At 42.9% G+C, this 72,089-nt stretch overlaps 1 protein-coding gene across 1 annotated transcript; it reads left to right on the top strand.

Annotated features, from left to right (window-relative positions):
* The first annotated feature begins 4,279 nt into the window (after window positions 1-4,279).
* Window positions 4,280-59,771, top strand: GUCY2F (guanylate cyclase 2F, retinal). Its single transcript, XM_027848088.1, has 18 exons — window positions 4,280-5,129; window positions 7,254-7,555; window positions 9,381-9,735; window positions 13,661-13,742; window positions 14,250-14,340; window positions 14,456-14,584; window positions 15,761-15,841; window positions 17,984-18,160; window positions 19,492-19,648; window positions 21,346-21,495; window positions 27,321-27,469; window positions 30,384-30,547; window positions 34,010-34,202; window positions 45,283-45,457; window positions 47,189-47,287; window positions 50,457-50,551; window positions 51,730-51,815; window positions 59,603-59,771. Exons 1-18 carry the CDS (start codon window positions 4,280-4,282, stop codon window positions 59,769-59,771), a joined length of 3,504 nt encoding a protein of 1,167 aa, XP_027703889.1.
* Window positions 59,772-72,089: the final 12,318 nt, after the last annotated feature.

A 72,089-nucleotide genomic window follows, 5' to 3' on the forward strand; every position in this document is an offset into this window, starting at 1 on the left:
GGTGGTAAGTACAATTTCTATCTGCATTTTACAGTTGAAAAAACTGAAGTAGATAGAGGTAATCGACTTGCCTGTGGTCACACAACTAGTAAGTGTCTGAGGCTGGATTTGAACTCAAGTCTTCCTGATTTCAGGTCAGTGTTCTCTCCACCTAGCTACCTGTAGGCTAAATGGCCACTTGTCAAAGATGCTGTAGAGGAGACTCTTGTTCAGGTGCCGGTTGGATTAGCTGCTTTCTGAGGTCCCTGCCAGTGGGAGAGTCTGAGATTCTATAATTTCTCCTAGAAAATAAAAGAGTTGGCCGAGGAGATCTCTGAGATCCTTTCCATCGCTGTTATGATTCAAAACTCTTCAGAATTACAGAATCTCATTCACTTGGTGCTTCTGTCCTGTGTTGTATTATTAACTCTCTTTCCATGTGTTAATAATTGATGACCAAATAGATGGTCAATTCTACCTCCACAACACCCCTTGAATTGGTCCCCTTCTCTCAAATTATTTCCCACTTTAACTCTCTGCATAAATGTTCCACCCCATCACTCATTCTCCCAAGAAAATTGTATGCTTCTGATGTCAGCTTAGTTTTATTTTTGGATCCATTAGGCTTGTCTCAGGGCCTATTGTATAGTAGAGGTGTGATCATCTTTAGTTGAATTAAACTGGAGGGATCATATCTTATTTTTCTCCTACATACCTCACCTGAGGTATGAGCACCTTGCTCACTGAAGGTGCTCAACAAATTGTTGCTAGATCATTCAGTCAACAAACATTTATTAAGGGCCATCTGTGTATATGGCCCCGTTCCCAGGTAAGAAGGAGCTTATAATCAAACAGACATGGAAATAATATATACAGTTGCAATATGAAGCTGGGTGTGGTAAGTGCAAGGCAGAAGTAAAAACAAAGCATTCTGGCCTGTGGATTCAATGAGATTATGTAAGAAAAACCTTTTGTTAATCTGCAGAATACAATAAAGATGTTGACTCTCATTGAGAGAAAAAGGAGAGAGTTTTTTTTCCGATGGAAATTGGGGAAGGGTTCCAAGAGGAGGTGGCACCTAAGTTTGGTCTCTCAGGATGAGTAGGATTTCAATAGGGAGGGACAGGTGTAGGATGAAGGGACAATCCATTCCAGGGGATGGGGGACTCTATAAACAAAGGTATGGAGGAGGTAAAGTACAAGCATGTTTGAAGAAAACCAAGTTCAGTTCTTGTTCTAGTTAGAAATAGTATTTAAAATCCAGTTTATAAATAAGGAAAAGAAATGCCTCCTATCTAAGATCATTAGAGGTTCAGAAAATCCTATGCCCAATGCAGTAGGAAAGGCTTCTTCTTAGTTAATGCATCCCAAGTTACTTCAGTCCTTCAAGGATCTGTGATTACATGACTATGGCTTCCCCCTCCACAGATGCAGATATTGTACAAACATCCTTTTCTGTGTCTTTTTGGTTTGGTCCAGCTGCTTTTGTCATCTTCATTTCTTCCTTCTATTTCCATTTTCTCCATAAATACATTTGAGGCTGGAAAATGAGAGTCTAAATGAGGTGGTGGCCCCTATGAGACCTCAGGAAAGAGGGCAAGGGGAGCCACTATCCTTGGTCATAAGAAGAGTTTGGTATAAAAATCTTTGAAAATGCTTTTCATAATTTGTCTGTTACCCTTTGAATTTCATCCTTAAATCCTCTTGGGATGGTTTTTGTTAGTGGGTTCTCTCATCTAGCTTTCTCACCAGAAGGTACCCCTCTTCAGCTTCTTACAATGTTACTCAAGGTCTCCCATCATTCTTCCCTGTAAAACTTAATGAAACAATTTATATTCTTTGGCTGGAATCCCTCTCTCTGCTTGGCAAGTGAGTGAAGCATTTCCTGACTATGGTGATATTTAGGCTCTTTTGATTTCTAAATTATGGGGAATTGATCTACATAGCTTAAACATCTGTATGAAATTGTTGTAATCATTGTCAGTGTCTTTTCCTCCATCCATTTCTCATTTCTTGGCATCAATTACTTGTTTAAATAGGCCAGGGTGCAGTTCTTTTAACAGCATACCATTCTTTTCTCAGTTTTGTTATTTCTAGCTTTGTAATAGTTTGGAGATTTTTTTTTCTAACGTGAAGGTGGTTTGACTATATTTGGGAATGGTTCCTAGATTAGGAACAAGCTGTTTCCTTTCAAAACACAATCAATTTCATTCTTGTGATGTTCTTAAGTACTTTCCATGTTCACCACCTTCTGATTCTTTTCTTTAAGAAAGTATTCATAACATATAGGCAGGAGGTTCCTGGGTAGTATACCAGTCTTTGGTCTCTCATTCCTTACTCCTAAATCATGTTTTCCAGCATATGTTTGCCATCTTTACCTGGTCTTACCTTTGCATTGAGATCACTGAAGATCAGTTTCTCCCTCTGTCCATGTGGGAAGTCATAACCCTTACATGTGAGTGCTCGGTCCAAAGGAACAAAAATTTTGATTGCTTGAACTTTGTAAGGTATCTTACTTGGAGTTTGGGGGCTGGATTTTTTTTCCTACTTATATATTCTATCACTGTTGGTTTTGTTTTTTTTTTAAACTGGGACTCTTTTGTTTCATGTAATTTTCATTTATGATTTCTTGAAATATAGCTTTGAAAAACCAGGCTTTGATAAAGTCCATTGGGATTCCAATGGAGCTACTTGACTATTATGCCTTTAAACCCAAATCACTCTGACTCTCACTGATGGGTCAATAATAGGTCCCAGCCCAAGCCTTACTTGCTCATTGTTTGGATTTTGATGGCTCAGAGTGAGTGTAAATAGAAATTGTTTCTGTTCTGGCCAGAAACTCTGAGGGTCTTCTCCTGTCAGACTGACTCTTTTGTGAAGGCAAAGTAGGCCATCTTTTGCCTCCATTCTTCCCTAGCCTTAAATCATTGAATGGGCATTGCCTCAGATAAACTGAGACCTGGGAAAGACCTTGGCTTCAAAAGGCCAACGCCTCCCACCTCATCTGGGTCCCTACCTATGTCTTGCCACTGGGCTCTGATGACTCTGGAGGAGAGAGTGAGGCTGGTGACATTGCACTCTGCCTCATTTAAATCCAATTTACTCGCAAATCAAGACATCATCCCCCTGATGTCATTGGTCCTCTTCTAGAAGGAAGGACAAACAACAACTGAGTATCAAAATTTGTGTTAATTTCATTTGGAGGGCCTTATTGAGCTCTTCCTGGAATTTCTCTAGCTCTCCAGCCTCTAAAACAGATGTCAACACATAAACTGAGATTATTTTCATGTTGGTCTTTTGCAAAATTTTATTTAAGCATTGCAACACAAGGTGACCGAATGCCCTGTAAAATGTTGTTTTGTTGATTGCAATATAAAATCAACTCCTTTATCTGCCCCCACCAAGAACACTTGGGGTATCATCCTTGCAATCAGCTGCAATATTTTTTGTCTTTTGGCTTTATTTATATCAGGAATGCCAAAACTGATATGATTCATTTCTTCCAGGATTATATTCACTTGCTGTTCATTAAGCAAAGATCTCAGAGGACCAATAGTGAAGTTAATGATTATAGATGTCTCAAAAACTGCTGTTCTTGGCAAACTCCAGTCCTTAGCACAGTGCCTGATACAGAGCAGGTGTTTAATAAATGTTTATTGATGACTGACTGATCCTCCACTCTGCCATGATCACTGCCAAAGAAGAAGGGGGCTTCACAGGCCACTCCTTGTTTCATGGGTTAGAAACATGCTCAAAGAATAAAATCACCAAATGGCCAGATTCTCGGTGATGAACCACTATGTACTTAACTACGTCTGTGTTTCTGTGACCATACTGTGGTCACATATTTCTAACTTAGTAGCACCTGCCAGAGCTTATGGCTCTTTGGCCTAGCTTTTGAAAATGCAGTATCATCACCACACTACAATGATGCATCAGAGTAGGACTTTGTGGAGAGATCAGAACAATGACAATGATAATACTCCCCACTGATAAAGAAAAAGTCTAGACACCAAAATATTTATAGCAACTCTTTTGCAATAGCAAAACACTGGAAATAAAGTAGATGCCCATCCATTGGGAAATAGCCATGCAAATTGAAGTATATGAATTTAAGGGAATGTTATGATACTGTAGCAAATAACAAACATGATGAAAACAGAAGCATAGAAAGGCTTACAGGAATGGGTGGTGCAGGGGTTCCTGCTTATACAGGCTGGACTGGTTACTTTGAAATTCTGCACCAAAGATTCTAAGATTTGAGACAGTCTCCTCCTTCCCACTTCAGTTTGAGCTAGCTATGGGTAGGAAGATGGACATGAGGATGACCCTGACCTTGCTTTTTGTTACCTTTCCAGGACCATGGGGGACCATGACACCTGAAGCCTCTCTCTGGAATTGTCTGAATGGAAAGGCCCTGGACCTTCTTTTCCTGATCCACAAGGGCACATGGCTGTGGCTTACCAGACCCTTATGGGGTTTTCCCTTCAGCTTTCTGAGGGTTCCTTGGCTGGTTTTACTCAGTGTCACACTATGCTGTCTTCTCCGAGGTGCTCCTCTGAGCCCCAACTCAACACAGGATGAGGATTCTTTCACTGTGGGAGTGCTGGGTCCATGGGAGTGTGACCTCCTCTTCACCAAAGCCCTTCCCCATGTGGCTGCACAGCTAGCCATCATGCGAGCCAAGAGAGACTTCTTGTTGGATCTGGGTACCCAACTGGATTATGTGATCCTGGAGGAGGGCTGCAATACTGCCCAGGCACTGGCTACTTTCCTCTCCTATAGAGGTGCTGTGGCCGCCTTTGTGGGGCCTTCCAATCCTGGCTACTGCCCAGCAGCAGCACTCTTGGGCCAGAACTGGGGCAAGGCCCTTTTCTCCTGGGCATGTGGGGCCCCAGAGTCAGGAGGCACATTGGTCCCCACTTTGCCCTCTACCATCCATGTCCTGTTAGCTGTCCTGAGGCACTTTGGCTGGGCTCATGTGGCTGTCATATCCTCCTACCAGGATGTCTGGGTGGACACAGCACAACAGGTTACCTCAGCTCTCAGGACTCATGGACTGCCTGTGGGGCCTGTAACTTCTCTGGGGCCTGGAGGCCAGGGATCTGTAGGAGCCCTGAAGCAGCTTCAAGACACAAGTAGATTGAAGGGTAAGTAAGTTTACATGGTATAAGGCTGTTCTTTATTTTGAGGTGGGGGCAAACATCCTCTGAACTAAATCAGGCATGGATTGTCTTCCTTAATATTCTGATGTAGGGTAGATGATGGCACAGTTAGTGAATAATATGCTGAATGGCTGAACTCAGAGACTACTCAATAATGGGTCAAAGTCAACATGTAGGGTTGTGTCTAGTGGAGTGTCCCAATGATCTATCCTTGGGTCCTCGGTCAACATGTTAATCAATGTTTAGATGAAGACATCAATGGCCTACCCATCAGATTTGTGGATGACATGAGAAACCTGGAATGATAGTTAATATGTTGGATAACAGAATCACAATTTTAAAAGATTTCAATAGCCTAGAAACAATAGGTTGAATTCAATTGGATAAAATTTAAAGGGAATAAATATAAAGACCTACCCTTGGGTTAAAAACAATCAACTACACAGATACTAGATGGAGGAAACATCTAGTTTCAGTATGCTGAGCCAGTATTGTAATATGGAAGCCAAAAGGCTGTATTAAGAAAGGGAAATATTAGGGCAGCTAGGTTACGTAGTGGGTAGAACGCTGGCCTTGGAGGCAGGAAGACCTGAGTTCAAATCCAGACTCAGACACTTGACACTTACTGGGCAAGTCACTTAACCCCATTGCCTAGCCCCGCCCCCCCCCCCCAAAAAAAAAGAAAGAAAGAAAGAAAGGGAAGCATAGTGTCTTGAGTAAGGAAGGTGATATTGTCCTCTGACAGCTCACATCTGAAGTGTGGTGCCCAGTTCTGGGCTTCAAGAAAGTCATTAGGCAAGTCTTCCAGAGGAGGGAGAAAAGGCCAGAGACCAAGTCAAATCAAGTTACATCAACAGACTTTTAATGATTGTCTGCTATGTGCCAGACGCTGTGCGAGGTGCTAGAGATACAAAGGAAAAAATAGTTCCCGCTTTAAAGGAGCTCACCAGCTAATGGCGGAGGCAACGTACAAATTCCTATGTACAAACAAGATATAGACAAGATAAAGTGGAGATAATATAAGAGGAAAGGCACTGGCATTAAGGGGGATAGGAAAAGCCTGCCTGTTGAAGGTAGGATTTTAGTTGAGACCTAAAGGAAGCCAGAGAAGCCAGGATATGGAGGTGAAGAGGAAGAGAGTTCCAGGGATGGGAGACAGCCAGAAAAAAGTGACATGGAATAGAACAGTGTTTCAGAGTAAGTGAGGGTGAAAGGAACAAGAAGGAAGTAGACTGGAAAGTAGGAAGACTAGACGGTAGGAAGGGGCCAGGTTATGAAGGGTTTTAAAGGCCACACAGGATTTTATATTTGATCTTGGAGGTAACAGGGATCCATGAGAGCTTATCGAATAGCTGGTGACATGGTCAGACCCATGTTTTAGGAAGATCAATTTGATAGCTGAGCGGAGGATGGATTGGAGTGAGGCAGAGAGACTGATTAGCAGGTTATTGCAAGAGTCTAGACTTGAGATGAGGGGGATCTGCACCAGGATGACAGGACCAAGAGAGAAGAGCAGGACATCTAGTGATAAGCTAAAAGAACTGAGTGTATTTGGAAGAACTCTTCATGACCCCATTTGGGAAGTAGTTGGATATGACAGAAACAACAACAAAAGAGGGATGAGTTAGCTCAGGAACTTAGGGAGTTTTCTTCCATTGGAGGTGTTTGAACAGGGAAGGTTAGAAGGCCACGTGTTTTAGGGGTGGCATAGAAGAGATTTCTGTTCAGGTGCAGATTGGATTCTACATCCTTTGACCTACCTCTGACTCTGAGATCTAGGATGATACAATCCTATTAACTAATTAATTATGCTGTTGGAGTTGGAAGGAACTCCAGAAATCATCAATTCCAACCTATTATTTTGTAGAGGAGAAAACTGAAACAAAAGAGGAGAAAGGTATTTCCTAAGATTATGCAGTACCTTGGCGGTACGACCAGGACTGGATCTGAGCTCTATGAATTCCATTCTTGGATTTAATCCAATCACTCCCTGAGAAGAAATCTCCTCTATGATACTTTTACTGTTGTTGGTTTTTTCTTCTTGGATCACTGTCTTGGATCTGTGGGGTGGCCTTGGGCCTGATGCCCTTTTGCCTCTTTGCTTTGCAGTGGTGGTGATGTGCATGCACTCAGTTCTTGTTGGTGGCTCTGAGCAGGCAGTCCTGCTTGCCCAAGCTCATGCACTTGGCCTGACTGATGGCAGGTATGTCTTCATCCCCTACGACGCACTGCTTTATGGGATGCCCTATCGAAACCGGTCCTACCCAGTGCTGAGGGATGGCGGTGGCCTTCAGGAAGCGTATGACGCTGTGCTGACTATCAGTCTGGAGTCTGGTACAACTGACTTTGATGGAGCCTTCTCAGCTGCAAGGAAGAATGGGGAAATCACTGTCAACACAGAGCCTGAGCAAGTCAGTCCCAACCCATGGGGGTTAACTATGTTGGGGGGCAGAAGATCCCTCTGCTCTCCACTATCTAGCCCTACAACTTCAGGCTCTTCACATCCCAAAACCCTAAATCTAACAGTCTGTGTGTGCGTATGTGTGTATACACACTTTTATGTGACTTGCTAGTATATGTGCTATTTGATATGTTAACTCTTTTTTTGCTCTTCTTCTCTTCTCCTTCTCTTCTTCTTTTCTTCTTCTTCTTCTTCTTCTTTTTCGCCTCTTCTACTCTTCTTCTTCTTCTTCTTCCTCCCCCTCCTCCTCCTATTCTTTCTTTTCTTTTTTCTTTTGTCTTTCTGAGGCTAGGATTTTTTTTTCTTTGATAGAGAGCTCACATTGGAACCAGGCTAGGGCCTAGGTTCAAGTCCCACCTCTCATACATTTTGCCTGTGTCATCTTGGGCAAGTAACTTCACCTCTCAATACTCTAAGACTAAGTGATTCCTTTAAAACATAAACTGCAGAGATGGTGCTGATATGCATTGGTGGAGGGAATTTCCTTATCTAGGAGTTCTCTATCCCAATAAAATCATAGGTCCTAATCTCTATCCTTATGTCTTTCGCTGACCCTTTTTGGTGGGAGCATGTACTTTTTTTGTCTCTTTAGGCTTGTTTTTTCCCTTTCTATCTCTCTAAAGCCAGAGAAAGAGGGCCTTGGTTTCATCTCTTTCTATCTCTGTCTCTTCCTTTCCCTGTGTGTCTCTCTTTGCCTGCCTGCCTGTCAATTGATTTGCCTCTGTCTCTCTCCTACCAGGCTGCTGGGAAAGCAAGGAAGAGTATGAAATGAGGGGAGGTAAATGAAAAGTGAGGTTTCTAATTTCTATAATGAGGAAAGATAGGGTGGAATTTTTTTTTGTCCTAAATGGTTTATCTGGTATTGCCACTGATCATGTTCACAGAACAAATGCTAACCCTATCCATTCAGTTCCCTGTATCTTTTTCATATCAGAGATTAGAACATGGATTTAGGGGCAAGGGCTTGGGAATGGGTCTGGGAGGAGAGAAGGTGGGGGAAGAAAAAAAATAAACATTTATATAGTACCTACTATGTACCAGGCACTGTGCTAAGTATTTTTTGCTTTATGTCATTGGTAAAATTTGATGATAGAGTAGAGGTGTTAATGATGATGACATGATAAAGATGATAATGGTGGCAGCGGTCATCATTGGGTGGTAATAAGGGTGTGGTGGTGATGGCGACACTGTTGCTGAAAATGGTGATCGTGTGATGATAGTTATGGCAATAGTGATGATGGCAATAATGATGATGATGGTAGCAGTGGTAGTAATGATGATGGCTATTGAGTACAATGATGGTGGTAATCATGGTAATCATGATAAGTATTAGTGGTGATGCTGGTGATGATGATTGCAATGATAATTGGTATCATAATGATGATGGTGGTGATAATAGTAATGATTCTGTGATTGGTAATGATGATAATGTCTTTGGGTATTAGTGATGATGGTAGTTATGACATTAGTGATGATGTTATGTTATGACATTAGTGTTGATGATATTAACGCTGATATGGATGGTGATCATCATTGTAATGGTAATAACAATGATGAGAGATTGGGAGAATGATCCTGATGGTCCTAATGGTCCTTATGATGAGACGATGAGATCGGGTTAATCTACCCAAAAAGAATACTTAAACATAGTAATGGTGATAAAGCTGGTGACAATGAATGTAAAAGGCTTAAATCCCTAGATGTTTGAGCAGCCTAAGCCAGGAAAACTTTTCTTATTATTTGCTGGACTAGTAATACTGCCTTTAATCCCACAGGTGTCCCCACTCTTTGGGACTATCTATGATGCCATCTTTTTTCTGGCCAATGCTCTGAATCACTCTAAGAAACAAGGAGGTCAACACTCAGGGAAATATCTTCAGGATCACATTATATCTCTGGACCTGGCTGGTTTTAGCCAGAGGATCCAGACAGATGAGAGGGGAAATAGGTTGGCCAACTATGTAATCTTGGATACAGATGGTCAGAAGAGCCAGCTTATTCCAACCCATTTGCTGGACACATCCACTCAATTAGTACAATCACTCGGCAGACCTATTCACTTTCCACAAGGAGAACCACCTCCCTCTGACTCCAACTGTTGGTTTGATCCAGATACTCTGTGCATAGGAGGTAATTCATTAACTTATTCAATGATTCCATTATTCTCTCAACCAGTAATAATAAAAATGTCTTCTGCATGCACAGCCTTATGCTTTAGCACACTGTGGAGGAAACAGAAGAAGAAAGAAACACAATCTTTGCCTTTGGGGAACTTGCATTTTACTTGGGGACCCAAAATTAACACATAAGAAACAGACTTGCAAGAATCACACACAAGAAGCTGAACTAGGGGGATTCAGATTCTAAGTTCTAGGGAACCCCAGAAGAGGGGAAGCTCATTGAGGACTAGAGTAGTTAAACAAAGCTTTCCTGAGAAGGTAGGATTTGGGCTGGGCCTTAAAGGACAGGGAAAATTTGATTAAGCAGAGAGACGAGATTGAGAAAGTTTGTTTTAGGAAGAGGGAAGCATGTATAAAAGGTATGGAGGATATATTTAGGTCAGCAAGGAGGGGGAGAATGTAAGAAGTTCTATATGGACAGTAATCTCTTAGAGAATTATTGAGAATTTTGGGAAAGAAAAATGATGTATTTGTCTAAATATAAGCCACACCTGAATGTAGGTCATAGTCTAATCCTTGAAAGTACAAAAATGTAGAGGTACACTCAACAGCATTATTGATTAGGAGCCATATAGAAACCTCATCAGGAAGACAGTACTGGATTATAGTCAAACCAATACTATTTTAAAATGTTTTTTATTGATTTTTGTTTTTATATCACTTTTATTTCCAAACATATCCCTCCCCTCTATTAAAAAAGCAGTTCAGTAAACAACCAGTTTTGATAGCATATACAATGTCCCAGACACCTAGTCTTCAACGTCTGCAAAAGATGGAGGCATAAGCCAGCTTCTGAAAAGCCAAGCATGGACAGATCCAAATTATTGCTAAGGATTCACTTCCCCCCTCTCTTTCTACCCCTTACTCCTACTCCTGGGTTTTATTTCCACTCTGTGATAGTTGCAACTGATCTCTAAGAACTTAACTGATCATGATGAGCTCTAGACTACAATCTTTACCAGGGATATTGGCATGTTACAGGAGACCCTGGAAAATCAAAAAAAGCCATTCAAGATCCAAGATCTATCCATTCTGCAAATGATAACTAGTCCAAAGATATGAACAGGAATTTCTCAAGGGAAGAAACCCAGGATATTTATAGTCATATGAGAAAAGTGCATCAAGTCAATAATAATTAGAGAAATGCTAATTAAAGCAATTGTGAAGTTCCACCTCATGCTCATCAGATTGGCAAAAATGTGGGAAAACAAGCACATGGGCATATTAATGCATTGTTGACAGAGCTGTGAGTGGGTCCAACCATTCTAGAAAACAATTTGGAATTATGCCTCCAAAGTTACTAAATAGTGACCTACTGATAAAGCCTTTGACCCAGCAGCATACCAGAGACTTATACCCCAAAGAGATCTAAGAAAGAGAAAATAAGTGGAAGCTATAATAGGGGAATAACAGGCACTAGAATTTATATCTCTAGGGTTTAGAGGACCCTTCCTGGGACCCACCCAAATCATTCCATTGAGAGGACTTTCCTCCATAGAGAAGGGTCTAACCAATCAGGTTGATGCTAGAGGAAGGTTCAGAGGAACATAGGCAAAAGATTGCATTGGATAGGCTCTCAAAGATCCTTCCTTTCTTCATATTTGACATGGACTGGTTGGAAAGTTTTCTTTTCATCATTAAGAAGAGTATTGAGTGAATTTATGCAATAGATATTCTCTGAGAACATGCTTTCTGCAGGGCTATGGGCTTGGTTCTGTGTGGGAGGCATGGTTAGATAAGACAGAGGTCCTGCCTTTAGGGAATACACTGCAGAATAAGACAGATAACTGCTTTACAAGGCAGGGTGTGATAAGGGCCATAGAGAAAGTCATGAAAAAGGAGTGGGGGAGGCAACTAGATGGCACAGTGGTTAGAGCACTGGTCCTGGAGTCAGGAGGACCTGAGTTCAAATCTGGCTTCAGACACTTGACACTAGCTGTGTGACCCTGGGCAAGTCACTTAACCCCATTGCCTAACCAAAAAAAAAAGAGTAGGAGGTTCAGACTAAAAATTCCACCCTCTGGACTTGGAGGAATTGGGAAGGCTTCCTAGAGGATATGAAGAGGAGTAGCAGAAGAATCAAGGGTAAATTTCTCTTCAGGGTATTTTTAGGCCCTGTTGGAGGCTCTTGTATGAGTCTTAGAATGTGGAATACAGTGGAAAGAACACTGATCTAGGTATCAGAAGAGCAAGATTCAAGTTTTGGCTAATTATTAGCTACATGACCTTGAACAAGTCATTCCCCCATTTAATAATAATCTTCACCAACTGAACTGTTGCCCACAATGGGAGATAACATTAATCAAAAAAAAGAGCAAATTTAAAAATAAATGCTTCAATACCAAATAGATTTAATGTCTAGGCTTCATGGGGGAGGGAGAGAGGAGAAGGGAAAGTTTTCAAAATACATATAGAGACCTAGAAGAGGAAATCAAAATCACATAGGAAAATGATGAGATGCTTGTCATCCCTATAATCTTGTGGGCTATTGGAGTGTACCAAGCACAGGATGCCTTCCAGGGAGCTTATACATGATAAACTTATAGCCTAATACCTTTATGTAATCACAAAAAGCATTTATTTTATCCCACTGTACAATAATTCATAGAACATTAACTATAAAAGCATAATAATGGGATAATAATTTGTCCCTGGGCTGTTTCTCTCTGAGTCTCATTGAAAAAGATGAGCGTGACATAATAATAACAAAAATAAGAACAGCAATAACAGCAACTGGCATGCATATAACAGTAAAGTTTTCAAAGTACTTTAGATAACATTACCTTTGAGCTGCAGTTTTCTCATCTGTAAAACGTGATCTCTCAGGTGCCTGATGGCTCTGACATTCTATATTCTCCAAAGAATAAGAAATATAACTAGCATTTATATAGTACATTGAGGTTTGGGAAACATTTTGTTTATGTTATCTCATTATATACCCACAACAAGCTGTAATGTTGTTGTTAAGTCTTTTGTTCTCAAAGAGGACCGTGATATCAAGGAGGTGATGCCTTGATGTGCAAGTGAATTGGATTTGAGTGAAGGAGGGCTGTGCAGTTATGTGACCTACTAGGAAATGTCAAAGGAGGGATTTGAGCCCAGGATCTTCCTAATTCCAAGCCCCACACTTTATGTGCTTGCTTCTTCTGTGATCCCTTGATTAACATGGCAAAACAGGGATTTTTAACCTAGTGGCCTTGATTGGGTGCACCCCCCTCCCGGTTTCCCTTCTATGGGTTCTAGGTGTTACTTTATTGGGGAGGGGGTGCTGAGCACACTTTATACCTTCAAGAAGTGAGAAAATTGGTAAATGGAAAGGAAGCCTCATTCCTTCTGTGTCAGTCTCAATTCAACTGGCCCCTCTAGATGGCTTTTTAGGAAACCCTGAGGGACAGCTGGGCTAGTCCAAGCAGGAAGAACCTGCAGATAGAAATATGATCTGAAAGAAGCAGTTTCCTTTTGCTCTGCTTTCTGCTCCCAGGACTAGGACCATGCATCTTACCTGTACAGTGCAGCAGAAACTTCATGCATAAGGTTCTCCTCAAGTTCCCTCCTCCAGGGACTAGAATCACAGAATGTTAGAGCTGGAAGAACTCTTAAAATGATCCAACCTCCTCCCCTTACAGAAGAGGAAACTGAGGTCTAGAGAGATTTATCCAAGGTCATGCATTAGTGGCAGAGCTGAACCTAGAATCCATTATCTCTTGACTCCCAAGTCAATGGGCTGCACAACAGCTATTTTATCAGGGCTACTCATAGGGCAGCAACTTACCCACAGAAGCAAGCTCAAATAGCCCTCCCCAAGTCCCACGTTCTTTGGGCTCTTCATAGATACTCATGCCAAATTACCTCTCTGTTCTCTGGTCCCTCTGCAGATGGGTCCTCGGTTCCCCTCCTGGCTCTGATATCAGTATCCACCCTAGTGCTTGGAGGCCTGGGGCTCATTTACCTCATCAGGTGAGAATTCTTAGGTAAAACTAAGACCTTGCATGTGAAAATGATTTCTTTATCCGTTTTGAAGATCCCCTTTTCATTCCCCTCAACATTTGCCTCATTGACTTATATGATGTCAGGACTGGAAGGGACCTTAGAACAGAGATTTAACAGATCTTAGAATGGAGACTTTCAGAGTTAAAACAGACCTGAGAACATTCAATGTTAAAACTGAAAGGGATCTTAGAACACAGAAAGTAGAGTGTCAGAATATAAACCATGGAATATCAGAGCTCGAAGTGATTTTAGAATGCAGAACATAGAATGTTAAAGCTAGAAGCAACCTTAGAACATAGAATCTTAGAGCTGAAATGGACTGTGGGACACAGAATGTTAGAGCTGGAAAGAAATTGAGAACATGGAATTTCAGAGTTGGAAGGGGGACCGCAGAACACCAAATGTCAGAACTGGAAAGGGCCTTAGAACATAGAACATGAAATGTTCGAGCTGGAATGTCTCTCCCACAATCAGGATTCTGCAGTTCCAGCCTGGAGGAGGCCCCAACAAGATTATGCTGACCCTGGCAGACATCACCTTCATCCATCCTCGACTGAGCCAGCGGGTAAACTCAGCTGCTCATGCACAGGCTCTAATGGGTGAGGGCTGGGGAGGGAGCCATGGCTGGTGCCCCAGTTGTCCTGAGGGGTTGGTCCTGACCCTTGTCCTGGCCTCTCCAGAAGCTCACCCTGGATACCCTCAGCAACTCCCGGAGCCCCTCAGATGGCAAGAGCCTCAGCTCAGAGGTCCAGTCTCCAGGGAGGGTCCTCCCAGCCACACCAGAGACTTCCAACATTGCCTTGTACCAGGTGAGGCCTTGCATCACCAGTCCTTCAGGCAGAGCATTGGGCAAGCAAGACACTTAGAGTATCTCAAGAGTTCTGGGAGGTAGGTTCTATAGACTCTATTCTAGCCATTTCACAGATGAGGAAATTGAGGCTCAGTCAGGTGAAATGACTTGTCTAGAGTCATAAAGCTTTTAAGTATTGATCATTAGGGAGAAGGAGGTACAGAAATAAACATTTATTAAGTTCCTACTATGTGAGAGACACTAAGCTAAGTGCTTTACAAATATTCCCTCACTGCAACCCTATGAAGTAGGTATTGTTATTATGCCCATTTTACAAATGAGGAAACTGAGACAGACAGAAGTTAAGTGACTTGCCCTGGGTCACACAGCTAGTAAATGTCTAAGGCTAGATTTGAACTCATACCTTCTTGACTCCGGGATCAGCTCTTTAGCCACTGCACTACCTAGCTGCCTCAATATTAGGAAAATAAGACTTCAAGAATCATCGATCTTATTAGTATGAGTCCTTTATCCACTGATATAGATCACAGACTTTGAGTTGCTGTGGCTAAAAATCTCCCTCTGCTGGGGTGGCCAACTCTCGGGTGATGAGCCTTGGACTCATCCTCCCCTCTTCAGTCTCCCTTACCCCACCTATCCCATCTGTTGCCAGATCTTACTTTGTACTTTCCCATCTCTTGCATACATTCCTTCTCTCCACTCCACATTCTCTCTTGCCCCGCCCTAGTTCAGGACCTCATCACTTCATGCTTGGACTCCCCAGTCCAGTCTACCTTCCACTTAGCTGCCAAAGTGATTTTCCTAAAACACAGGCCTCTCCACGTCCTTCTCCAACTCCTTTAATGAGCACCAGTGTCTCCTTCTAATTCCCAGGGAGTTCCAGGGTGAGTGGAAAGAAGAGGGTGTATAGAAGAGATGTGGTGAAAGTACAAATAATGAGATCTGCTCACAGATGGCTTATGTGGGGAGGAGATTGAACAAGGGAGATGGCCCCAAGGCTCATCACTAGAAGATTAGCCATCCAGGGCAATGATTCCATATGTGATAACAATAGGGACACAGTTGGATGCCAGGAGTCCCAATCAGGACCCACCAGCGCCAGGCCTGAGTGCCCAGGAAGGACATCTCTTTGGGAAAGCCGGGCCTCATGAACCATGCTGCTCTCTGTCAACAGGGAGACTGGGTTTGGCTGAAGAAATTCAAGGCTGGAACATTCCCTGAGCTCCGGCAGAGTTCTGTGAAGGTACTGAAAAAGGTACCGCTGAGGAGGGGCACGATTTCTGGGGGTGCAGGGATGGGGAAAGAGTGATCAGGGAAGCCTAACTTCCTGGTTGGACCATGAAGTTGGCTTTGTTTGGTGTGTGCATGAATGTGTGCATGTGCATGTGCACATGTGTGTGTGCATGTATGTGTGTGTGTGTGAGTGTGTGTGTGTGATCCCTGTGTATAGAGGGAACTCCTGCCAAAGTACAGGGGTAGTCTCAATAACTTGCTTCCTTTTCTCTAAGAAACTCCTACTCTTGATAGGAAGGTCTGGGCTATGAACTACAGCCACCAACATCTTTACCACCTTGATGCCAGGAGTCCCGATCCAAGCAATAGCACCAGTCTTGAAGTTAGGAAGACCAGGGTTCAAGCCTCACTTCTGACACATCCTGTCTGTGACTGCCTGGGCAACTCATTTAACTTCTCAGTGCTCTAGACAACTTTCTTTTTTATTTTTTAAAATAAATTTTAATGATACTTTTTGTTTTTATATCAAAAAAATCCTCCTAGGGTTCCTCCCTCTCCCCTCTCTCAGAGAGTCATCCTTTGTAACAAATAATATTTTTAAAAGACGAAAAAAGAAAAAGAGGAAGAAGAGACCAAAAAAAATCAGCAAAACCAATCAATACATTGAAAAAAAATCTGAAAAGCCAGGCATGTATTCCTTGCAATCCAGGAGGCTGAAGCTAGTGGATTTCTTAGATTCAGGAGTTCTGAGCTACAGTTGGTTTAGCCAATCAGGTGTCCACACTAAGTCTGGCACCAATATGGTGAACCCTCCTCCCCAGGAGTGGTGGGCCACCAGATTGCCCAAGGAAGACTGAACTAGCTCAATAGGAAACAAAGCAGGTCAAGGAGTCTATACCTATCAGAATTTGATCAGGATTATAAAAGCCCCTGAACTTTTAGCCTGGCTGAGGTAAGGAGACCCAGCCTTTAAAAAAACAGAAGTCTACAAATATACACCATGTTCTATTCTGCAGATCAACAACTTTTGCAAAGGAGTGAGGGGAGTTGTCTTCATGTGTATCCAAGCTTGTTCTTCATAATTTTGCAATATTCCAGATTGGTCATTTTGTGGCTGATATTCTTTCCATTTACATTGTTGTAGTTGCTGTGTATGTTGTTTTCTTGGCTCTGCTTACTTCATTTTGGATCAGTTTATATAGATCTTTTCATGCTTCTCTGTATTTATCACATACATAATTTCTTATGTACAGTAATATTGCATTACATTCATTTACCACAATTTGTCCAACTATTTCCCAACAGGTAGGCATCTACTTTGTTCCCAGTTCTTTGCTACCACAAAAAGTGCTGCCATAAATATGTTAGTGAATATGTAGAGTATCTTTTTATCAATAACCTCCTTGGGATAGATGTTTAGATAACTTTCTAAAATTATAAGTTTCAAAAAGGGTGACAGTCTGTATTGGTAGAGGGAGTTTCCCCACTTAATAATTCTCTATATCAAAGAAATTATGGATCCAGTCCCTAGCCCTAGTTCTGTGAATAACAGTATTTCTATGAGCATATTTACTAGGACTTTGGGAAGTGACTTTCCATTTCTGATTCTCAGTTCCTTCCTCTGTACAGTGAGGAGGTGGAACTAAGGGTTTTGGGCAATAAGGAGATCATTAGTAACTTTGGAGAAAGAAATTTCAGTAGAATGATGAGGTGGAAAGCCAGACTGGAGAGAGTTAAGAAGAAAATGAGAGGAAAGAAGGCAGAGATATATATTGTAGACAGCCTTTTCAAAGAGTTTAACCATAAAAGGGAGGAGAGATATGAAAAGATGGCTAGTGGGATAGATGGATCAAGAGGATTTTTTGAGCATCGGAGAGACATGGGCATGTTTGTAGGTAGTAGGGAGGCAGCCAGTAGACAGGGAGAGACTGAAGATAAGTGAGAAAGTGGGGGATTGTAAGAGTGGGTAATCTGCTAGAGAAGATAGGATAGAATTGAATTAGACCATTTCTAAGGTGACCTACAACTCTAGATCTTACCACTTTATGACTGGAGGGTCTCTAAAATCATTCCAGTTCTGACATTCTAAGATACATAAGGTAGGAGAGCCCTCAATGGCTTCCCGCCAGTACATTCCAAGTTTCCCCCTCTCTTGCCTCTACAGATGAGGGACCTGAGACACGAGAATGTAAATCTCTGCCTGGGCTTCTTTACTGATCTGGGTGTTTCCGCCATTGTGTTTGAGCACTGTTGCCGGGGCAGTTTGGAGGACCTGCTGAAGAATGAGGCCCTGCGGCTTGACTGGACTTTCAAGTCGTCCCTCTTGATGGATTTGATTAAAGTAAAGGAAGCAATTTTTTAGATGTCCATGTTCATGGCCCCCATGTCAATGGTTGAAATTGGGAAGAAGAAAATAGGATGGTGGATAACGGTCAGGTCTGACTATTTGTTTATATGGGAGGGGATTCTCTTCTATGCCCCTCCCCCCAAGTTAATGTAGTAAAGAAAGGTCCAGAATGTAATCTAAGGGTATTAATGAAATATTAAACTGAAAAAGATTCACCAATTCCTTGATCCCTTTGTGAATACTAACAAACATCTCTGACTGAATCAATAAGGGAACAATGTGATGAACTGAGCAAATGAATTAGCCACACTTCTAAAGGATTTACGTGGCTAAGTCCAGGGAAAAATTTGGCACTTATGCGTGTGGAAGAGATTTCTAGCTGGTAGCTACATTGTGAGGGCTTATCCAGAATAATTTTGAGGTCCTGTATGCATTTGCAGAGACCCATTGGAGAGAATTTCTATCCAGAACTTTCCTTCTTGAATACTCTAATTTTGCAGGAATCTACTGTTTGTTTGCTTTTACTGTGATCAAATGGTCTATTTTCCAGTGTGTTTCATTTACAAATCAGATCACTTCTTTATTGAATACTTATGTGTTGTGTTATTTTGCCTGTTAAGAACATCAAAGTTAATATAAGCAACATAGAGTTTATATCCTTAGAAACATTGTGTCCTTAGCAATTCACCAAGAGCATACTATGGTAGTTCATTCATATTCAGTATTTGGTTCTTTTAAACTTTTAAGCAGACCTTATTTTGACATGAGAGCAGATAACTTATCTGAGATCCTTATGGACCATAGGTCCAAAAGATAGATTTTGTGTGTTAATCTAGAAATCCTGAATAACCAACCATCAATTTTTAATCCCTTTTAGGGAGCTCCACACATCTTTGTGACTAGTACGTAGTAGAGCCAGGATCCAAAGCCAGGTCCTTTCACTGTGAATCCAATGCATTTTGCCATGAGTATAATCCTCTCAGTGGAGAGCATGTTCTAATTGGAAGGGCCCTAGCTAGAATGGGAACCAAAAGACCTGTTCTAGTCAGGGTTCTGGAACTAAACTGGACAAATCACTTACCCTCTGTCACTTACTCATTTGTAAAATGATGAGGTCATCCTGAATGGTCTGGAAGTCCATTTTCACCTGTAACATCTCATATGCTTCAAAGTCCCTATCAATCACAAATATTCTGTTACTCCAAACTACTCTATCCCCTTTTTGAGACTCTACAATTAAATGAGGGTGTGGGGCATGCTGGGCTCGAAGGCACCTTGTCAGCTCTATAGCATATTACAGGGAAGTATTTCTCCTCATCCTCCAGGGTATCCGGTATCTCCACCATCGAGGGTTTCCCCATGGTTCCCTCAAGTCTCGCAACTGTGTTGTGGATGGGCGCTTTGTCCTGAAGGTCACAGACCATGGCTATTTGGCACTCTTGGAGAGACAGCGAGTTCCTCATTCCCAGCCCCTGCCAGAAGGTCAGTGTCCAACAGGGGCCATTCATAGCCCTTCCTCCCTTCAAAGCTATTGTGTCTAGTAGGTAATATCTTGACCAGCAGGAGGCTGAAAGCCTGTTCCTTAGAGAACTCTGAACAGGTAGGTATTTCTTTTTAATCTGGTCCTTAGGGCCACCCCTTAGGAACTACAAGTGACCTGTTATGATTCATGAAGTGATGTGGGCCAGTAATCATACCCCTTCCACCCAAATATGTCCTTTACTCATCTTGTATAATTTCTTGAAATTTCACTATTCAATCATTTGAATGGATATATATTGGAGGACCCAATGGACAAGCATTCAATAATTCAATCTTAAAAACATGTATGGAGTGCTTATTGTATGCAAAGCCTTGTTCTAATCTGAAGGAGACGGAGAGTTTAGATTAGATCCTCCTCTCCCTACATTTAATTCATAGTCTGTTAGGGAGACAACATAAACACAAATAATTATAATGTATAACAATAATACATATTACATATTACTAGGGAGAAGGGAAGGCTTCCCAAAGGAGATTGTGGGCTCCCTATAAAAAGTCTGGTTTACTTAATGCTTATGTCTAGTTCCACTTTCCTCTTAGGTGCCCTATTAATCTTCATCATAACTGTCACCATCATTATTATTCATGCTGTTTCCTTCCCTTTATAGGTTTTGATTAATTGTTATGCGTCATAGTGGATAGAGTGATGGACATGGAGTCAGAAGACCTGACTGAGTTCAAATCTTGCCTCTGACAAATCTATGACCCTCAACTTTCTCATCTGCAAAGTGGACATACCTTCCAGGGTTATCATGGGATAAAATAAGATATTTTTAAAGTGCTTTGTAAACTTTAAAGTGTTATACAAATGCTAGGTATTCTTACTCTGTCAACCAATAAACACTAATCTTATGATCTATTAAACTAGAGCAATAAGGAACCTTTGACAACATCTAGTTCAATCTCCTCATTTTTAACGAGAAAAAAAATTAAGACCAGATATGTCAGGTGATATATGTACTACCTCACAGATGTAGTGAGTGGAAAAGGTGGGATTTGAACTTAGGTCCTGCAATTCTAAATATTTTTTTTTTATTTTCTTAGGCAATTGGGGTTAAGTGGCTTGCCCAGGGTCACACAACTAGTAAGTGTTAAGTGTTTGGTCTGATGCCGGATTTGAACTCAGGTCCTCCTGAGTTCAGGGCCAGTACTCTATCCACTGCACCACCTAGCTGCCCCCTGCAATTCTAAATTCATCTTGTTTCCACTGCCCTATACTGAGCTTCTTTCTCTATAATGGATGTATACTTAAATGCTAAGGGGAAGACAGAAATGAATAAGACCTAGTCCCTCACTACATAGAATTCATAATCAAGTAGTTGGGATAAGCTTAGGGAATACTTTGCCCACTTTCTTGGAATTATAGGAAGTTGGAACTGGACATTGGTTTAGAACACTGAACAGCTAGTTCCATTCCATGGAACATGAAATGCTAGAATTTTGAATTTTAGAGCTAGAAGGAATCTTAGAGATCATCTAGTCCATATCTTTCATTTTATAGGGGAGACCTAGGGAGAGAAAATGAGTTTCACAAGGTGGGTCAACTAGTCAGTCAGAGCTTGGATTTGAACAAGGGTTTCCTGATGACCAGCCCAGTCATTTTTCTGTCCTTTCCTATTGATCTGCCTTCTTTTCAGAGTTGCTATGGACTGCACCAGAATTGCTCAGGGAGCCTGAAGGGCCTCGTAGAGGCACTTACAAGGGGGATGTCTACAGTTTTGCCATCATTTTGCAAGAGGTGCTAGCTAGAGGGCCACCCTACTGCACGTCAGGGCTCTCTGCAGAAGGTAGGATTTTCTCATCCTCTGCCATTTTCTTACCCTCTGTTCTCTGTAGGGCTGGCTTTGTGCATCCCGGGAAGAGACATTCATCACTTCTGAGAGATCCAAAATGTTCTCTCCCACTAAGACCTTGAATACTACCAGTAGAAATCTATTCCTTGAGATTAAGCCTCCACTTGGTGACCTCTGTCCATTGTGCTGAAAAGGGCTAAATACCACTGAGAATTGGCTTGTGTCATTTTGGTAACTAACACACTCCCAGTAGTTTTAGTTTGGGGGTCATTTGTGGAGAAATGTCCCTTTCCTTAAAATTGGTGGGAACTGTATGTATTGATGAACTACTGACTGTATTGCTCAGTGATTATATTGTAATCAAGGATAGAAAAGTAGTATAGAGGACAGAGGGCTGGCCTTGGAAGCAGGAAGCCCTCCCTCTGACACATACCATCTATAAGACCCTTGGCAAGTCCCATAATTTCTCAGTGCCCCCTGGCAATTCTCTAAGACTTTATATTATAGACAGATGTCTGATCTGCATAGAGGGAGGGGTGCCCATACCTGGAGTTCCCTATGCCAACACCAAAAAACAATGAACCAAATTCAAGGATCCATGAGAGTTCCTCAATGTGTGTGCTTCCCCTCCACTGACCAGGATCCTAGCCTCATCTTACCATAGGAGGTTATGTGTTGCCATGGTCCCCTCAGAATTCACCATCCAGTGATAAACCTTCTCTGGCCACAAACAGGCAGGGTTGCAGATGATAGATATCCAGTCTTATTACAGTTGGACCTGAACCCAAAGCCTTTACAATTTGGTGGGAAGGAACTCCTAGAGCTTTGTTTTTTCTCCCCTGACATAGTCTTTGAGCCCCCAGTGGCACCCTCACACCATGCAGAGGTCTTGGAGAACCTTTGTAGATATATAACAATGCAAAACAAGGCCTTTGTAAATTGTAAAGCACCATAGAAATTATATTCATTCAAAAATGCTATCCATCCCCAGAGAAAGAACTGATGCAGTCTGAATATAGATTGAAGCATATTTTTTCTACTTTATTTTTCTTGGATTTTTTTGGTCTATGTTTTCTTTCACAACATGACTAATATGGAAATGTTTTATATGAGGACACATGTATAACCTACAGCAAATTGCTTTCCTTCTTAATGAGCGGGAAGGAGAGGAAGGGAGAGAATTTGGATCTCATTTTTTTGCAAGGCAATTGCCATTAAGTGACTTGCTCAAGGTCATACAGTTGGTAAGTGTCAAGTGTCTGAGATTGGATTTGAACTCAGGTCCTCCTGACTCCAGGGCTGGTGCTCCATCCACTGCGCTACCTACCTGCTCCCCAAATTTTAAAAAACAAATGTTAAGAATTGTATTTGCATGTAATTGGGGAAAAATAAAATACTAAATAAATAATTTTTTAAAAAAATTATATTTATTTAGTCATGCACAAGCCACTTTGACTTATGACCATATGTATGTAAGAACTCCCATTGCTATAATTCTTTACAATTCACAAATCCCTTTCTCCCCCAATAACTGTATGAAGTAAGGAAGTTAAGGGTTATTATCTCCATTTTTAGGGGCAGATAGATGACTCAATGGATAAAGTGCTGGGCTTGGAGTGAGGAAGACCTGAGTTAAAATCCAGTCTTAGACACTTACTAGCTATGTGACCTTGGGCAAGTCACTTAACCTCTGTTTCCCTCAGTTTCCTCATCTGTAAAACAAGCCAGAGAAGGAAATGGCAAACCACTCTAGTATCTCTGCCAAGAAAACCCCATGGACAGTATTGGTATGCTTTGGTCCATGGGCTCATGAAGAGTCAGACATTACTAAACAACAATATCCCCATTTTATGAGGAATGGAGGCCCAAGTAGGTGAAATGACTTTTCCCATGGTCACACATTCATTCTTTCATTCAATTAACAAGCATTTATTAAACACTCACTAAGTGGCAGGTATTGTGCCAGATTCTGGGGGACACAAAGACAACAATAAATAGTCCTTGTTCTTCAGGAGTTTACATTCTATTGGGTAATAAGTGTTAGAACTAGTCCTCAAACTGAGGTTTCCTGGGCTAAATTAGGCCTGGCATTCTTTGCACTACTCCATACTGTCATATATAGGATATCAGAAAATTGTGAGATCTCAGTAACTGGTGTCTTATGGAGGCAGAGGCAATCTGTCAAGTATCTATCAAGGTTCTTCAAGGACTAGCCTCTAACTATAAGGCTCCTCTGAGTTGTGACTTTGACAAGCCCTAGGGAAGAGAGAAGGAATCCTAAAGATTCACTGGTCTTATTTATTATTGCTACATCCCCTCTTCTTTGATATCTTTGGGATACAGACTTATTCGTGGTACTGCTGGATCAAAGGGCATGATCAGTTCTATAGCCCTTTGGGCAGAGTTCCAAATTAGAACTGTGATCATCTTGAGAGGAGAGTCAAAATATAAGTAAGATATTCACAGTCCCACTCTTCATGGAGCTTAAAATCTAATAGGACTTAAACAACATGAAGAAATTATGGACATTATAAGTCTGGTGTCTAGATCAAGGGGCCCTTACAGTTCTACTATCCTCTGCCTTGGGGACCTGAGAACACGGAAGATGGAATATCAGAGCTGGGAGGGACCTTAGCGTTTGGAACATGGGACAGCAGGGCTGGGAAGGAGCCTAGAACACGGAACATGGAATGTCAGAGTTGGGAGGGACCTTCGCACCTAGAATGTTACAACATAGCACATAGCATTTTGGATCCAGCAAGGTCCTCAAATAATAGAACATAAAATGGTAGGTAGAATTAGAAGAGACCTTTACAATGTTGACTATTGCAGTCTAAAGCATAAAATGTAAGGGCCCCTTGGAAATAGAATACTATGGCTGGAAAGTACCTTAGAAATTACCTAATCCAACCCTCCTCTTCTTTCAAAAAAGTTGTATTATATATTTTTTCAGTTAATAGCATTTATTTTCTCTCCCTACTAACTCCCTGCCCCTTGCAATGAAAAAGAAAAAAGGAGCTAAACCCTTGTAACAAATATACACAGTCAAATAAAACGAATTGATCGTGGACAAAATCCCATTCTATATCTTCAGCTAATCACTTCTGTATCACGAGATGTAACCCTTCTCCTCTTACAGATGGGGAAACTGAGGCCCAGAAGAGGGAAGTGACTTGTCTAAGTTCACACAGTAAATCAATGAGACCCAGGGTCTGATGACTCTCAATCCAAGTGTCTTTCTATTACACTATGGTCTTGACATTATAAGAAAATAATGAGCTACTTCGCTGTGGTTTCCTCACTTTTAGACATTCTTCTCTCTATTGGCCTCAGATGTCAGCCTCTGACCTGGATGCTTGGGGACCAGGCTGAACAAAGCACCACATCCCCTTTCATCTTATCCATCATGGCAGTTATATTGTCAAGGAATCCCTGTAGACTAAGCCCGGCATGGTCTCTCCCCACTGCGTGGGTCCATAGCCTACTTTTCCAGATGTTGCCCTGCTCACTCCTCCAGCAGTGCTCCTCTCCTCCCGCCCCTCCCGCAGCAGAGAGTTTTCCCCAGGCAGATGTTAACCTCTCGTCATCTAGTGCAGGAGGGAGAGCAGAGTTCAGTTTGCCACCTTTCAGTCTTATACAAGCATCCCGAGGCTGGGGCAGTGAGCTCTAGTCACCTCCCAGCCGCTTGCACGTCCCTCTCCCATCCACAAACACTCACCCGGAGGCAAGAATGTGTGTTCCAGGTGCTGGGGCTTCTGCCAAATATTTATGAGGTGGAAGAGAAGGAAGGAGGAAGGGGTTTTATGCAGCCATTTGTCCAAGAACCCCCCTTAGGCTTCCAGAGGTCAATCCCAAAGACTTAGAAACGAGGCCAGACATCACTCCTTGGAAGTCTATGTAAAAATGGGCTATTTATCATTAAATTAGGAAAATGAGGAAAATGGCATTTGCAAAGCCAACTCAACAACCATTTAGTAAGCACCAACTATGTGCTTAGAACATGGGACATGGAACGTAAGAGCTGAGGGCGATAGATTGTTCATGCTGGGTGCAGCAGCTACAAAGACAAAAATACTACAAACTGCTCCCAAGTAGCTGGCATTCTACTGGGGATGGAGCTGGGGGGGGCATATAACATGCCCACAGATAAGCCAGAAGAAGGCAATTTGAAGAGAAAGAGAACACTAAAAATTAGAGGGAACAGAAAAGTCTTCCCTTAGGAAGTGGTTCCTCCAAATCCTCTAAGATATAGGTAGCCCAAGTATTAGTGTGCCCATTGCATAGATCAGGAAATTGAGGTTCAGGGAGGTAAGGTGAGGTGAGGCATATAACCAGTCATCACAGTAATGACAACACGCATTTCTATGGTGTTTTAAAGTTTGCAAAACACTTCCCTCACAACTCTGTAATGCAAGCAGCATAAGTGGAATTATATTCATTTTACAGATGAAGAAATTGAGACTCAGAGCATTCAAGTGGATAGAGTACCTACTATGTGCCAGGAATTGTGCTAAGCACTTTACAAATATTATCTTATTTGATCTTTACAACAATCACATGAGGTACATGCTGTTATTATTCCATTTTACAGCTGAGGAAACTGAAACAAACAAAGGTTAAGTGACTTGCCCAAGGTCACACAGCTAGAGTCCGAGGGGAGATTTGAACTGAGGTCTTCCTGACTCCAGGCCAAGTGCTCTATCCATTGGAGTAAGATAGCATATCGAATAAACATATGTGTCTGTCTACATATATATGTAAATATATATGTACACACATATATTTATTTATATTTACATATGATTTTTTAAAACTACCTTAGCAGGGTATAATTAATTTGATCTCTTCTTTTAACCAAGAAGTGAATAACTGTTTACCTTTTATACTGTGATTGCAGGTATTATCTCAATTTTTTTTTACATTTTGTCATTGTTAGACAGATGTTAACTCTACATACTTTAAGATTTATTTCATTTGTCACAAATTATTTTATATTTTAATCAGAATGAAAATTTCTGACTGGAATTATTGTACAATGAAAGTTGGGTATTTGCTTTTTAAAATATTAATTGAATACATTCCAAAGATGAGTTCTTCATCAAAGCCCTCTCTGATCCTTCCTCCTGGCATGGAGGGCATCCTCTGGATTCCCAAAGGCTATGCTAGATGTACACACAAATGCCTCAGTCCCTACCAGGCTGGAAAGGGTTCAAGGACAGACCCCTCAGTAGACTGTGTTTCCTGTTTGAAGGCCAGCTTATCTAAATGGGGAGAGATTCACCACCAGAGGGCAGGCCACCAGGAAGGCATTTTTCAGCCACAGAAACACAAAAAGACTGTGGCATGGAGGGCATAGGTTCTGGACTAGTGGATTCTTGAGACAGCTGCCCATAGCAATGAATCCCCAAGATCCTTGAAGACAACAAACAAGTTCAAACAACATTTCTTAAGCATCTGCTCGGTGCCCATCTACTTTCCTTCTATGATAGTCTAATTGAGTGCTAGAGGAGGGGAGGGGCACACGTGTGGACATGTACATAAATAAATATGACACAAGCTAGAGCGTGTTAAGGGCTAAAGAGAGATCCACACAAAGTACTATGGATCACAGGAAGAAGGAGAGATTACCTTGAGATAGGAAGGGAGGAAGGGGAGAAGCAAGGAAAGCTTTGAGGAGGAGGCATCATCCAAGCTAGACCTCAAAGGATAAGAAAGATTTCAATAAGTATCGATGACGAGTGAATATATTCCAAGCACAGGGTGGGGAGGGTCACCTGCATGAAAACTCAGAGGGGGATCCCCACATGTCTCTGCTGCAGAAATCATCAGGAAGGTCGTGGCTCCTCCTCCCCTCTGCCGTCCGGTGGTGTCTCCAGACCAGGGGCCACCAGAGTGCATCAGGTTGATGAAACAGTGCTGGAGTGAGGCTCCGGAAGACAGACCTAGCCTGGATGACATCTTCAGCCAGGTAAGTCACCAGTCCCTCCTCCCCATCCCCCTACTTCCCTTCATTGACAGCCTGTTCTGTCTTCTCTCCTCCATAGCAGTGTGAAGAAGGGAAAAGGGAAATGAGTGTAGAATTAAGAGGTTGGGATTTGAAGACCGGCTCTTACTAGCTGTATGAACCTGGGCGAGTCGTGTGACTGGTGACTTGGGCCTTAGATCCTTTCTCTGCAAAACGAGTATAATAGTTCAACCTCCCTCATCTTACAAATGAAGAAATTGAGGCCCAGGGTGGTAATGTGATTTGTCCAAGGTCACATAGGTCATAAAGAGCAGAGTCACGTAGGTCAAAAAGAACAGGATTGGAACTCTGGTCCTCTGACCATCTTGTGCTCTTTTCACTAAAATTCTGATGAGAAAAAAAGGGTATAATATTTGTGCTATCTCACAGTGTTATTTATAAGTCTTAAAGCACTATATAACAACAAAATAACAATAACACACATTTTTATTCATTTAGGACATCTATGTAGGAAATTTCTGATGCACAGAAACTCTCCTCCTCCCTTGGCTATGGATCAGCCACCTGGTCTTAAAGGATTGCCTTTAAGATAATAAGTGACCTCCCCATGGTCACCTAGCTAGTATGTGTCAGAGGCAGCATTTGAACCCAGATCTTCCTGACTCCAAGCTGGCCCCCTTTGTCCACTGTCCCGGGCTGCCTCTCCAGCTCATACTTACATAGCTGCTATTATGGGCCCTAGAGTATTACACGGTGGGGGGTGGCCGTATGATCTCTATCGCCATTGAGACATTCATGGGTGATGGAGAGAGCCCTGCCTGGGTCTGGGCCTGTCTCTGCCACTGAGTGACTCCCTCAGTGACCTTAGGGTCACAGCCCTAAAGATGGAAGAAGCATCACAGGCCATCTCGTTCATCCACTTCATTTTATAGATGAGGAAACTGAGGCCTAGAGAATTTAACTGACCCAAGGTCGCACATAGATTGTTAAATATCCGAGGTGAGATTTGAACCCAGGCCCTTTGATGGCAGAACCAGTGCTCTTTTCATCATGCCACACTACCTCTCCAGTCTCTTCCACTCTCTGGGCCTCCATTCCTCTCCTGTAAAATAAGGGGCTTGGACAGCTTGGGCTCTGATGGTCCTCCTAGTGCTAACATTCCTTAATTCGAATCCTAGTGAGGCCTTCTGCTGTGGTCCATGATGTAGCAGCCCCAGGAGGGCAGAGATTAGGAAGGGAGGGGACCCAACAAGTTTGGACATGTAATATTTCTCATGGTGATAGATGGTGTGAGATTGACTGAACAGGGTAATGACTCCTGGGGGACCAGCTGATTTCTCTTGGTATAATATCCTCTCCTGATTCCCCTCCTCAATCGCCTCCCTCCTCCTCTCCCCAACCCTGCTCCAGTCTTAGGAAAATTGATGAAAAGAGGTGAACCAAGTCAGAGAAGGAATGTGGTAAGAGGTCTGCGCTGGGAGAAAGGAGAGTAGCCCCAGCTCTGCCACTGACTTGTTGTATGACCTCATGCAATTAATTTTCCTTCTTTGAGCCTGTTTCCTTTTCCATAAATTGAGGGGGTTAGACTACATCAGGAAGACATTCTTGACCTGGGTTATAATCTCAAGGTGTGTGGGGGGGTGTCTATGAACCTGGAAATTCAAATATTTTGATAACTATTTCAATATGATTGATTTTCTATGTATTTTCTATGTTATATAATTGAGTTTGCTTTGTACATATCTGTTTGTATGTTGTCTCTCATTCGATTTTAAGCTCTTTAAGGACAGGGACTGGTTTATTATTATTATTATTTGCCTCTTTTTGTATCCCCAGCACTTAGCAGAGTGCCTAGCATATAGTAGGGGCTTGATAAATGTTTAGCGATTGACTGATTAATGTAAATATTCCTTATGTATTTTGTCTGAAAACATTATTTTGACGAGGGGTCCATAGACTTGTGAAGCCTGTTGCCAAAAAGGTATGTGACAGAAAAAGATGTAGAATCCCTAGACTATATAAACTTGAAGATCCTTCCCAGCTCCAATGGTGTATGTTCAAAAGGAACCTCTTATCTCCAACTTTCTATGTTCTAAGGTGCCTTTTAGTTCTGACGTCTTGTGTTCCAAGCTTCCTTCTAACTCTGATACTCTGTGCGCTAAGGTTCTTTTAAGTTCTACCATTCTTTGTTCTGACTTTCTGCCTTGGTAGTTTGTGTTCTGAGGTCTCTCCCAGTTCTGAAAGTCTACGTTCTAAGGCCCCCTCCATCTTTATCTATATTTGCATCTATGTATCTCTATAATCTCTCTGTCTCTTTCTCTGCTTTTTGCTCTCTGTGTGTCTCTCTCCCATCTTTTTGTCTCTGTCTCTTTCTGCATCTCTCTGTCTCTCTGCCTCTACCTCCCTGTCTCTCTGCCCCTCTGTGTCTGTCTCTCTCTCTGTGTCTCTGTGTGTGTGTCTCTCTCTGTCTCTCTCTGTCTGTCTCTTTGTCTCTGTCTCTGTCGCTCTTTGTCTCTCTCTGTCTCTCTCTGTCTCTGTCTCTGTGTCTCTGTCTCTCTCTCTGTCTCTGTCTCTGTCTCTGTCTCTCTCTCTCTGTCTCTGTCTCTCTCTCTCTCTCTCTGTCTCTCTCTCTCTCTCTCTCCTCTCCAATATGTGTAGTCTCTACATCTCAGGATTATAGCAAGGACCAAATGAGATAATTTATAGATAGCTCTTCAAAAATATTAAAATGCTCCATAAATGTTATGGTGATTATTATGACACACCACTGCTACATAAGTTGCAAAGTGCTCTGCTGCTTATAAAGCACCTTGGAACTCTGTGTAAAGCATGCTCCAAGCTGTAGGGCACAGTGCCCAAGGAAGGGGTCCTGCTTTTTCATTGGGGAGATTGATCTCCATCTCCCTTCCATCTTCAGTTTAAAAGCATCAACCAGGGCAAAAAGAGCAGTGTGGTCGACTCCATGCTGTGGCTACTGGAGAAGTACTCCCATGACCTGGAGGACCTGGTCCAGGTGAGGACAGAAGAACTGGAGCTGGAGAAACAGAAGACAGAGAAGCTGCTCTCACAGATGCTTCCCCAGTAAGTAAGAAGGACTGGTACCCATCCCTCCATGACTACTTACTTGATGTGAGACTCTAGGCCAGGGGTGGGGAACCTGCAGCCTGGAAGCCATGTGTGGCCCTCTAGGTCCTCAAGTACAGCCCTTTAACTGAATTCAAACTCCACAGAACAAATCCCCTTAGTGAAAGGATGTGTTTGGTAAAACTTGGATTCAGTCAAAAGACCACACCCAAGGACCTAGAGGGCCACAAGTGGCCTCAAATCCACAGGTTTCCCACCCCTGCTCTAGGCAAATCCATTATTATTACTATTATTATTACTGTTAACAGCTTCTGTAAATTTAGTGGGGCAGCTAGGTGGCACAGTAGATAGAGCACTTGGTCTGGAGTCAGGAAGACTCATCTTTCTGAGTTCAAATCCAGCCTCTAGATGACCCTGGGCATGTCATCTAACCCTGCTTGCCTCAGTTTCCTCCTCTGTAAAATGAGCTGGAGAAAGAAATGGCAAACCACTCCAGTATTTCTGCCAAGAAAACCCCAAATGGGGTCATGAAGAGTCAGACATGACTGAAATGACTGAACAACAATACATGAAATGTAGCCTCACTCTTAACTTACCCAACAAAGGCTCATCCAGCCCCAGCTTGAAGTTCTCCATGTATGGGGAACTGACCACCTCTCCAGGCACCCCATTCCACTTAGGGACAGTTCTTTGCTTTTTGCTACTTCCTCTCATTGCTTGGAGGAGTAATTCCGAGGAGGTGGACAAAGTACTGGACTTGGAGTCAAGAGGACCTGGATTCCAAGCTGGCCTCAGACACTTCTTAGCTGTGCAACTATGGGCAGCTCACTTTATTTGCTCATCTGTAAAATGGGGATAATAATAGCACCTACTTCACAGGGTTATTGTGGGGAGACCAAATGAGATAGCAGGTGAGAAGAGGTTTGCAAGTCTTAAAAGCTCTAGGAACTCTCACAACTCTTCTTCCTCTCCTCCCCTCTGGGACCAACAGAACAAGTGTGGTCTGTCACCCACATGACTACCTTTTAAATACTTGAATATCACAATCATGTCCCCTCTGAGGCTTGTCTTCTACAAGATAAACATGCCCAGTTCCTTCAACCAATTCTTAAATAACAGGAACTCAAGGTATATCCAATACACATGAGAAACAGATACAAAGCAACTTTGATGGGGAGAAGGGGAGAAAGGGCCTAACATCTGGGGGGGGGGAGCAGGTGGGTAGGAAAGGCCTTTTGCATTGGGTGGGTTTTGATGTAAGCCGTGAAGAAAACTAAAGATTCCAAGAGGCAAAGGGGAGGAGGGGCTGCATCCAGGCCTGAGGAATGGTTAAGTCATCGAGTCCAGCCCCGTCATTGTTGACGAGCAAAACAAGGCCCTCAGAGGAGAGATGACTTGTACAAGTTCTCACACACGGGAAGGGGTATCCATAGGCTATCTCTATACATACAAAATACTTCATTGGTGTTCTCTCTTTTCTCGTTTTATTCCTTCTTATGATTGAGAAGTAGACTGGTTCATGACCAAACAAGACATCACGGGAGACAAAGCGGATAATTTTGATTATATTCGATTAAAAAGATTTTGTACAAACAAAATCAATGCAGCCAAAATTAGAAGGAAAGTAGGACATTAGGGGGAAATTTTTACAGCAAGATTCTCTGATTAAGGTCTCATTTCTAAAGTATATAGAGAGATGAGCCAAATTTATAAAAATAGAAGCCATTCCACAATTGATAAATGGTCAAAAGATATGAACAGAAGAAGAAATCAAAGCCATCAATAGTCATTAAAATGTTCTAAATCTCTAATAATTAGAGAAATGTGAATTAAAACAACTCTGAGGTACCACTTCATACCCATTGTATTGTCTAAGAATGCTGAAAGATTGGAGGAAAATAAGTATATTCATGCACTGTTGGTAGAGTTGTGAACTGGTCCAACCATTCTGAGGAACAATTTGAAACTATGCCCAAAGGGCTATAAAACTGTGCATACCCTTTGACCCAGTAATACCACTACTAAGTGTATGCCCCCAAAGAGATCAAAGAAAAAGGAAAATTATGCATTTGTCCAAAAACATTTATGGCAGCTCTTTCTGTAGTGGCAAAGAACTGGAAACTGAGGGGATGCTCATTAATTGGGGAATGGCTGGACAAGTTGTGGTGTATGATTGAAATGGAATACTATTGTACTATAAGAAGAGATGGCTTCAGAAAAACCTGGGAAGATTTATATGAGCTGATATAAAGTGAAGTGAGCATAACTAGGAGAACATTGTACTCAGTAACAGCAATATTGTAATGATGACTGAATGTAATAGACTTAGCCACTCCATTTTTTTTTTCCTTTAGGTGAGGCAATCAGGGTGACTTGCCCAGGGTCACACAGCTAGTAAGTGTCATGTGTCTGAGGTCGGATTTGAACTCAGGTCCTCCTGACTCCAAGGTTGGAGTTTTATCCACTGTGCCACCTAGCTGACCCAAGACTTAGCCACTCTAATCAATACAATTATTCACAACAATTTCAAAGGACTCGCGATGAAAAATGCTAGCCATCCTCAGACTGAGAACTAATTAACTGAGTGTAGATTGAAACATGTTTTCTTCTACTTTCTTTATTATTCTTGCTTCCCCCCCACCCCACAATATGGATAATGTGAAAATATGTTTTGCATGACTTCATATAGAGAGAGACAAAGAGAGAGACAGAGACAGAGGCAGAGATTGAGTAGGCACAGTTGCTAGGGGCAGGGTATACAAAGACAAAAATGGACTTATACAAATAAATAAACTCTTGGAAATATGAAAATATACAAAGTAATTGGGACGGCACCAATAACTGAGGGCATTAGGAAAGGCTTCCCATAGGACTTGACACCAAAGCCAATCTTTCAAGAAAGGCAAGGAGTCTAAGAGGCTGAGGTGAAGAGGATATGCATTCCAGGCATGGGGACATTACCAATTTAAAGGCACAGTGATGGAGATAGAACAGGACCCTAGAGGACCAGGAAGTAGATTTCAACAGGGTGCATGAAAAGGAACAAGTGTAGGCTTGAAAGGCTGCTGGACTAGAAGGTGAGGGGGCTTTAAATGCCAAATGGAAGTATTTGTATTTTGCCCTAAAATCAATAAGGAACCACTGGATTATTTTTTTGAGCAGTATTGCGACATGGTCAGACTTGTACTTTAAGAAAATTGATTAGTGTAGAAAGGAAGGTGTAGATAGGAGAAAGAAGAAGTTTGAGGCAGGGAGACCAACTGGGAGGTTATTACAATAGTCCAGGAGGGAGGTGATGAGGACCTGAACTAGAGGAATGGCCATATCAATGAAGAGAAACAAATGTGTGAAAGATGCTATGGAAGGATTTGTAATACAACCCCTACCATTCACACCCTACCTTAAAGCAAAGCCAGTTCTCCCCTGGTCTTGGCTTGACTCACCGTCTTCTTCTTCCAGGTCTGTGGCAGAGGCACTGAAGGCTGGGACCACTGTGGTCCCAGAGTACTTCGACCAGGTAACCATCTACTTCAGCGATATTGTTGGCTTCACTACCATCTCAGCTCTGAGTGAGCCCATCGAGGTGGTGGACCTGCTAAATGACCTCTACACACTATACGATGCTGTCCTGAATAGCCATGATGTGTATAAGGTGAGCTGAGCCCCAGAGGCAGATTAGTCCTAATAAAACCCGTATCTAATGGCACTGTGAAATTTACAAAGTACTTTCTTCACAATAGCCCTATGAAGCAGAAAGCATAAGAAGTATTCTCCACACTTTACAGATGAGAACACTGAGACTCAAGATGAAGGGAATTGCCCATTGCAACTCAGCCAATAATGATCAAAGCCAGAGGGTGATGCTTACTGCTGTGGAGCTGGGGGAGGGGAGGGTGGGAGCATGAGGGTGAGTTTAAAGACAAATGAACACAGTCAGTTTTATTGGATTTAATTCAACAAAAGCTTGTTTGTCACCTACTGTGTATGATGGAAATACAAAGGTTACAATACCCATTTCTCTAGTATTTTAAGTTTACAAAGTGCTCTCCTCATAAATGCCCCCGTGAGGGAAGGAGGGAGCGAAAGGATTAGTATTGTTGTTTGTCCTTGGTTCTCAAAGGAGATGTCCTGACTTGCAAGTGAACTGGATTTAATTGAGAGGGGGCTGTGCAAAGCCACCAGCCTCACTTTCTCCTCTGGAGTCATCTGGATCCAGTGGCAAGATATAGATTGGGATGACTGGAGACAGCCCTGGATACCTGTATACCTGTTTTACAAATGATGAAATAAAATCAGGGAAAGGAAGTGACTTGTCTAGGGTGGCACAGCTAATAATCAGTAGAGTCAAACTGGAACCCAAGTCTCTTGACTACTACTGCTCCAACTATGAGACAGTATTTCTATGTCCAAAAAAATTCAAATACACAAATGGATTTGTGATCTTATCCATCCAGGAATTCCCTCCAAAGATGCAAGTTGTAACCCATCCCTCCATGCCTGCCCCTCCTACACAGCTCTTGTCCGTGCTCTCCCAAAAGTTCACTCTAAATTGTCCACCCAATGAGCTAGAGACTTTCTTCTCTTTCTCCCAAAATCACAGGGTAACAGTGAAGCACCGTGGCCATTCACCTGTCATCCCTGACAGATGACAAGATATAAATTCAAGAATCACAGAATTTTAGAGATGGAAGGGACCGTAGAGATCACTTCATTTTACAGATGAGGACACTGAGACACAGAAATTCCTGTGACTTGCCCAGGCTCACACAGCTTGCTTTCCTCTCATTATCTTTTTGAACTCTCCATGATCTGGCTTCCAACCTCATTAGCTGAGTGAAAGTGCTCTCTCCAACATTATCTTAATTGCCAAATCTAATGCCTTTTTTCAATCCTCATTCTTCTTGACCTCTGTGGATCCTTTGACACTGTGGATCACCCTCTTCTCCTTGATACTCTCTTTTGTGGAGGTTTCTGTGACTCTGCTTTATCCTGGTTCTCCTCCTGCCTATCAGACTGCTCTTTCTCATTCTCCTCTGCTGGATCTTCATCCGAGTCATGCCCACCAACAGTGGGTATCCCATAGGGTTCTGTCCTGGGATCTCTTTCTTATCTCTCTGTCCTATTTCCCTTGCTGATCTTATAAGGTTCTACCTCTATACTGATTCTCAGATCTACTTATCTGTTCCTAACTTTTCTCCTAAACTCTAGACTCATATTTTCAACTGCCTATTAGACATCTCAAAATGGAGGCTTCATAGATGCATTAAACTCAACACGTCCCACACTGAACTTTATTATCTCTCCCCCCAAACTCTCTCTTCTTCCAAACTTTGCTATTACTGTTGGGGGGACCGTCATCTTTTCTGTCGTTCAGGCTGGCGATCCAGCAACGTCAGCCTCAGCTCCTCTCACCTCTCATATCTGATCTGTTGCCAAGGCCTATCTATTTCACCTTTGCAACATCTCTTATATATGGCCCCCTTCTCTCCTCTGACACTGCCACCATCCTGGTGCAGACCCTCATCATCTCACTCTTGGACTGTTGCAATAGCCTGTTAGTGGATCTGCCTGATTTAAGACTTTCCCCACTCCAGTTTTTCCCTTCACTCAGCTGTCAAAATGGTCTTCCAAAAGTCAGCTCTGGCTATATATCATGCTTTCCTCCCCCAACACCACTCCATTGAATGAGCTCCAGTGGCTGGCTCCCTATAACCTCTAGGATCAAACATAAATTCCTCTGATAGAAAGCCCCTAATTACCTCCCCCCACCTTTCCAGTCTTCTTACACACTAATCCCTCACACCCCAATCCCTCACACCCCTACTCTTTGATCCAATACCAGAGTCCTCCTTTTGTTCCTGGAACAAGACAATCCATCACCTGACTGTGCGTTTTCTCTGCCTGTCCCCCATGCCTGGAATACTCTCCCTCCTCATCTTTGCCTCCTGGCCTCCTTGGCTTTCTCAAGTCCCAGCTAAAAGCTCACCTTTTGTAAGAGGCCCTTCCTGATCACCCTTGATGCTAATGCTTTCCCTATGCTGATTATCTCCAATTTATCCTTTGTGATGAATAAAAAACCCTGAGAGACAGTTTCTGGGTAATTAATAATTAATTTATTAATTAGGCTAGCCAGCAATGAATAAATTGGTGGTCAGTAGTTTCTGCCAAAGGAGACCCTGAGATGCCTTAAATACTTTCTTACAGGGAACTCCCTTGATAAGTGAAACTCAACCCTGATTGGTGGACATCTTCAGCTCCTGCTGAAAACGTGGTTTGATCATGAGACTCAGCAGTCTCCAGCAAGCCAGCAGGAGGAAACAATCTCCATCCGGACCTCTCAGTCTGGTTTTCTCCTTTATGAGCTGGGTCACCCTACCCTCTAATGGGACAGGGATTCCTTTCCTCAGAGTAAGGGCCAGCCCAGACTGGATTTTGTTTATACTCCAAACAGAAATTAGGTGTCCTAGCTTGGATCCCACTCAAGATTGACAAGCTGGTTCCTTTCCTGCAGAGACAGACAGACATTAATGAGAACTGAGACTTTAAACAGAAATTAGAGAGAAAAGCCTGGCTCACAAATTAGCAATTAGTTGTTAATATACTCATATAATAATCATTTCTCTCACCTGTTTAAATCTTGTTTGTACCTAGTTGTTGTATGTTGCCTCCTCCATTAGACTGTGAGCTCCTTGAGAGCAGGGACCAAAAAAATGACTTTTCTTTGTATCCCCAGTGCTTAGTATGGTGCCTGGGACATAGAAGGTACTTAATAAATGATCGACTGGTATGGCTAGTGAGTGTCGGCAGGAGGAGCTGAAGACTTTTAGCCCACCTCCTCATTAGATGTCCACCAATCAGGGTTGAGTTTCACTTATCAGGGGAGTTCCCTGTCAGAAGGTATTTAAGGCATCTCAGGGTCTCCCTTGGCGTCTTTGGCTACCAAGAAAAACTACTGACCATTGTTGGCTAGCCTAATTAATAAATTGATTATTAATGACCCAGAAACTCTGTCTCTCGAGGTTTTTTATTTATCACAAAGGATAAATTGGAGATAATCAACAGAGGGAAGTAGGGCAGGGTTTGAATGCAGATATGTCTTTCTCAAAGTCCAGTATCCTATCCACCAGGCAACACTGTCCAAATCATACCTCAAAGCAATTCCCACTGGACGTTTCTACCTAATGGTCATCCAAACCACTGTTTACAGACCTCCAAGGAGGGAAAATCCATCACTTTCTGAGCCATATATTCTAGTTTTGAACAACCCTAATAGAGTGCTTTTGCTGTGAAGTAAGTAACACAGATATTAATTATCCTTATTCTATAGGGAAGAAAATTAAAGTAGAGACTTGCCAAAGTCACGTGGTTACTATGTAACAGAGGTGGGGTTCTAACCCAGAACTTCAATTCCAGTGTATTTCTAGTACACTATTCTGTCTCCTGACACCCGTTAGACTTTTAATCGTTTTTCCGTTGTGTTCAACTCTTCATGACCCTTTTGGGGGTTTTCTCGGCAGAGATACTGGAGTGGTTTGCCATTTCCTTCTCCAGCTCATTTTACAGATGAGGAAACTGAGGCAAAAAGGGTGAAGTGACTTGCCCAGGGTCACACAACTAGGGAGTATCTGAGGCTGGATTTGAATTCAAATCTTCCTGACTCCAGGCCCAGCACTCTATCCACTGAACCACCTAGCTTCCTTTAGGCCTTTAACCACAAATAAAGAATTATAAAATCTCAAAATAGGAAGGAAACTTCAAAGCTGTCTAGCCTAATCCATACCCAACTAAGAATCCCCTCTATGGCACATCTCTTCATTACCTGCCTATTCTTTTCTTGAAGATGGTCAGTGAGGGGGAACCCACTGCCTCCTGAGGCAGCTGATTCCACTTCTATTTAGAGATGTCTTTCCTCTTATAGAGCCTAAATCTGCCTGTCTGTAATTTCCTAGTTCTACTCTTATGGACAAGCACAATAAATCTAATCTCTCTTCCATATGACAGGCCTTCAAATATTTGAAGACAGCGGACATGTCTACACTATGCCTTCTTTTCTCCAGGCTAAATAAATGCCCCCAGTTCTTTCAGCTGTTTGCTAAATAGCACTATCTTCCTGGTCACCCTCTTTGGGACATGCTCCATTCATCAGTTTCCTATGGTGCTTGTAAGATGTGATCCCTGCCCTCAAGGAGCTTACAATCTAGTAGAAGGATAAGATACAAATAATCATGATTCAAAGTCCTTGAATATTTTTAGACCTGTCATTTACAGATTCTCCTTCTGCTAATGGAGTATCCAACCACCCTGTTCTTTAGTAGAAGACAACCTATGGTCACTTCTACAATGATCCAAAGGACATACTTTAGTTACTTTTAAAAGGGCTCATCCCTATCTCAGCAAATCTCCAGGGCTGAGTATTTTAGGAGTTTAGGAGGCTGGTCCTTGATGACAAATGTAAATGTGTCTGCCATTGCAGGCCTGGATGCCAAGCCTTTCCAAACTGGATGGACCTTGCCAGACCTTATGCTATGCTAACATAGCCTTCAGGAGGAACCCAGGATCCTGTCCACACCACTATGTGATATTGGAAAAATTTTTGTAGGAAAAAATAGAATTGCGGAAAGTCTGACTGCAATAAACACCAACAGTTCAAATGATCCCCTCTATCAAATGGATTTGTAAAGGAGTATAAATTTTAAAAAAATGGAAAAATAGAACTTAAACAGAATTTTAAAATAGAAATTTTAGAAAATAGAATTTTTAAAAAATTGAATTCTATTAAAAATAGAAGATGTAGAATGTCAAAGCTGGGAGGCTCTTTAGAGCATAGAATATCAGAACAGAAAGGAAATTTAGAATAGAGAATATCAGTACTAGAAAGGATCTTAGAACAGAAAATGTTAGAGCTGGAAGGGACTTTAGAACAGAGAATATTGGGGGGGGGGAAGGATCTTTAAATACATAATGTTAGAGTAAAAATGGGCCTTAGAAGAGAGAATAGAGAATGTTAGAAGAGACTTAGAGATAGAGAGGCTGAGACTTCCTTCTCCCCCTTTACAGCTGATAGCACTGAGGCCCATAGGAGAAAAAAGACTTTCCCAAGATCACATGGCATCATTCCTCAATTTCCCCAACCATGCCCTCCAGACTTTGATGCAGTACTGAGTCAGTCCTGCCCCCACCCTGAGCCAGCTTGGGGTTAGTTCATTCCTTTTGTGTTAATCTTTCCTTACACAGAGATCTCCCCTTTTCCTGAATCATCTCTCCTGCTGCCCTTCTCTGATCTCTCTCCAATTATTCCATAGCTTTCTGCCAAAGAATGCACACCATTTTCCAGATGTCCAGAGGCCCATTCCTTCCAGCATTAGAAACCTTCCTTCACAGCTCATGCCTCAGGGGTGGACTTTCTCTCCATCGGGATCTTGTTACTGTTTATCTGGTACTGTTTGCAAAGCAGGCTGGAAACCATCTTCATGTGTTAATCCTCACAGTGGTTCTAATGGGATAGTGTAGGATGACTAATTCCATTGAATATGAGTTATTTGTGACCCAAAATAAGCCCAGAGAGGCTTGGCACCTTGACCAGAGCCACACAGCATATTCATTACCTAGATAAAATTGGGGCTCTGGTCACCCAGAATTTAATAGCCAGTAAGCAGCATAGTCAATCTTCTATAGCACTATAATCCACTCTTTTTCTCTTTTGTCTTTCTTTCTCAATTATTACTATTTATAATAACCATTGTTATTATAAAGCATAATAACAACTACAAGCTTCTACTTTTATAGCATTTTTAAGGTTTACAAACACTCCTCAAAACAGTTCTGGGAAGTAGATAGTACAAATGTTATCATTCCCATTTTATAGAAGAGGAAACTGAGTCTCAGACAGGTGAAGCAACTCGCCCAAGGTCATGTGGCTAGTTAATTCCAGTGCTAAAATTGCATATAGTTCTTTGACTGTACCGCCTTTTGGCTCCAATGTACTTTATGTCACTATCTTCAGTGATTCTCACCACAATTCTATGGGGAGTACTGGGATTAGAATCTCAGATTTGGAAGAGAAAAAAGGAAGAAGCCTTTCCCAACCCCTATTAATTCTAGTGCTTTCCTTGGGGCAGCTAGGTGGCGCAGTGGATAGAGCACCGGCCCTGAAGTCAAGAGGACCTGAGTTAAATCCGGCCTCAGACCAAACACTTGACACATTCTAGCTGTGTGACCTTGGGCAAGTCACTTAACCCCAATTGCCTCACCAAAAAAAAAAAAAAAACAAAAAACAAAAAACCAAAAACAAAAAAACCCCAAAAAACAAACAAACAAAAAAAACCAAATTCTAGTGCTTTCCCTCTGCTAATTATTTCCTATTTATCCTGTATATAGTTTGCTTTGTATGTATTTGTTTGCACGTTGCCTCCCCCTTTAGATTGCAAGCTCTGTGAGGGCAGAGCCTGTCTTTTGTCTCTTTTTGTATCCCTGGCACTTAGCACACTGCCTGGAGTAGGTGCTTAAGTAAATGTTTATTGACCGATCAATTGATTCAGAGTCGAGGATCTCAAAGGCCACCCAGCCTCTGTATAGGAGGTGAAACACGTAGAATGTTAGAGACAAAAGGGGCTTTATGAACTTGAACAAAAATGCTTTCTACGGCCTACCTGACAGATGGTCATCCAGGTTTTACAGGATGACCTTCAATGAAATGTGCAGAGGGACAGGGAGGTAGCACAGGGGATAAAGCACCAGCCCTGGAGTCAGAAGGACCTAAGTTCAAATTCGACTTCAGACACATAACACTCACTAGCTGTGTGACTCTGGGCAGGTCGCTTAACCCCAATTGCCACACACACACATACACACACAATGTGGAGGGTGGGAGCTTCTTATGCTGGAGTAGAAAGGATATATAGTCTGTTGTCATTGGGAGAACTTTAGAACACAGAACCAAGAATGACCAGCTGGAAGGGACTTTAGAACAGAGAATGTCATGGCTGGAAGGGACTTTAGAAAAGAAGAATGTCACAGAGAGAAAGGACCTTACCACAAAGAACAGAGTATGTCGTAGTTAAAAAGGACTTTAGAACAGAGCATGTCACAGCTGGAAGAGTCTTTAGAACAAAGAACAGAAATCTGTCAAGGTTTGAAGGGACCTTAGAACAGAGAATGTCACAGCTGGAAGGGACATTCGAGATCATCCATTCTGACCACTCCATTTTTATAAAGGAGAAAGCTGAGGACCAGGGAAAGAAAGTAAGCTGGTCAAGGTCACACAGCTTTGTATGTGTTAGAACCCTGTATTTCTGACGCAGAGTCTGGAGTTCTTTCCATTAAACCAAAGCGGTGGAATCTCACCCTCCCAGCAGTGAGAATGTGGGGAGCCACAACGTTTCTGGGCAGGAGTCATGTGCATTCTTGTTTCTCAAATCATTTAGTGAAAGGAGTGAGTCAAGCCTGAGTTCAAAGTAGCTGAAGGTGAAAGTTAAGAGCGAGGATTCTCTTGTTAGACACCCTCTAAGAATCACAATACCCAGCCCTCTTGAGATGCCTCAAGGGATGCTAATGGAAAACAGAGATAGTACAACAAAGACAGCTGGGCAAGCCTGCTCTGGCAAACACCAACTGCTTGGGACATAGGCAAATTGGAATATATCCAGAGGAGTGCCCACACTATAGGAAGATTCGGGGAGGGGGTAGGCGGGTTGAAGGTGGGTAGACATACGACTGTCATCACAAAGGAGAGAGATTAAAATTGTTCAGCTTGGCTTTAGAGGACAGAACCAGGTGCAAAGAGTAGAAATTCCATGGAGGCAGGTTTCAATTTAATAGAAGAAAGAATTTTCTACCACAGCTGTTCAACAACAGAATGAGCTATCTCAGGAGGCGATGAGCTTTCGGCTTCACTGGAAACACTTAAGCTGAGGCTGGAAGGAAGCTATTATAATGAGAATTTTTGCACGGAGAGTGAAGTTCCATAAATGACCTCCATGAGCCCTGCTACCACTAATATTCTTGGATCTTGTGTTTCTGTGATTCTAAGAATCTAAGATACTGTTATTTTCAACTCCTAGACTCTGTGGCTTTCAAAAAAGTATTAGTAACTTTTATTGTTATGTCACCTTCATTTCCAAATTTGACTTCCCTTTCACCTACCCAGAGGTTCTCATCCCTTGCAACATAAAATAAAGAAGAGAGGAAGAAAAGTGGGTCAGCAAAACTAAGCAAGAAATCAACTGAGTATGACAGATACGTAATAGTCTGCACTCAGATTCCCCCACCTCTATAAAGGGGGGCGGGCATTGTCTCACGTCTTCTTCAGGGACAAGCACGGTCCTCCAACTGTTTTATTCTAAGTTCCTATGACTGATTCTAATGTTCTCTGATTTTCAAGATTCTACGATTCAATGGAGAAGCACATGGTGCCTTGCAGTCCAGAAGACTTAGGTTTAAAGCTGCCTCTGACACATACTGACCATGGGAGCCTGGGCAAATCACTTAACCTTTCAATGCCCCCAGGGAACTCTCTAGGAAGGAAGGATAAGGAAGAGAAAAAGCATTTATTAAGCTGCTGCTGTGTGCCAGGCACCGTGCTAAGCACTTTATAATTATTATCGTAAATGATTGTCGCAACAACCTTAGGGAGACACTGTTATTACACTCATTTTACAGATTAGAAAACTGAGGCTAATGGAGAGTATGTGACTTGCCCAGTGTAACACAGCTCGTGTCTGAGGTGAGATTTGAACTCAGTTAATAATAGCTAACATTTATATAGCACTCACTCTATGCCAGGCACTACATGAAGCATTTTACAATGATTTCATTTCATCATCATGAAACCCTGGGAGGCAGGTGCTATCATGATCCTCATTTTACAGGTGAAGAAACCGAGACAGGGGTTAAGTGACTTGCCCAGGTTCATATAGCCAGTAGGGGTCTAAAGCCATATTTGAACTCAGGTCTTTCTGACTTCAGGCCCAAAACTCTATCTACTGAACCACCCACCAAACTGCTTCTGTAAGACTCCATGTTGCAAAGGTGGTTGCTGTTGTTCAGTCATTTCAGTTGTGTCTGACTTATTGTGACTCTATTTAGGGTTTTCTTGGCAAAGATGCTGGTGCCATTTCCTTCTACAGCTCATTTTACAAATGAGGAAACTGAGTCTAACAGGGTTGAGTGACTTGCCCAGGGTCACCCAGCTAGTGAGTGTCTGAGGCTGGATTTGAACTCAGGGAGAGGAATCTTCCTGACCACAGGCCCAGTGCTCCATGCACTATGGCGCCACCTAGCCGCCCAAGTGGAGGAGGTACTGCTCTGCATTGGCAGATTACGTTTCTTCACCAGGAATTTCCTACACCAATGAAATTCGAGGTCTGGAATTAAAAAAAAAAATCCATAGGCTCATAGATTTAGAGATGGAAGGGACCTTGGAAGCCTTCAAATCCAACTTCATTTTACAGATGAGGAAACTGAGACTCTGAGAGATTAAGGGTCATATTGGGGCAGCTAAGTAGAGCAGTGGATAGAGGTATGAGTCTGGAGTTAGGAAGACCTGAGTTCAAATCCGACCTCAAACACTTACTAGCTGTATGACCCTGGATAAGTCACTTAATCCTGTTTGCCTCTGTTTCCTTATCTGTAAAATGATCTGGAGAAGGAAATGGCAACCACTCCAGTATCTTTGCCAAGAAAACCCCCTAAAAGGGGTCATAAAGAATCAAAAATGACTGAAACAATTGAACAACAACAATATAAATGAGGGTCACGTAGATATGTCCATGGTCATACAGCTAGCAGCAGAGGCAGAATTGGAACCCAAGTTTTCTTGACTCAGTTCACTATGGTGTGCTTCCTCTTTCAAATCTAGCTTGAGCATTCTTCATACTGCCCTACCATGCTATGTGCTGTACAGATGATGGCGTATTGGGTGTTCAAGGAGGACTAGCACCTCTGGTGTGAGGGCTTGCTGAACCCTTTTCAGGGCTGCTCATCCATCTTTGCCGTCCACCTTCACCCAAGGCTCCAAGAAGATGTAGCACGTGTAGAGGCCGCTCGTTGGCAGACCACCTCGGCAGATGATGCCAAGGTTGGGGGTGACCGACGGGCCCCAAACCTATTGGTCGGTTAGGGAGATGTCTATGCCACTCGTGTGAAGACTTCCCCTGGTGGGATGGGAGGATGAGAACAATTTGTTCCAATGGCCATGAAGGCGGCTGAAGCAGGCACCGTGATGAGCTTAGAGCGTGGTCAGACGTTGGAGACACCGTGGTCAACTGCCGCATCCCGGGCCTTCGCCAGTCGTCTTGACTCTGGTCCTGCCGCCGGACTTGGAAGACTCAGGAAGAGAGAGTAAGGTTGAGGACTTTGTGCAACTCTGCCTCACTTACATCAAGCTCACGAACAGTCAAGACATCAGCCCTGATGGCACTGGTCCCCTTTGAAAACAAAGGACCAGCGACAACAGAGGAAATGCACGTGGGCCTGCTAATGAAGAGTCAATTACATGATCAGCCAAACAAAGAAGTGAGACGCCTGTGATTTCTCTAACAATGCTAGTCCCCCACATCCGTGGAGGTGGTCCGCGTCAGGGATGGACCAGGAAACTGAGTCGAGTTCTTTGGTGGGGGGCTTCCTGGAGGTGGTGGTCTTAAGCTGTAGGGTAAAGAAGGGGCAAGTTGAAGGAGGGAGGGCATGCTCCCTCCTGAGCACAGGCTCTTGGGGGTGATGCCCTAATTGTTGTGCAGGTGGAGACCATTGGTGATGCCTATATGGTGGCCTCGGGGCTGCCTAGGCGGAATGGCACCCGACATGCAGCTGAAATTGCCAATCTGGCACTGGACATCCTCAGCTCCGTGGGCGACTTCCGCATGAGGCATGTGCCTGAGGTGCCCGTCTGCATCCGGGCCGGCCTGCACTCAGGTAAGTGGGTGCTGGTGGTGTCGCCTATGGGCACAGGAGAGTCCAGTCCTAGGACTGTGTACCCTGAGCTGCAGGTGGGGGTGGGTGTGAGGCACAGTGGGAGCCTTCGGTGGGGGGAGAGAAAGAAGGAAGGAAACAAGCGTTTATTAAGTGCCTGCTATGTACTAAGCACCATACTAATCACTTTACAAACATTATCTCATTTGATCCTCACAACAACCTTGGAAGGCGGGTGCTGTTATTATCCCCATTTTACAGATGAGGAAACTGAGACAGAGGTCAAATGTCTTGAGTCACACAGTTAATGTCTGAGGCTGGATTTGAACTCACATCTTCCTGTTTCCCAGCCTAGGGTTCTACCCAATGTACCAAACTACCTGTGAGGTAGTTTGTATAAAGATGGTTATTCCCCTTTGACAGATGAGGGAAAAAGATGTTGAAATGCATCCCATGGGTTCTGGAGTTCAAAACCTGCCTCAGACACTTTCTAGCTATGCGTCTCTCTATAAAACACTATACCTCTACCTCGGTTTCCTCAACTGTAAAATGAGGATAATAATACCACCTACCTCCCAAGGTTGTGGCAAGGATAAAGTGAGATAATGTTTGTAAAGCATTTGCAAACCTAAAAGCACTATCTAAGTGTAGCTACTTAATTGTATTTATTTTAAAATAAGGTTCAGAAAGGTGACGTGGTCCAGGCCACCCAGCCAGGAAGGGTCAGAGTCTGGATTCTAACCTAGGTTTCCTGAGTCCATTTTCAGTGCTCCTCCCCCTCTCTTGGGTCTGTCTTTCAAACATTTAACAATTTACAGAAGAGAAAATGGTAGCCCCGCAAATTAAGGGACTTGCCCAGTATCATATATAGGAGTATATAGCTCATACTTAGTAATTATCAGATCTGAAATTTCAGCCTAATTCTTCTAACTTCAAATTCAACCCTCTTTCAATTGTATTTCAGAGGGGAAGCTATCAGGAGCACTGATGAATCCCCTCTACTGGTGAAAGTGAGAGAAAGGGTACGGGGCTGGAAATGGGGGGAGGGAGGAAGCAGCCCCGTACTGAGCATCTGATAAGGAGACCAGGTTTGGAAGGCTTGGGCTGGTCAGAATACCAAGGTGACTGTCCTTGTTTAACTTCCCAATGTCAGTGATAACTCGCTATCACCCACCGCCTGACGCAAGTACCAGCTGAACAGAAGGGAGATTCTAGCCTCATGTCTGCATTCTTCCCAGCTCCTGAGACAAGAGAGGAGAGAATAAAGATTTATATAGCACTTACTGTGTGCCAGGCACTGTGCTAAGTGCTTTTAAAAATATTATCTCACGTGATCCTCACAATAGCCCTTTGAGGTAGATGCTGTTATCTCCCCTATTTTACAGTTGAGGAAACTGAGGCACACAAACGTTAAGTGATTTATCCAGGGTCACATAGCCAATAAGTGTCTGAGGCCAGATTTGAACTCAGGTCTTCCTGACCACAGGCCCAATGCTCTATTCACTGGACCACCTAGCTGCCTCTCTTACGGGGGCAGAACAATGAGATGTAGTGGAAGACCCACTAAATTTGGAGTCAGAAGACCTGGGTTCAGATCCACACCTTGCAGTTTATCTGCTTTGTGACCTTAGGCGAGCCTTTGCCCTCTCCAGGCCTCGGTTGATCTAAGATGGTCTTTAAGGTCCTTTTTGCTTCTAACTCCTATGATCATTGGGGTGGGGTTTGGGGTTTCAGGGCCTTGTGTGGCAGGCGTTGTGGGCCTCACCATGCCTCGCTACTGCCTCTTTGGAGACACGGTAAACACTGCCTCCCGGATGGAATCTACGGGACTCCGTGAGTAATGATGCTAGTGAAGATGAGGATGATGACATGTCAATACTTCAAAACCCTCATGATTCCATCAGCATTGACATGGGTCACAGCCCCTCTATAACTTCGTAGTTTTTTTTTTCATTTTCTTTGTTTTCAAACAACCTGAGGGACCACATTGAAGTAGGGAGATAGTCCATTGGCAGGTGGCTATTTGAAGCCCTTTCTTGAGCCTGGAGCCTCTAGCAGGCCCTTGGAGAGCCCAGGACTGCAGCCACACCATGAGGAAGCATGGAAGGAGGGCTTCAGTGGAAAAAAGAGATCATGAAAATCATTCCTTATACTTACAGAAAGACAAGACAACCTCATTCTTTTTCTTAATTAAACATACTCAAGCCTAGCAGCTCTGTAGGCTGTAACAAAGCCACCCTGGTGTGTTGTTTGGTCATTTCAGTTGTGTCTGGCTCTTCATGACCCCACTTGGGGTTTTCTTGGCAGAGGTACTAGAGTGGTTTACCGCTTCCTTCTCCAGCTCATTTTACAGAGGAGGAAACTGAGGCAAAGAGGGTGAAATGACTTGCCCAGGGTCATGCAGCTAGTAAGTGTCTGGGGTCAGATTTGAGCTCACAAAGATGAATCTTCCTGACTCCAGGCCAAGCACTCTATCCACTGCACCACCCAGCTGCCCATGTCTCCTGACTCTCATTCTGGAGATTTCTCAACATCAAGAAGACGGATATGGGATTAGAATTCCTGGGTTCAAGCCGCCATCTTTTTCAGACTTGCTGCTATCTAGCCACACCTGTTTCATCTTATACTCACAGAGTTGATTTTTTTGGAGCCCAAGTGTGAGATTTTAAATTTCCCTCTATTAAATTCTACCTTATTAGATTCAGTTCATTGTTCTGACTTGTCAAGATTTTTGGCGATCCTGACTCTGTCATCCAGTGTGTTAGCTATCCTGCCTCATTTTGTCTCTTCTGCCAATGTGATAAGCACACCATCTATGCTTTTATCAGAGTCAGTGATAGAGATGTTGGACCACACACAGGTCCCTGTTATGCTCTAGTTGAAACAGGGGCTAGAAAACTGAAACTGGAGTCAGAGAGATCTGAGTTCAAAGCTGACCTTTGACACTCACTATGTGACTCTGAGTAACTCTCTTTATCTCTAACTGCTTCTGTTTCCTCATCTGTAAAATGGGGATAATAACAGCAACAACCTCCCAGGATGGTTGTGAGGACAAATTTAGATAATATAGCTAAAGTACTTTGCAAAACTTAAAGCACCATATGAAATGCTAACTGTCATTATTTTTATAGACTCTCTTCTCAGATGATATCAAACCATTAATGACTATTCTTTAAAGCAGCTCCCAAACTACCTAATTGTAGTATCATTGGTCTAGTCCAGTGGTGTCAAATTCAAGTAGAAATGGGGACCACCAAACCTGGGCATATTGACTTAGAAATCTACCTATGAACATTATCTACATTCTGCTGTATTTTTACTTATTTTGTTAAATATTTCCCAATTACGTTTTAATCTGTTTGAAGCTCTGACTGAGCCCACATCTCTTCATCTTGTCCTTAAGAATTGAAAGAAAGACTTTATCTGGTGCTTTACTGAAATCTAGGTAAATTACCTCCGCAGCATTCCCCGATCTGCTGCCAGTCTAGTAACCCTGTTTTAAAATGGAAATTTTGCTCTCAATGGAGACATAGCTTCTAATATCATTTTTGTACAAAACCTGAGTATGTCCTATAGTGACTTCTATTGTCTATGTCCGTTTTTCTACGCATATACATTTTTCCTTGAAAGTATAACTCTTTTTAGAGGCATGGCATCCATCCATCCATACATGCACGCATGCATTCTAGGGTGGTCTGTATTGCAGTCAATATGGCAAGCCTTTTTGTTTCCCAACACCATTACCCTCTGGGGGGTTGCCTGGATTGTCAGCACCTGGAGTCACTCTGCTGGCTTAGCCAGAGCAATTGAAGGAGTGTGAAGGACCTCAGCTTCCTGAGAGCAGAAAGTAAAGATACTTGAACAGGTGTTAACAGAGCTTGACTGCTCTGACAAAGCCTTCCAAAGCTCCCCCAAAGGGGACAATCATGTTTCTGTATGCAATAGTATACAAGATAGTCTACTCCCACTCAACAGACACTCCACTGGTTTTAACCTGTCAGTTGACCTACAGAATTGGGATTCTCTGGACTCCATGTTAGGTAATCATATCTCTCCTAAGGGGCTGAGATAAGAGCAAACAAAGATTCAGAGGCAGAAAAACTGAATTAAAATCCTGGCTCTGCTATAGATTGGCTGTGTGACCTTGGGAAAGTAATTTACTCTTGCTTGGGCCTCAGTCTCCTTCCCTGTAAAATGAAGAGATCGAATTAGATGAACGCTAATGTTCCTTCTGTCCCTAAGCAATATAGTATTATAAATATGGTAGAGATCTGGGCCTGCCTCTTCTCCCAGACACCTTGTTGTGGAGACTTGGTGCACTAGGGTGTCTGTCTACTGCCTGGCAGACGTTACCCAACGTCTTCCACGTACCTTTGGTTTTGGGATTGTTTTAATGATCTCAAATAGACTTCCTATGAAGAAGCCAGGAGGTAACCATGCCAAGTCGGGTCTTTATCTTTCCTCAGAAGAATCAGAGGCAGATGTATCAGAGAAGATGTAGCCATGAGAGCCCAAAAGGAGTCAGCATCAGCAACAGGGTGATTCTGACAGCTAATAGAACAATTGATCCCATAATGTTTGAGCTTTGTATGCACAATTTAATTTGATTTTCACATCAGCCCCAAGAAGGAGGAAGCACAATGATTATTCCCCCCATTTTTTGGAGTGTAGTGTCATAGATTTAAATCTGAAAGGGCCCTCAGGGGTCAGCTAGTTCAATCCTCTCATTTATAGGTGAGAAAGTTGAGGAGTGGAGAGAGGTAAAGTGATTTGGCCAAGGTTACAGTAAATTGAATAGTTCTGATCAGAATCCAGATCCCATAATATCAAATCCGCTGCCCCATAAGGTAAGACTCAACATCACACAGGAAAGTGAAATCAGGTCCTCTGATCTCAAGTTCAAGGCTCTCTCCACCGCCCCACAATTTTGTCAATATAGAGGAACCCGTTGTGAAAGTAAAGCTCATCCGTGTCTTGACTCTTCTTTGTCTTATTGTATCAGCTTACAGGATCCATGTCAACCGAAGTACTGTCCAGACTTTGGTCAGCCTGAATGAAGGCTACAAAATTGAAGTCAGAGGCCAGACTGAACTGAAGGTAAAGAGAATTCTTCCAGGGGGATGCTAGAGACAGATACACTGGCTCATAAGAACCAGGCCAACTGTTAAATTTCTTATGTGAGCATTTACACCTTGAAAATTGGTACATGTTGCAAATAAGGACCTGATTTCTTTTATTTTTTAAATTTTATTATTTTTTTTGGTCATTTTTGAGTTCCAAGCTATTTCCTTCCCAATTCCATCAGAGAAGGCCAACATTTGACATAGATATATATGTGAAACCATATAATACATACTTCCATATATCAATTCAGTTGTTTCAGTCATGTCTGACTGTTCATGACCCCATTTGGAATTTTCTTGGCAAAGGTACTGGAATGGTTTGCCCTTTCCTTCTCCAGTTCATTTTACAAATGAGGAAACTGAGGCCAACAGAGTTAAGTGACTTACCCGGGGTCCCACAGTTAATAAGTGTCTGAGGCTGGATTTGAACTCAGGGGGAGTTTTCCAGACTCCAAACCCAGCACTCTATCCACTGAGCCACCAGGCTGTCCATATCATAACATAGTATGTAATAATATATTACATAATTAAAGCTAAGATCCCTGTTCCCTTTCATACCCCATTTATCTCACTGTGTAATTTCTCTATATCAGTCACAGACATACCCACAAACTGGCAGTCATCAATCCCAATCTGTCCATGAAACTGGGAAATATGCATCCTTCATCCACTTGGCTTTCCTGTGTGAATTATGAGGCTGATTTTTTGAATGGCCAGGGGCTTCCTTGTGGAGATCTCTAACATTTTAGGGCTCAATGCGGTTAGCACAATATTATTCCTGGAGGTTAGGCGCTCCTGGAGGGTGTCACAGATTCATTGACACTAACCTGATCATATTTATTACAAAGGGCCAAGTACTGAGGAGTCTCTATTTTTTTTTAATGATTGGTGAATGGAGTTTTCACACTAACAAAACTTCAGATGCTTGATATGTATGTGGGCCCCTCTCATAAAAATTTTGCCAAAATGGGAAAAGTTGGCCAGAAACGGTATGTGTGTGGGGGGTACGGTATCTGAGACTATGATTCTAAAAATCTAAATTCGATGATTCTAAATTCTCAAATAAATCTCAAATTTCAATAGGTGATGAGAGATACGTTTGTTTGTTTTGATTTTATTGATAACATTAAGGGGTTTTCCATTTTCTTCCAGGGCAAAGGTATAGAAGAAACCTATTGGCTGGTCGGGAAAGCAGGCTTCCCAAAAGAACTCCCTAAGCCCATGGATATCAAACCAGGGTGAGCATAAGAGACTTAGCCAGGCAGAGTATGGGAGGGAGGGGGCTGGGGGGGCTGGTAAATTCTTACAAGACTCAAATGGCTGTGGGCAGCAGAGCATAGCTCTGCCACTTATCCCTAGAATGTCCTTTATCAACCTCTTCATCTACTGAATTTCCACCCATTTCCTCCAGGAAAGCTGCCATGATCCCACTCTCTGCCCCCAGTGTTGCTCACAGGGGCCCACATAGTAGAAGATTGCTTAATAAATGTTTCTTGATTTTTAATTGCAGAGATAAACCTTGACCTCAGGGAGCTCACAAACCAGTAGGAGCAAGGAGTAATCCACCATAGATTATAGTCTGAGGCAAAGGAAATAAAAGTCATTCAGTGGAGGGAGAGAGGTCACTGTGGGCTATGGTGGTAAAGGAAGGCTTCTCAGAGGAGGTGGCATTTGAGCTAGACCTGGACAGATGAATGAGATTTGGAGAGGAGGTTGTCTTGTAGAATCTTCCAGAGCCAAGAACCTCAAGGCTGCCTTAGAAAACTTAGCCTTAGTTTAAGCAGAAGAGCAGTGGGGTAATGAAAAACAAAATTTCGGGGTCCAGGGGACCTTGTGTTGGTCTCAAAATAACCTTTTCTTCTTCTCCCCAATTCATGAAGGCTCCAGGACCAGGTTGGGAGAATTTGGTAAAGGCCAGAACTGAACATTCTGAATAAGGCCTGGGGAGGAGAATGGGGGAAAGGGGGAGGGAAAGATTTGATCTATACGTGAGCCAGTTGAGCTTAACAGAAAGAATAAAGGCTATGTTCCAGCCCCAGACCAAGCCCTGACTCTAGCCTTATACTGAAGGCAGATCTTAGGACATAGATTGAGTCAATCTGGGCCCCAGGATGACCTCAGGAGCCAGATAGCCTTGATGGTTTTTGGACAAAAGGCAGGATATTGTTGACGGTGGAGAAAGTATAAATGGCTTTATGTCAGTCATCCTGACTCCTGGGTCAGTCCTCCTAATGGGGAATAGATATCTACCGTATCTGTAGGCCAGGGTTTCTTTACCCTTTTTATGTCATGGATCCCTTTGGTGAAACCCAAAGAGGAGATTCTACTTCTCAGAATAGTATTTTTAAATAATTGAAGGAAATGCTAAACTTTGGTTTTAGTTGTTGTTCAGTCATTTTTCAGTCATGTCTGACTCTCCATGACCCCATTTGGGGTTTTCTTGGCAAAGGTACTGGAGTGGTTTGCCATTTTCTTCTCCGGCTCTTTTTACAGATGAGGAAACTGAGGCAAACTGAGTGAAGTGACTTGCCCAAGGTCACGTAGCTAGTAAGTGTCTGAGGCCAAATTTGAACTCAGGAAGATGAGTCTTCTTGACTCCAGGCCCAGCGCTCTACCCACTGTGCCATCTAGTTGCCCCTAAAAACTTCATTTAGGGACTAATGAAAATAAAGATGCCATTTTTTTCCATCCAGGTTCACAGATTCCCTGAAATCCATGGACCCCGTTAAAGAACCCTTACCAGGGAAGGATATTTAAACTCTTACCCTCTGTAGTCACACCATTTATTGTACCATGTTAATGTGTCATTGAGAGGTAGAGCAGTGGACAGAAAGCTGGTCTTGGAGTTAGTAAGACACGAATTGAGAGTCCTGACTCCAACACACACTGGGTGTGTGACCCTGGACAAATCACTTAGGCCGCTCTCTAAGAATTTAAGTTGCAGAGTATGTGACAATCTGCATTGGTGGAGGGGGAGCTCCTCACTGGAAGTTTCCTACATCGATGAGATTGAGGTGTGGACCAGGGGAGGAAAAAGGCAGAAAGTGTAGAGAGGCTTAGTTGGGGTGAGGGAGAGAAAAGGGCAGGAATGACAGACTCCTAAAAGTTCTGGCCTGTGCCCAGCTTTTTCCTGTTGGGCTGCACCCCCAGGGCCTCCCATTCATCACCAGGGCTTAAGCAAAAGGATATAGGGATGGGAAACCAAATGGACAGATTAATGATGGGAGGGCAGAACACCCTGTTCCCCACCTCCCTGACCCCAGACAGGGCTGGACCTCCTATGAAAAGGCCCAATTGTTTTCTCTGGGCAGAGGAAACTTACATCAGTCTGTACTTCCGCCCCGTGGATGCTGATGAGGGGTGCCAAGGCTATAGGGCCTTGGGTGGGGGGTGCGGTGGGGAGGGCACTTCCTGCTGACAGAGCAGTCTGGGCAGCATGCTCCACAGGCCTAGATGCTTGAAGGCCATCCTCCAATGGCTGGGGGAGGGGGGTGGTTCCCTATCTCTTTGCTGTACCATTTTGTCTCCAGGTGCAACTCACTCTACTTAGGTTCTTTGAGAAAAATTACTCCCAGAATTGCAGAATGTTATATCTGGGAAGAATATGAAAACAGGGAAGACTAACATACAGATTTATAGCCAGAAGGGATCCTGGAGACCATGAGGTCCAGCACTCTCATTTTACAGAGTAGGAAACTGAGGCCCCCAACAAGCCATGACTTGTCAGGATGATACAGCTAGTGGGAAGTAAAGCTGAGATTCAAACCCAGACCCTCTGACTCCCAATCTACCTTTCTTTCCATTCTGGCAGCTTGCCTGGGTGGCACAGCAGCTGAGGCACTGGACTTAGTGTCAGAAAGACCTGGTTTCCCACTCTCCTTCAGACACTTGCTCTGTGACCTTGCACAGGTCATCTAACCTCTTTGTGCCTCAATTCCCTCGCCTATAAAATTAAACAACAAGCATTTAAAGTGAGGATAATAATAGCACCTACCTCCCAGGATTGTTGGAATGGTCAATGAGGTAATATTTGTAAAACACCTTGCAAATGTTAAAGTGAGTCTTCTCCTCTCTGGTTACAGTCAGTCTGCTCTATGCATGTATCTTGGATGTACCTAATTATTTACCTGTTGTCTCCTCCATTTGAATGTAAGGTCCTTGAGGGCAGGGACTGTTTTTGCCTTTCTTTGTATCCCAAGCACTTAGCACAGGGTCAGGCACATAGCTAAGTGCTAAATCAATGCTTGTTGACTGGTTAATTGGTTGATAGATCATCTCTAAGGTGCAATGCCACTTTAAACACCATGATCCTCTGAGTTTGTGCAAGAGGCTATGTGAATATATACTAGTCTGAGTATGAATGTTTGTATAAATGTGTCTGAGTATGTGAATCAGTGTGATTATATATTAATGTTGATTATTATTAATATTAGTTATTATTATTATTATGGGCAGGTAGATGGTACACTAGATAGAGCATCAGGCCTGGAGTCAAGAAGACCTAAGTTCAAATCTGGTCTCAGACACTTATTAGCTGTGTGACCCTGGGCAAGTCACTTAACCCTGTTTGCCTCAGTTTCTTCATCTGTAAAATGAGCTGGAGATGGAAATGGCAAACCACTCCAGTATCTATCTCTGCCAAGAAAACCCCAAATGGGGTCATGAAAAGTTGGACATGAGTGAAACGACTCAACAACAACAAAATTATTATTCCACATACTTGTATAAGCATCCACACTCACTCATTTCCGTACATTCATTCACACTCAGAGACATCTGTTAGCCACCCATTCACATCTGCGCGCACTTTGACAAATGATTTCATTTACACAGGCTCACACAGACCCTCACCTCTAAAAGACAGTCTTATTTATACATGTTTATACTTAACATTCAATTCACACGTTCACGTTCACTCCTATACATTTTCACTCATGCTCAAACACAAATACTGATTCACACACACACACACACCACGCACTGAGTAAGGGTTGTCTGAGGTCAGGGAACTCAGGGTTTATCTTTGTCTCCCCTACAGTTCCAGCCTGGACACATGGGGGGTCTCAATTAATCCCTGTTGTTTGATTGCTATGCATGTGGTAGCTAGAGTCTGGCTCGTACCCAGAGGTAGCCAGGGTATTATTGAAGGAGCTTAGTGGCGCAATGGGTACAGGGCTGGACCTGAGTTCAAATGCTGCCTCAGATGATTTCTAGCTGGATGACTGAGCAAATCACTTAAACTTCTCTCTGCCTCAGTTTCCTCATCTGTAAAATGGGAAAAATAACGCCTTCCTCATAGGGTTGTTGTCAAGTGAGATAACCTATGTAAAGCATTTACCCAATCTTAAGACAATACATAATACATAACTATTTTTTAATTTAAAAAGTTTTTATTTTTTATTTATATTTAGTTTTTCTCAATTACATGTAAACAAAATTGCTTAACATTTATTTTTTAAAAATTTAAAAATTCCAAATTCTCACCCTCCTGCCTTCCCCTCTTCTCTCCTTGAGAAGCCAGACAGTTTGATGTAGATTTACTATAAGTACTGTTATAGCTATTACCTTTTATAAATTTGAGAAGGGCCTTTACATTCTCTGGCTTCACCATATGCAAAATGAGGGGGCTGAACAATTTGATCTCTATTTTTTTTTTTTTTATGACTGGGTCTCCCCATCTGGCCCAGGCTGAAAAGTAGGAGCTATTCATGGGCCTTGATCACTAGGGAAGTCCGACCTGCTTCATTTCTTCCCTGGCTTTTTCGCCCCCTCCTTAGGCAACCTAGTGCCCCTTCCCCCCAACCCCACTCCCTGTTTCATTCCCAGAGGCTCACCACGTTGCTGCAGACGCCTGTCAGCATAACCCACTGAAGCTCAGAATTCCCGAGCTCGAGGATACACCAGCCTCAACTTAACTGACGCCAGAGATTACAGGCATGCAGTATTGATCACTAAGGTCCCTTCCAGTCCGGGATCTTTGCTCCTATGATAGCAGGAAAGGCATTGATGTGTGAGCGAGTGGGTGGTGGTAAGGACTAACTCTTCATTATTTGGGTAGCAGGGAGTGCTCTGAAGGCTTGGTTAGTCTGATTGATTTTGGGGGTAGCATTAGAATGCTTGGGGGAAAGTCGAGGCTGGGAGGCTCAGGTCTGGGCACGCACTGCTTTTGTTGAGTTTCCTTCTCTCACGTTTTCCATTCTCATTGTGGTGTCCCAGGCACGGTCACAGGACCTGTAGAGACAGGCCCAACCTGCTAGTTGGTTCCAGCTGCCACTGAACCACCTTTCCTTCTATGTGCCCACTTCCTCCCCATTCACACACATACCCATGTGATATGATTTATGATATAAAGTACAGTCTATAATAAGTAAGCATCAGCTCCCATCTCTCTACGACTATAGAGTTAACAATGCCCTTTCCTTTACAACACTTCTGTGATGTAGGTAGTACAAACATGATTTTACAGGTGAGGAAACTGAGGCTTTGAGAAAGGAAGGGTCTTACCACAGGTCACAGAGCTAGCACCACCTATCAGAAATAGACACAACGAGTGTGCTGGCAGCTCCTGTCACAAAGGTGGTGTAGCTATCAAGGCAGGGATGGCACTGGGGATTACTAATCTTGGGTACTTAATAACAGGTTTTTCCCTCCTAGATTTGGAACACAAGTAGAGGCCCCTTGGACCTAGCCTTAAGATTAGAGAAAATCAGACTCAGGGGCTTTCCTACCCCTTTGTTGTTGTTCAGTTGTTTTTCAGTTGTGTCTGACTTTGTTTGGGGTTTTCTTTACAAAGATGCTGGAATGGTTGACCATTCCCTACCCCTGGCCCCATTCAGTTAGGACCAGGCACATAGGAGTAACTAATGACTTCTCAATCAGTGAAAGGATATTTTTTCTACATACTTGGTTTCAGGATCTCCCAATCTCTCACCTCAATACATCCTAGAGTAGGGGAATGGTCATAGGTAGCTAGGTTGTGAGGGGGACAGAACGCTGGATCTGAAGTCAGGAAGACCTAAGTTCAAATCCAATATCAGACACTTACTAACTGTATGACCCTGGATAAGTCACTTAGCTGCTGTCTGCCTCAGTTTCCTCATCTGTAAAGTGAAGATAATAATAGCATCTCCCTTCCAGTGCTATTATGATTATAAAATGAAATGATGTTTGTAAAGCGCTTTGCAAACCTTAGAGTGCTATAGATATACTAGCTATTATAATTATTTAAACTGGTATTGTTATAGAAAGGGAGCCAGATTTGGAGTTAATAGACCCTAACGCATGCTGCTAGGGAAATCAGCAAGGTCCAAGGGGGTGACCCACTTCAGAAAAGAGTATATGATACAAGTTGTGATCAGGGACAGTAAATCAGAGACCCTTCCGTGTCAAGTCAGAGGTCACCAGAATCACAAATCTAACAGGAGAGATGGGAGGTAGGAAATTGAGTTCATTCCAGTGACCATGAAGCTGGGGAGTCAGCAGGGAGCTCTCAGGTCTAGTGCACTACAGAGAGGATCGTGTTCTGTGCCGGGGGGAGCGAGTTTGTCTCACATGACTTCCCCACCCAAGATATAGTGCTCTTGTGCTGCTGTGACGTGCTCCCCACGCCCCTGCTCACTCCCATGCATCAATCCAGCCACGGGCCCAGACACCACCTTCCCCAAGAGGCTGATGATGACATCTGGAAAATGCATTCGACTCCTTGGGTGGAAGGTGATCAGGACAGGGCTGTCAGAGGTGGGAGTTGGGGAGTTCTGATGCGTTTGCCAGATCGCTTTGAACTCCCATCGAGGACTGATCTCTTTGGCATTGTCTCTTGTGTGAATCAATCAATAACTTCTCTCCAGCTTTCTTACTCTTTGCCTGGGACATTTTGATGTCTTAATAACTCAAAGGTCAGTGGTTGCATTCATTCATTTGACAGGCATTTACTGTGTACATACTACATACCAGGCATTTTGACATAGTGGATTGAGACTCAGCTAGAAAAAGCTGGGTCCAAGGTCTGTCCCCACCTGGTACCTTTACCACCCAGATCCAGAAAGCTTTGTGAGAGCCTTTCTTCTTGGAGGTTACTGATTTCCAGCTTTGTATGGAAGCATCTTAGGTTAACCTCCTGAGCAGTGAACGTTGTAGCAGGTTCCTCACTTTTATATGTGGACATTGCCATTGCAAGCTATATTAAGGTAGCTCATTCATTAGGTCTGATGTGGAAGACGTTGACCTATGATATCCTTCTGCATGCATGGTACCATCTGAATATCTACTGGCAGGAACCCTAGAACACAGAATGTTAGTGCAGGGAGGGACCTAGAACATGTAATGTCAGAGATGGAAGGGGCCTTAGAACAAAGAATGCCAGAGCTGGAAGGGAACCAGAATGTCAGATCTGGGAAGGGGAGCTTAGAACACAATGCTAGAGCTGGGAGGGACCTTAGAACACAGAATGTTAGAATTGGTTGGAACCAGAAAGCAGAATGGGAAGAGACCTTAGCAAATAGGATGTTAGGAATGAAAGGGACTAAAGAACATAGATTATAACATACAGAAGGGTCTTGTAAGAGCATTTAGTTCAATTCCTTTCATTTGATAGATAGGGAAATTGAGGCACAGCAAGGAGGCTTGATATGTCTAACATTATATAGCTAGTTAGTGGCCAAGTCAGAATCGGAACCTAGGTCTCCTGATACATGGGCCAGTGTTCTGTTCATTATTCCGTGCTTATAACAGCCCCTATTCTACAGTTCTTTATTGTTTTTTAAAAAAAGCACTTTATTACACATGTTCTCATCTGATTCCATAATTGTCCCTGAGGCCAGGTAAGTGGCATTAGCCCCATGGGGCAGATGAAGACCCTGAGATTCAGAGAGATGAAGTCCAAGGGCACAACAGAGCATCAGAGCCAGAGCTAGGAACCAGGACTCCGATATTATCACACAGAGTACTCCTGGCTCCTCTTTGCCAAAGTTGCTTCCTCCTCTCATGCTGACCTGCCTGCCCCTCAGATGTTTGTCTTCTTTCCCAGAGATGCCTGGCAGGAAATGGTGAATCAAGAAATCAAGGCTTCCTTCAGAAAGGCCAACCGAAGTGATGGCAGACCCAGGAGCTCCAAAAAGGCAGAACCAGGCCCTAGAGGAGAAGATGCAGGCATGGGACATGGCATGTGGCCCAATCTTGGGGAGCAGCTTCTATGAACCTGACCTCACCTCTTCCACAGCTCCCGGGCCCGATTAATTATCCGTTTTATTGCTCACTTGATAGGAAACAGACAGCTCGTTAGCAGGTGCACTGCCCTGAGGCTAATTGGGTAGATCTTTTTTTAAAAATTATTATTATTATTATTAGCTGAGTCCTCAAAGGGATTATCATTATAATATTAACAATTCCTACATCTACAGGACTTGGTTTAAAAAGCCTTCTCCCATATCAACCCTGGCAAGGAGGTAGTGTAAGGATCATTATTTCTACTTTCCAGATTAGGAGACCGAGGCTCAGAGAGAGGAGCCCAAGGTCACACAGCTAGTAAATGTTCGAGCCAGGACTGGCCCCCAGGTCTTTGGGTGCTAAGTCCAGTTCTCTTTTCAAAAACCAAAAAGCATCCAAGGCCATTTGCAGATGGCCCAGAGCACTGACCCTAGTACTAACTAGCACTCTCGGCTTTGACTACTACAGATTCCTTTGCTACAGAGCTTCCAGGTAACGAAGACGCTACAATCCAGAGGTTGGGGGGCTTGCTCTAACCACACCTATCAGGTTTCTTTCCAGGGACTGTTGGGTCCTGATGCTAGAGCATCAGTGAAGTCAGTTTTCTTTTTTGAATCAACCTGCCTAGAGACATAGAGATGGACTGATTGACTCCTCACCTGTGTATCTCAAATAACTCTTCCTTTCTCTATGTTGCCAGAGTTTCCCTTAAATCCCTCTACAATCCAGCACCAATTATGTGCCTATGCTGCTTACCTTGCCTAGGGGGCACCATCCAAAGGCCTGCCAGTCTAGGCTCTCCATAATCTGGCTTCAGTCTGACTTTACACTGCTGAGAATTTAGCACTCCCTACTTTCCTGCCACATACCTTTGCTTCCACTGTTCTCTCTGCCTGGAATGCCTTTCCACAAAATGCTATCTGTTGAAATACTCTCTACCCTTCAAGTCTTGGTGCAATTATAGGGTGTTCCAAAAGTCTTGGAGTCATTTCCCCTAAGACTTTTGGGACACCTTGCACTATCTTCTCCATGAAGTCTTCATTGATATTCTTCAGCTGGGAGTGATCTCTTCCTGTTGTATCAAGTCCCACCCCTGTCCCCAGCCCTGTGACAATATCTCTCTTTCTCTCCTTATGCCTGTATGTGTCCATTTCTTTTTTTTTTTGTAAAATGAAGTATTTTGTTATTCATTTACCTTAAAATTTAATATGCCTCTATTCACAACTGTGAGCTTTGGTCAATTACCATGTCTTATTTAATCTTTGTAGCTCTTTCAGCAAAGAGCACAGAGATCTTGTAAGTGTATAATAAGGGTTTGCTGACTGGGTGGAAAGAAGGAAGGAAGGAAGGAAGAAAGAAGGAGGAAGGAGGGAGAGAGGAAGGAATGAAAAAAGGAGGAAGGAACGAGGGAGGGAGGTAAGAAGGAAGGAAGGGCAGGAGGGAGGAAAGAAGAAAAAAGGGGGAAGGAGGGAGGGAAGGAAGGAAGCAAGGAAGGAAGGAAGGAAAGAAGGACAGGAGGGAGGGAGGAGAAGAGAGAAGAGAGAAGGAAGGAAACATGGAAGGATAAATTCTCATGTGCTATAGGAGCATAGGGCTCCCAAAACACCATAGGCTGTGTGCTTGCTGAGCTTTTAGCCATCTGAGGAGGGCAGTGGACATAGAGTTATCATGATATAGAAAAAAGGGCTCAGCCTTTACTTAGCTATGTGACATATGTGAGTTGTCCCTGTTTGCTCTTCTGTATAATCAGGAGCTAACTCTAGACGGACTCTGAGGGCCTTCCAGGTTTAATATTCTATTCACCTTCTTGAAATCACCTGCAGCCAATGCCTTCACCTCCTTTCTCTCTCATCCCTCTCAGTATGACTTTTGCCTCAACCATTCTACTCAAGTTTCCTTCTCTAAGAGATAAATCCAATAGGCTTTTTTTTTGGCATGGAAAATTAGAATGGCCTTCTCAAAGGCCTTACCACTTCCACTCTGCCCTTCAACCCCAACCTATTCTTTTCCAACTCAAATTTATCTTACACAGAACTAGTCGTATCACTCTTCTGCTCAAAATCATTCAGCGGCTTCCTATTACCTTTCAAGTAAAGTTCAGACTCCTCTACCTAGCACTTGATGCCCTCCCCAAGCTGGTGACCACCAGCATTAATTCATACTTTAGTCCTTTATTATCATCTACACTCCAGACAAACTGGTCCACTTCATCTCCCACCTCTGTGACTTTGCTTCAGGTGTTCCATATCTTCATTAGGCCCTCCCTGCCCTTCTTTGCCTGTTAAATTTTTACCCAAATTTTTACTTTAAAGCACAACTGAAATATCTCCTCTTCCAAGAAGCTTCCCTGACAACCAACTAATCAGACCAGTGTCCCTCAAACCTTCATTCAGCTCTTGAACTCATTTCTCAAGTAATACTATGGATTATCATTTTCTGCATCTGTGGTTTATCTCCCTATTAGATTGTCAACTCCTAGAGGGCAAGGATCATGTCTTCATTTATGTTTCACCACAACTTGTAGCACCAAGCACACAACTCTGTAAAAAGAAGGCACTTAATAAATGTTCAGTGAATTGAATGCACCGGAGTGGTCATGTCTGTTGAGAGTTTGGGGGGAGAATGGGATGTTTAAGCCAACCTTGACAATGAACTTCCCAGTAGTGCCCCCTTCTCTGCCCCTGTGCCCAGGATTATGCTGGTAAATGTTTAACAAAGTTAAACAAATGTTTAACTTTTCAAAAAAAAAACCCTATACATAAGACACACTTTTCAGTTAAGTGCATTATTCACAGTTTTCTCCATTGCTTTATTAAGTCTAGACTCTAGATAGTCAACAAAAAATAAATCAACCCCTTATTTGTAGCATTTGCTGATTTCTGGCACCTGGAGCTGATGGGATGCTCACTACTGGGCCCACTTTGTTTCCTGTTCAATGACAGAAGGAAGCGTGAGCAGGAGAGAAAAAATATCTGAGCATCCTTTCAACCAAAGCACCCGGGGCTCATTTATCTTCTCCTGCCATGGCCATATTGTGTCCTATGTCCAATTATAAATAAAGAAAATCCAAATTTGTGTCCGGTGTGATCAAAGCTGGTGTGCTTAGAGATTTGAGAAGAGTTTTTGATCCCTTTAGAGAGACAGGAGACACATCTCCTGCTTTTGGTGTAGGGTGGTTAAGGTGAAGCCATGGAGTAGTGGATTCAGATCCCATTTGAAAGGCCTACATACGAGTGAGCCACACTCACAGCCCTAAGCAAGCACAAGTTTCCAATAAATAGAGAAACCTCTAAGCAGAGAGCCATAAATATTTATATACAGCCCCGGACTGAATGGCACTGAGGTAGATGAGGGATGAGCCTAGGCAGGATCAGTTTCCCATGGGGCTACCCTTCATATGACTTTGAGGAGGCGTGCCCTGTGATTTAGGCATCTAGGCGGTGAAGTGGGTAGAGTGCCAGGTCCGGAGGAAGTGAGACTCCTCTCCAAGTTCAAATCTGGCCCCAGACACTTGCTGGTTGTGTGACCCTGGTCAAGTCACTTCACCCTGTTTGCCTCAGTTTCCTTATCTGTCAAATGAGCTGGAGAAGGAAATGGAAAACCACTCCAGTATCTTTACCAAGAAAAATCCAAATGGAGCCATGGAGAATCAGACATGACTAAAAATGACTGAAAGAAATGCCCTATGATTTGTTATATGGTCACATTCTACATAGGACATCTAGCCCCTCCAAAACCTGACACCTGTATGCTGTTTTATGGCCTTTATGAGGTACACACACACACACACACACACACTTCAGTCAGGATTTCTTCTCTTTCTGTGTAGGTCTCACCAAAGCCCCTTTCAATTCTGACAGTCTATGATTATATATGGAGGAACTGAGGTGAAGGAAGGGGAGGGTGGGTTTCTGAGGGAGATTAGTCTGTATTGGCTCACAGGAAACAGTAACTTCTGACTTAAAACAACAAAAGAACCCTTCCAAGTTGGCTTCATACATCAAAGAGCTTTTGCTGAATCCTTCTTTTGATGCTTTCCATGCAAAAGAGCCCGAAACACATGGAACTGATTTCCCAAAGATGCAGAGAAGGGAAGGATGAGAGCCAGGGTAGGGAGAAGAGGGAAAACTTAGGGGCTAAAGAAAATCTCTCTCATCAAAGGGCTTTTAAGATTTCACTAAACCTTGAGCATTTGGAAACTTGCAAGAGATACTCTCAGATTGATTTTCTCTAGCCATAAACGCCCCTGGTGCCCTTGTGTGCGTATGTATTGTGTTCCTCTGTCTGTGGTTATATGTGTAGTTGAGTCATTGTGTGACTATAACAATGATAATAATAATAATAGTCATTATTCTTATTATTGGATTCAGGAGAAGTAATTTCAGGATTACTGGTATCCTAATCAAAGATAAATAGAAAGAACATATTTAAAGCCACCAACACCTACAAAATATCAGTCTTAGTGAACACTTTCAGAACTGTAAAACTGACCATGGCAGACTTGGAAAGTATCTTCATAAAAACCCATGCAATGTTAACAAAACACAGGGTGTATCCCTTTAAGACAGCTATAGAAAGATGAACTTCTCTTCCAGCTATAAATCTATGTTCTTCTCATCCTATGAAAATAGATGGTGACTCTTCTTGGAAAATCTTACTAAATTCTTCATATTTCTTTATCTCTCCTCCTCATCCTTGACTCTACAATCAGTTTTTTTTTCTCTTCTGGGGGGGGGGTCTTTTTATTTTTATTTTTTTTACAAATACCCATGATAAGCACTTGATGACCAAGTATTAAGTTTCTTGTTACCTATGAATGCACAATTAACCAAACAATCATCTCTTTGCCTCTCCAAGGGGAACCAAAGTACCACTTAGCTGTGAATTCCTTTTGTCTTGTGCTTTTCTTTATTGTGAAAATATCTACACGGATGGAGTTTCGCTCTTCCAATAATGTGCCAAGTGGATAAAGATTTTATGTTTAGCGTAGCAACAGTCAATAAAGGGCATTTATTAAGCCCTTACTATGGGCTAGGCACTGTGCTAAGGCTAGGAATACAAATACAACCTGAAAGAAAGATGGTCCCTGTCCCCAAGGAGCTTACATTCTAATGATAGAAGACAACACAGAAAAGAAAGCTAAAAGGGGCGGTTGGTGAGGCATGATGGAGAATTCCAGAGTGCAGCCTGGTGAGGAATGGAGAGATGATTGGCCTGGATACCTTCCTTACAAGGAGGTTCTGGGAGAAGCCATCTAAATGTAGAGCAAGGTTCTCTCGAGGTAGGGATTCCAGTTCTGGAATGAGTTGGAATAATCTTCTAGGATAAAGATGTTTCTGGGGCATGATGAAGTCAAGTATAGCCTGGTGAGAAATTAAATTAAATTCAACAATCAAATTCATGTTTGTATATGGCTTAAAAAAATTACATACTACTTAGCACCTTCTGCCCCCTTCTTCCACTACTCCATCATTGCAATTATGGAAATGGTCACTCTCCTGACGAAGAAACATCAGGGGCTCCCTAGTACTTCTAGGTTAAAATACAAAGTCATCTGTTTGGTCTTTAAAGCCCATCACAAACTGGATTCAGGCTGCCTTTCCAGATTTATTACATATTTCTCCCTTCATTTACTCTATAATCTAGCCATTAATCTACTTGTTATCCCTCACATATGACATTTCATGTCCCACCTCCATGCCTTTGCATAGGGTGACCCCTATTAAATGCATGCTCTCCTCACTTCTGCCTCTTGGAATTTCTGGGCTTCTTCTAAGTTCAGCTCAAGTGCCCCTTCTATATGAAGCTTTCCTTAAGTCTATCCCACCAAAAACAAAACAAAAATAACAAAAAATTATTTTTAAAATCTAATCATATACAAATAGGTTGTTTCTGATAGAATGTAAGCTCCTTGAGGTCAAGGGCTGTTTTTGATTTTGACTTTGTATTACTAGCACCTAGTATAGTGCCTAGCACATAGTAGGCTTATTGATTGATAGAATATTTGTCCATCGATTGGTGATACTCCCAGGGATGGGGAACCTGCAGCCTTGAGGCCTCATGTGGCCCTCTAGGTCCTCAAGTGCAGCCCTTTGACTAAATCCAAACTTCACAGAATAAATCCCCTTAATAAAAGGATTTGTTCTGTAAAACTTGGACTCAGTCAAAAGGCCACACCTGAGGACCTAGAAGGCCACATGTGGCCTCAAGGCTGCAGGTTTCCCATCCTTGTGCCATTTTTCAATCTTATTTCATGAGTTACCATGACCAATGAATTCAAGATGCTCATCTGCTAGGGCTGAGCCTCTCCATACTTACCTACGATGGACAACGATGGACGTCTTTCCACCTGGTAGAACCAGCCAGGACTTACACTCCTTGTGTTAAGCCTTTGAGAGCCTAAGCTTAGCTCCATGTCACAAAAGGAATAACTTCAGGCACATAGCCAGTAAATGCTACAGTTTAAACCCAAATTCAGGTCTACAGAGCTCTAGCTATGACAGATCCACCAAATGTCAGAGCTGAAAGGCAGTTCAGAGAGCAGCCAGTTCAACTGCTTACCCCATGCTGGAATCTCCTCTACCATTTATTTCCATGTTTGGAGGTACAGTGGAGGAAGGGGGGAAAATCATCAAATCTCTGCCTGACAGAAAGCTCATTCCTTCTTGAAACCTCCCGTCTGAGGCAGCGTGTTCCACTGGGGGACGGTTTTGAGTTGTAGGAATTTTTTTTAATGGAGCCAAAATCTGCATCCTTGTGAAATTCCACCCCTCCCCCCACCCATTGACTAATAATTCTGCTCCACTGTGAACAAGCAAAGCAAATCCATGCTCTTTGTCACCCCTTGAGTTATGTACTTGTGTGTCTGAGTACATGTGTATGTACATATATCTACTCATATGTGCATGTTGGTGAACTGTATGTGCTTACACATATCTATGTCTGTGTCTGGACCCACTTTTCTGCATGTATCTCTCGATGGGCATTACTTAGTAAAGGTCCCTTAAACATAGTAGGTGCTCAATAAGAATTTGTTTGTGTCAATGGAATTGATCATTTTTCCCATGTGGACACCTTCCAGTTTACCAAGCATTTCACACCTACATCAACATATATTACATTTATATTATGCGTGATACAATAACACATTTTTGTATTTTATATGTTATATTTACATTACACATGATATAATTACATTTATATTATGCATGATATGATACATTTTATGTATTCCATATTACATTTATATTATGTACCACATAATACATTTGTGCATATTATAGGTTACAAAATACGTTATGCATGACATAATGCATTTTATGTATTATACATTATGTTTACATAATGACAAAGTATATTTTATGTATTACAAATTATACTTGTGTCTCACAGTAACACAATAAAGCGAGCAGGGAAGGTATTATTATCCTCATCTTGTCGATGAGGAGAAAAGGCAACCTTATGCTGTCACTGTTGATGGAAGGCCAGCCTTGGAGTCAGGAAGATCTAGGTTCACACTTCACCTTTGACACATATGTTTTTGTGACCCTGAGCAAGTCACTCAACCTCTCAATACACTAGGGAACTCTTTACAATGACAGGTAACACCTATCTCTGGGCTCATCCACCAAATCCCAACACATATCAGCAGGTTGGATCCCCAAAGGGATAGCTGCTGCTGCTTTCAGTGTCCTAGGGGGTTATTGCTATGAGTGGCTATCCTCCTAACACTATCCTCTGAGTCATCCCTAGTGTGTGTTCCCTTAGCAATGAACCAGTGGACATAGTTCTTTAGCAAATGCATTTACTCAGATGGCATTGCAAGAATAGTCATTTATAAAATATTTACTGCAAAACCAGGGCTGTACTCTCCCAAAAATATATACAGAATCCACGGGGAGAAATAATGGACATGAATTTAAAGTACAATGGTAGCAAGACTCACGTGTAGGGCATACACAAAACACAATTCTAGACCTCAGGGGCTGAATGTCTTTCTTTCTCTGGCAGGTCCTCACAGAGGCCTAAGGTATCTCTGGCTCCCTCATGAATGAGTTGCTCAGTGGGGCTGGTTCCTCATATGGCATGATGTCTTGGCTGGACAGGGCCGTCCATTTCTGGGCTGGCCCAAGCAGGTCACTTAGCTGCTGCTCTGGCTGTGACCCCTGTTGGAGAGGGTCAGGCAGACCATGCCTCCACTCTACAGCCAATGCCAAACAAAGTTGGGTATACTGCTATGAGACAGGATGGTAGCTACTGAATACTGCCAGGCAGACTGCTCTGCTGCGGCTGTCCTCCGGGACTGGACAGGCCACTCAGTTTGCTCATCTCTAAAATGCGGGGGTTGGCCTCGGTCTCTCTGGCCCCTTCTAGCTCTAAATCTCTGATCCTGACTCCCAGGTCACTCTGTTTTCCCCTACCACAGCCTGCCCATAAAGAGCTATATGAGGGCAGGGATGGTTTTTGCTGATTCTTTGTATTATCCCCAGAGCCTAGCATATAGCAAACACTTAATAAATACTTGCTGGTTTACCGGTTGATTGATTTGTGCATTGGAACACATGCACACAAAAGCCTTTCACATATGAGCATACATATATATATTCATATGCTCTTTAAGATTTACAAAGAATTTTCCTTTAAATCTTATTTTTAGCAAATATCCTATAAATCCTCTATGCGCAGACAGTGCAGGGCTTATATAAATCCGACATCTCAGAAGGAATTCACTGGCTGGTGGTGTCATGAAAGAGATAAATGGATGCTATTTGCCTGGCCCAGGAGAGAATCAGGGAGATGCTTGGAGGTGGTTTCCAGACTTTCATGTTCCTAGTTAGTGAAGAAGGCCCATCTAAAGAGGCCTAGACCAGGAGAAATTATAAAAGATTCTCTTTGCCAGCAGGCCCATGCATTCTGCCATTTCCCTTCCCTGATAGATGCTGTTCTCCCATGGTTATGGTACAATGGTCAGAGTCCTAGGTTTGAACTAGACTTCAGTTTAAAATCCCAACTCTGTTGCTTGCTAGCTATGTGACCTTGAGAAAGTCAAGTCACCTCTATGGGTTTCCATTTCCTTCTCAATACAATGAAGGAATTGGACTCACGGATGTGTAGGATTCCTTCCAACTCCACGATTCCCTATTGACAGGCCATGCCCCAGAGCCCCTAGGCTGGATTCACTCTGGCCTGAGAGCTGGAGTTCATTCTTTGTGGTGAGGCTGTCAGAACTGTACAGATTGAAAGATAGACTCTTCCCCACCTTCCCCCTCCTCCCCCGCTGCATCTGACAACTGCCCCACTTTGGATGACATTATTAGGAAGAGAAAGTGCTCTGTGTTTCTAGTCCCTGGATTTATGCTCTGACTGGAGCTTTCTCTCAGGGTAGATCCAGATCTTAAGTGAATCTGCAGATAGGAGCCTGCCCTTTCCTTGGGGGATAGAACAAAGATAGATCAGAGCCTCCAGTCTCGACATTTCACCAGCTATTTCTCTCCTGAATCATCTTTCTCCTTTCTTCCAACCCCCTCACCTCCAACAGGCCTGTAGCTCCTTGGAGATTCAGTGTTTTATTTTGTTTAATCTTAAATCATAGAATATAAGAACTTGGAAAGATTCTAGAGTTCAGAATGCCAAGGATGGAAATGACCTTAGAACTCAAAGAACATAGAATATGAGACCTGAAGTCACCCCCCCCCGCCACTCTGGCCCCCCATACAATGTAACATAGCATGTTAGAAGGGACCTTAGGGCAGAGAGCTTAGAATGTCATTGCTGGAAGCTTGAGAGTTCAATTCAGTGTGAGATTTGAAAGTCCTATTTCCACAAACTCATATTATCCAGCCCTGAGCCTGATGAGCATGTCTGGTAGGACCCAGGACTGGCATTCACCTTTTGGCAAGTGGGCAGGGTACAGGGCTCATGAACTTAGTAAATACCATTGTTTCCTGGCCCTAGCTGAGCTTTGACTCCAACCATACACTATTGATGCTCACCATTGATCCTGGTCAGCTAGAGTGCCACACCTGGGGTCAGGAAGACCTGAGTTCAAATCCAGTCTCAGACACTTACTAGCTATACGACACCTGGGCAAGTCACTTAACCCCATTTGCCTCAGTTTTCTCATTTGTAAAATGAGCTGGAGAAGGAAATGGCAAACCACTCCAGTATCTTTACAAAGAAAACCCCAGGTGGGGTCACAAAGAGAAATACATGACTGAAATGATTGAAAAAAAAAAAAAAACGAAAACAAAGGATGCACGACTGAAACGACTGAACAACAACATTGTCCACGAGGGTGAGAGAGAGTTTGGATGGCTCAGTGCAAACTGCTGGAAATAGAATTCCAGGTGGGTTACACAGTGACAGTGGACCACTAACATTATCTTCCTCTACATCTTCTGATATAGAACTAGCTCCCCAGTCCATCTTGATCTCTCTGTCTCTTCTGTTTCTGCCCTCCTGCACAGGCATAGCAGATAGTGCCCTGAGCCTGGAATCAGGAAGTTCTGAGTTCAAATCCAGACTCAGACACTTACTAGCTGTGTGACCTTGGGCAAATCCCTTAGCTTGCTTGCCTCAGTTTCCTCAACTGTAAAATCAGAATAATAATAGCACTTCCTGTCCAAGGTTGTTGGGAGGATCAAATGAGATAATAATTGTAAAGTGCTTAGCAAAGTACCTAGCACATAGTAGGTGCTATATAAATGTTAGTGTTGTTTTTTTAAAATTTTCAACACTAATTTATATGCTCTGTCCTGATGTTCTCTATTTCTGTGTGTGTGTGTGTGTGTGTGTGTGTGTGTGTGTGTGTGTGTGTATCATCTAAGAACAAGGACCAAGCCTTCTACAGGGTTTCCATTGTCTCCCCCACAGTGTATGTAGCCTAGTTCAGTAATGGGTGCAAATAAAAAAGTGATTGCATTGAATTGAACTGTACTGATCTAAACTCTAGTCTTCAAACATTTATTAGACGTTTACCTACTGTGGGCAGGCCTCTACACTTCATGGGGAATACATAATCCCTGACTTCAAAGAACTTAGTCTAATATCATAGAATTATTAGATTCCTGGAACCGGAAGGAACGTCTGAGGTCATCCAAACCAGCCCCTTCCTGACCAGGAATCAGCTCTGCTGTCCTGACAGGGAACTCACTACCTTATGAGGTAGCCCATTCTGCTTTTGGACAGCTCTCTGTCCCCCCTATAATGTTGCCCCCTTAGAAATTGTTAATGAAGAAGAAAAGAGGGGAGGGATGGCCAAGAGGCCAAACAGAGAGCTCATGAACTAATCCAGAGAGTTATTTGAATATGCTTCTTCACTCGTTGTTGAGTACAGAAACGTGATCTGTACAAATAAAATACAAAGGAAACAATAATGCAAATATAAGATGATACATGCATAAGAAAGGGCTAAACAGATTTCCCCTATCAAAAAAAAAAAAGATTTGGGAAAGAAGAATTGGCTTCTAGCTAAAAGGAATCCAGGAAGTTTTCATAGAGAAGATACTTGAACCAAACTCACAGACCCACAAAATATTAGAGTTTAAAGGTCCTTAGAAACCATCACCCCAGCCTTGCCATTTTAGGGAGGGGAAGCTGGGGCTCAGAGAGGAGGAATAACATTCCCAGGGTCACATAGCAGTCAGGACATAAACCCAAACCTTCCTGACTTCAGGTCCATCACTATTTGAATTATGCCTGGGCTGTGCCTCCTGGCACACAAGCCAACTGTGCCCACACCCACAGAAGCCAACTGTGCCTTTGCATAAAGGAACTATGTGATTCCCAGAGCTATGACCCAGCATCCTCCTCCACCAGGGCATGGGTCCCCAGGGGCCACAGTCATAACGCTGAGCAGATTCTAGAAAACACAGTCCTGAAATGGTCTTGAATAGTCTGGTACTGAAAGGTCCAAGAGTGAAGAATCTATGACTTTCGAGTTCAGTCATGACCCACGGATTGCCTAAGGAATTCCCCCCAGCTACACAAATTATTTCTTACTAGCAATCACTTCAAACTTCCCAGAAGTAGTGACTCTTGCGAGTATTCTATAAAGATACTCTGATGGCTTGGGATTTCTGTTAGATACTCATTTGACAGGTGGGGCAAAAGACATAGAAGCCAAAAATGACCTACATAGAGCAAGGCTGTGAGAGCAGTAGTTTATTCTTTGTTTCTTTCTGGGTCCAGTGGTCCTCGGAAGAGAGCAGAAACCATGAATAGAGAATGCAGGCTGTTAGATGACTGAACAGGCTTGTTTCCTTGGTCCAGCTCCATAGAACTAAGTCATGGAGCATGGGGAGCAGACT

Source organism: Vombatus ursinus, unplaced genomic scaffold (genome assembly GCF_900497805.2).
Source record: "Vombatus ursinus unplaced genomic scaffold, bare-nosed wombat genome assembly UNPS02005659.1, whole genome shotgun sequence".
Classification (NCBI taxonomy): Eukaryota; Metazoa; Chordata; class Mammalia; order Diprotodontia; family Vombatidae; genus Vombatus; species Vombatus ursinus.

Bases quoted from the DNA above. Each gene is read 5' to 3' on its own strand.
- GUCY2F (XM_027848088.1), top strand. From the start codon at position 4,280: ATGGGTAGGAAGATGGACATGAGGATGACCCTGACCTTGCTTTTTGTT. The intron at 9,736-13,660 runs GTAATTCATTAA...GTCCCTCTGCAG, and splicing joins AGATACTCTGTGCATAGGAG to ATGGGTCCTCGGTTCCCCTC. The intron at 14,341-14,455 runs GTAAACTCAGCT...TGGCCTCTCCAG, and splicing joins ATCCTCGACTGAGCCAGCGG to AAGCTCACCCTGGATACCCT.